This window comes from Rhamphochromis longiceps, linkage group LG9 (genome assembly GCF_057381845.1).
Source record: "Rhamphochromis longiceps isolate RC_006_pf linkage group LG9, R_longiceps_female_GT1.1, whole genome shotgun sequence".
In the NCBI taxonomy this organism is placed as follows: Eukaryota; Metazoa; Chordata; class Actinopteri; order Cichliformes; family Cichlidae; genus Rhamphochromis; species Rhamphochromis longiceps.
In genome coordinates this window covers 12,191,550-12,263,638 of record NC_140565.1, presented here as the reverse complement: position 1 = coordinate 12,263,638, position 72,089 = coordinate 12,191,550, and the positions used below count along the sequence as shown (strand labels likewise).

General features: G+C 42.2%; 1 protein-coding gene across 2 annotated transcripts; it reads right to left on the bottom strand.

Moving 5' to 3' along the window:
- Window positions 1-12,382: 12,382 nt before the first annotated feature.
- Window positions 12,383-66,219, bottom strand: mmp16a (matrix metallopeptidase 16a (membrane-inserted)). 2 transcript variants are annotated; one of them, XM_085418265.1, is made up of 10 exons: window positions 66,069-66,219; window positions 64,852-64,866; window positions 64,447-64,569; window positions 58,057-58,361; window positions 38,532-38,693; window positions 34,031-34,242; window positions 21,489-21,627; window positions 16,193-16,343; window positions 15,527-15,642; window positions 12,383-13,106 (listed from the first exon to the last, which is right to left on the bottom strand). In XM_085418265.1, exons 1-10 carry the CDS (start codon window positions 66,170-66,172, stop codon window positions 12,772-12,774), a joined length of 1,662 nt encoding a protein of 553 aa, XP_085274391.1. In that variant the 5' UTR covers window positions 66,173-66,219; the 3' UTR covers window positions 12,383-12,771. The 2 variants fall into 2 exon arrangements, with proteins under 2 accessions (XP_085274391.1, XP_085274392.1); XM_085418266.1 differs by lacking the exon at window positions 64,852-64,866.
- Between the last annotated feature and the right edge of the window lie 5,870 nt (window positions 66,220-72,089).

Sequence of the window (72,089 nt, the reverse complement as noted above, 5' to 3'; positions counted from 1 at the left end):
TACGCACAATGCATGCATTTAAATGTGTTTTTAAATGCAGATAATGTATTCAGATACAGCTTCTATCTTGTAGATGAAGTATCATTGAAACAATGATGGCTTCATGTTTGTGGGGGCCATGACTGCCAAAACAAAGCCTCTAGGTTTTGGGTCACATTGTGAACTATGAAAACTGTCACGAACACAAGTAGACACAGTGAAACCTCTGTGGAGAAAGCATCAGAGTGACTGAAGGAAAGACATTCGGTTTATGTGTGACACACTTCGGTAAGGTGAGCATCAATCAAAGTGAATATTTTTTTTTATCTCCCTCTTAAATCTCACAGCGCATGTCTGGGTTAGAAGACAACAGGTAATCTATTGGTAGGAGGAAGGACTAAGGTGGCAATAGAAGAGTAAGATTTAAAAGTTTTCAAGTAAGTTATGAGTCTCTCTTCTCTGAATGAGCAGGGGATGGAAAAAGTTTTTAAGCCCAATTCTTCTTAATCTACACGTAGACAGGTATCGACTGTTCCCTCAGACTAAAGAAACGTAAACAGCAGAAGAAAACAACCTCCAGATAAACATCAGACAATTCAATAAAAACTATTTCTTCACGATCAAAACATATCATTTATAGTTAACCAGAGACCCACGCCAGTCTCTTAGAAGTTCATAAGTGCTCCTTGTGAAGGAGAAAAAGGAAGGGTCATTGTTTACTGCAGCTGACCAAATCAATGGTGTGATTAATGGAGCTAATTTTACCTGGACACTGTGGATCATTACTTCCTGCTCTCCATCTCCTCCTTCCTCCTGTCTATATGGAAGCCAGTGTGGATAATGTGTTTGCTTCTCTAATGAGAGCCCCGCAGAGACGCAGAGGACAGTGGAGGGTAAAAGCCACGGACGACATGTCCTCTGGGACTGCGGCCCGCCGCACAGAGATGATATCTGCAGCAGTCGCTGAAAGCATCACCACAGCTTGCAGAGTCGTGACCTTCCACCACTGACAATGTGCTGACTCAAATGTTACCCTGCATACCTGTCTTGTAACAATATTTCATTAGTCTGGAATTTTTGCCTCAGAAAAGATTAACATGAACAGAATTAAAATCCCCAACCCCCTCCCCGTGGCAAATGTTGCTGCCCGTTGAGCTTTCCATTCTCGTACGGTATTAAAGCAATTCCTGATTACAGCAGCAAAATGCACAATTGGAAATAATGAACTTGGGTGATCCTATTTGTATTTCCTGAATGAACTGACCACTGTAGCTAACTCACTTGGCAGACACTCGAGTTTGTGGAGTGGCTCTAAAAACACAAAATGCACTGCGGTTAAGATAAGGTCAACATATAGTGCGAGTGCTACGTTTAGTTTTCCTGAGCCCCTGCAAAGCTGACATTTTGGAATTTTTCATCCAACATCAACAGTAAGTAAGAGTTGACCTTAATGCTGAGTTTGACAGGGTCATATGTGCAATGGCCTTCCCTGTGAGCTTCAGCCACGGCCAGCTGCTGCAGTGCAGAATGCAACTGAAAACATGGAAGCTGGTGGGGGCAGTTTCAACAGGATGACTGCAACAATGTCCGAACTTATGACCTGTGAAGGAGAAGAGAAAAAAGTGGCCCACAGAGGCTCACACCACAGTATATATGAGTTAGGTGAGCTCTCTCCATCAACTACTGAAGAGTGCTGTGTCCCTTCATCAGCAGTGTGGAACCTCTTTTGTCTTTATTGCCATGCAAATTGTTTGGGTTTTATTTCATTGTGTTTCGAAGAACTCCATTTATTATGTTAATGACCATGAAAAACTTTACACCAAACAAGCGCTCCCTATAAAAACGACTGACAATGTCTCCTCATGTAGAAAGACTAAACAGAAATCCACAACAGTCGCATGAAGCATTAAAACGTCAAACAGACACTTGTGACGACAATGAAGCACGTGTAAAAAGATGTAGAAGTACTAGAAGACAGGAAGTAAAAGCATGGAAAGCACACAAGTGACTGGACAGGAAGCGCAAAGCAGAAAGACAAGGGTACAAAAAGTCGAAATACTATTTTTGAGAGAAAAGCTGAAATGTGGAGAATACCGTTGTTGTCTCAAGACAGACTGCCGCGGCTGCTGTAGCCTCTACACAATGACTTAGATGAAAAACTGAAACAAATTCATCAGCCGACTTGTGATACAATATACATCCTCTTTCTTGCACAATATAACCATTGATAACCTTAAATCTGTTCATTACAAGCCATTTCAATCTTCCAAGATTGTGTGTTCTTCTGTCTGACCAGATGCAGCTGTCTACACCTTCTTTACTACGTCCTCACACTTAACACCACACTGTGTTTATGTGCTCAAACAAATCATTTCCTTCCTTGTAACTAAAACCAGTTCTGAAGTACAAGTTCACAAACTGTGGCACAGTGGTTGCCTCACAGCAAGAAGGTCTTGCGTTCAATGTCATCATCAGGCTGGGCTCTTTCTGTGTGGAGTTTGCATGTTCTCCCCGTGTTTGCATGTATTCCTCCCAAAGACATGCTGTTAGTTTAACTGGAAACTCTAAAGTGCCCATTCACTCTAAAGTGTGAATAGTCTGTCTCTGTGTGTTAGCCCTGTGACAGACTGGCAACCTGTCCACGGTGTACCCTGCCTCTTGCCCACAGCTGGGATAGGCTCCGACGACCCTGAAAAGAGGGTATAAACTCAGAGGGTATAGCAAAGTCTTGTTTGTCTTGAAACAACAACGTTAATCTCCACGTTTCGAGTTTTTCTCAAAATACAATTTTGACTAATTTCTCATAATGGTAGATTACATATTTTTTTCTTAATTTGGCCCTAATACTCTGTCATATGATGGCACACATAAATAGACAAGATAGAGAAACACTGGGGACATCAGGAAAAATTAAAAAAAACATTATAAATTCAAAGTGAGACCTGAGAATTATGCCCATGAACGCCGACTATAGCGCCTCCTGCAGGTGGTGAGTCTACAAGAGAACAGCTCCATGACGCTTCTTCGAGTTGCTCCCAGCTGGGCCTCGCAGGCTAAAGCCACACGCACACTCGAAGCAATTCACAGCAGTGATGACTACACACCCCACAAAGTCAAGGACATTCAGGAACTTTCAGCAACTACGGCTGAAACAACTGTTGCTGACAACAAGTGATGATAAAGCGATAAAAGTTCATTTCAAATACAGGGGAGTGACGTTAGCAGTTACCAGTGAGAACAGAGGGTTGACATATAACTTAGCAATAAATACGCAAGAGGTTTACCTAGGTAATCTTGGAATATCCACAAGCAACCAGCCATTTCTTCCCATGTGTATTTCCTGATTGACAACTGTTGCTAACTTACTTGGTGGACACTCAACGCCCCAAAAACATTAACTGCAGCGCGGTTAGAAAAGGTGACGGAGAAGAGAAACACTGTAGGCCTGTTCTTATGCTGAAATGCATCTTAGTTGCTGTCTTTATAATTAGCCATAGCAATATTAGTGGAAGGTTTTTGCTTGCAAAGTTAGACAGTAATGGAGACCTCAAAGTAGCAGAGGTTTCATAGCTGAAAGCAGGATCAGGGTTTAATTGATAAGCAGATGGCCTTTAAGTTCTATGCACTGAGTCTATATGACCTTAATCTGCATAGTAAGATAATGTCTGCTGCTCCATTAATACCTAATTGTAGGTTGTGCCATCTTGTGTTTGCAGTACCATTAAACTAAATGCAAACTCCAGTAGGAGGGATCGCAAATGGACCCAACAGGAAGCAAGTGAAAGCACAGCATAGAACTTTTTCTTCACTTAATTTAGGCCTGCTCTGTATTAAACCTACTTTCCTTTTTGTTTCGATCCATCAGCCCCATACCATTGAAGCTACTGATGTGAACACGGCACGTATAAGAGCAATGCGGGAGACAGTCGGGGAAGCGCAAACTCAAAAGCTTTCAGTCATAACATGGTGGGAAGGCTAAACAGAATGTCAGCAATTAGAAAAAAAAATCGAATACTGTTACAACAGTGCTGAAATACTTTCAACAAAGGCCTAATGTGTCTCATTTGAGTGTCTGGAATGTACACTATGCCGTGGGTATGTTTTCATATGCATGTAGGTGTTATTCTAAGCAGATTTCAGTGAGAAGGTACACCATGGAGGAAAAAAATCCCATTTGGAACCAATGATGGAAATGATAGAAATTGAAAACAGATTACGAGCCCGTCTGGTCTGAGCAGTCCGTGCACAGCTAGCCGACACCAAATGGGCACTTCTGTGCAGATGCAGAGCTGAGCGTGCTGCGGCCGAGAGGTGCCGGTGATTGGTTCATTCAATCTCATTCTACATGGTGCTGTGTTTGAAATTCTCCTGTCCTTTCCGAGGTGGTTTATAGCTGCAGAAATATGAAGATGGTCTATTCTGTGGTATGAGGAGAAAGGCTCTATGCCCCCTGAATAGACCTGAGGGAGATTGGAAGATGGTTTTCATCTGTCACACTCCACATGCTGACAGTAACTATTCTATTTCTTTACAAAGAGAAAAGTGAAAATGGCTCCGTTCATCACTCTGAAGGAGTGATGAAGGATCTCTAAATGGATGTGGGAGGAATGGCATGAAAGGCAGGCATATGATCAAACTCCATATGCAGCACTGGAGGGGGTGAAATTGCCAAAAAGGATGCATTATAGATCTCACAGGTATGTCTGATTCATAGTCAAATGCAGATAGATTAAAGTTTTAAAAAAAAAAGTTCCTTGATCATCTTTAAAATTTTCCCAGCGTCAACCTGTAGTGTCACGACTGCGCGAGCGCGACTTTAATACTGCAAGGAATGGTGGCGGGCGAGGACTACGCATGGATGAACACAGGCACCAACAAGACAGGGATGCATGTAAACGTCTGAACAAATGTATTTATTGATCGACAGAGCACTGCGTTGAAAGACGGGCAAGAACAGAGGAAAGAGGAAGAAAGATGTTCAGAGAGACAGGCGCTGGGGGGGGGAGTTCATAAAAGAGCCTACAGGGTTTTTTTTAATGGTTGCTATCACAGGGCCTCCTCAAAGATGATGAAGCGACGGACAGTTTATGGTTTGTTAAGAAATCACCTTTCTTCCTGTGTTTGCCTGTTAAGCTCCCTGTTCCTGTATCAACCTTACAGTCCTTGCAGCAGCAGAATCACCACTTTATATTCGTGATAACATTTGAAACAGCAAGTGCCTGATTTTACACATTGGTAGACCAAAGCAGGCTTCTCATTCCTACTGAGCAACTGATTTATGGCACTTGTGCCTTTAGTTGCTGTCCATGTAGAGTGACTTAGATTAGATAAGGTAATAACAGTAACCCAAATAACAAAGTCAGATCATGCCACAGTCCAAAGAACCAGTAGAGAAAAAGGTCCAAAAAAGCCAGTTCTAAGGCTTTGTAACTCATGAACCACAGTGAGAGCCATTATCCACTAATGGAGAAAACCTGGAACAGTGGCCGACCTGCTAAAATTACTCCAAGAGCACAAGAGGAGGTTACAAAACAACTCAGAATCATCTAAAGACCTCCAGGCCTCACGTGTCTCAGTTAAGGTCAGAATTCAACAATAAGAAAGAGACGGGGCAAAAATGGCATCCATGGGAGAGTCGCAAGAAGAAAACCCCTGCTGACCACAACAAACACAAAGCCTCGTCTCACATTTGCCAAAACACATCTTGATGATCCCGAGACTTTTGGGAAAATACTCTGTGGACTGATGAGATGAAAATTCCCGTTGCTGCTGATCTCAAACTAACACAGCAGTTCACAGAAAGAACAGCACAGCAACAGTCAAACACAGTGGTGATAGTGTGTGGAGTCGGGGCTGCTTTGCTACTTCGGGACCTGGTTGACTCTCTAAGAAGGCTCGGCCATCAGTTCGTGTCCTGAAGCTCAAGTGCACTTGCACACACAAGCAAGTCCAACACTGAATGACTAAACAAACAAACAACAAAATAAAATAATAAAATAATGAGGCGTTGGAAAGATCTAGTCAAATTCCACACTGGAATCCAACTGAGATGCTTTGGCATGACCTTAAACAGGTCATTCATCGTCTTATTTAAGGTGATGCCAAAGCAAAACCCTCAAAACTCTCTAAGAAGGCTGCAAAGAAGAGTGGGTCACAATTCGTCCCCAGTGATGTGACAGACTTGTTGCCGGTTATCGGCAGTTATTGGTTTGGAGTTTGAAGGGCAAGGGAGATTTGGATCACTTTTTTACCCATAATAAATAAAATTCTCATCTGCATTTTGCATTTACTCTGGTTATTGTCTACTTAAAATTTGTTCAAAAGTGTGACAAATATACACAAAACTCAGGAAGAGGCAAATACTTTCACATCACTGTATTTATCTTTTGCTTAAAAAACAGAATTAACACTACATCGTGTCAGGTAGCATCCTTACGGCCAATCATCCACCCACGATCAAGTGTTTTACGTGTGTTTGTGTATGTGTGGCAGTAGAAGTCAAGTTTGTTTGTTTTTGTATGTAATCTATAACCCTAAATATGAATGCCTGTCTCTGGTAGTAACTCCTCATAACCGAGCTAATTATATACGCATGCTAATGATGACAGCTTCCACTAGGCCTGATAAACACTGTTTATACGTTCGCTGTTTCTGTGTTTCTGGTCTCGAAAAGGTTTTCAATAAAGGGCGTCAAATTATCTGGAGTGGCTCCACACACATAAAACTGCAATGCTTGACAAGCCTGTTTGGTACATTTATTTTGGGGGAGGTTCAACAAACGGTGGGTTTTGACAATGAGTGAGCTGAGAGTCGAGGAGGAAGTGGTGGTGCTGACAAGTCTCACAGACACAAATAGAGGAAATGTCATCAAACTCCCATAAAGACCCAACGAGCACGTAACAGAAAACAGGGAGAGTCACACAATGTTTGTTTTTTGCTTTCTCTCAATATAGATGATGCGCTGGCCTTTCTGCTGCAAGACAGTACAAGTAAACAGCCATTGATCTGCGTGTGCATGTGTGCAGTTATGTGTTTTAACCTTTTTCATCCAGTTAAAAGCAACAGCTTGATCCTGACTGACCTTCAAGAAGCTCCGTTCAGCTGCTGCCTGTTCTGCACTAATACTAGGAAATATGGTCCTTAACCTAGAATGAACCATCAAGAGGTGAATTACAAGCACTTGGGTTAAAGCATGAATTCAGTTCCCATTATAATAATCCGACAGCAGGAGGAGAAGCAGTGCTGCCAAAAATGGAACTGTTGAAAAAACGCTGGGTCCAGCGTAGGTCAGTTTAGCACCCGTGTTTCAGCCTGGCAGGAGCAGTGGAGCCTGGTGAGCCCACGGGGTTTCGTCCAGGCTCCAGTTGTGAGACTAAATGCCCTCAAACACATATTCACTCTCTCTTGCATTGTACACCAAGCATGGAGACCAGAGAGGGATCTAGGCACAGATGCAACATGTTTAATGCACACGAAGCACTTTTCTCTGTGTGTAGTGTTGCACATACAGACTTCTTTGAAGCTTTCTGACTGACTGAACAGCTTATATTGCTGCTAGAGGAAAGTACATACACTAAATACACCCCAGGCCATCTGAGGGAGAACACAAACAGGGACGTGGACACACACTCTAAGTCTGTATTTACAGAGACAATGACTAAAAGCCTCCGGAAAAGAAAAACAGCACCGATCTAAACATAGCTGAGCATATAATGCCTTTGTCTAACAGCAGAGGCAATTTCACCATTGCACAGGCCTATGACGAGAACCGATGAAGGGTTTTCCCTAAGAGTGTAATTTCATCAAACACACCCACACTCGGAGTCGTGACCACAGTCAGTAAACTGGCGTGACCTCACCCACTTTGTTGTCAGTAACTATATGTCAAATGTGTCCCAGCGAAGCTAGAATAAACAGTATCGAGGCATACGCGGCTCCTGTTTCACATTCAGTCCGCAATAAATGCCAATGCTGCACCTCTGGGACTGCACATCCAAAGAGCCGATTTTAATCATGCCACAAAATACAGCAGCGCACAATACCAGAGGCCTGCTGAGCCCAGATCAGCACGCACACACATTTCTCTGAGCGTGTTATTTTTTATTTCTTTTTGTATATCTTTCCTGCCGATGGCTAAGTTTAATCTCTGGAGTGTAGAGTGCACCGTGGGCTGAGCCAATACCTGTATTTACTGTATGTCAGCCCTCTGACTGCACCGTGTGGGAGGGCACAGTGAACGCTCCCAGTCATATTTCATGTCAGTTTGATGAGCTCGATATCGCCCTCGCGTCCGCAATCATGCCGCTCTAACCAGCAGCTGATTAGTTTAGCTTAGGATACACACACTGGGGATGGCAACTATGTGCTCCAACGTTAAGAAAACCAAGCACTTTTAGAGCTCGGCAGATAAGTTGTATCTTCCTGTTTAATCCATAAAAAACTTAAGTGTAGAGGAAGTGTAAAACCATAACTGATAATTTCACCCTGTGGCTTGTTACACAAGTCCAAGGGTGTAACACTCTGAAGCAGAGACTGAATTGGACTGTTTAGGAATTACAACCCTTTATATGCATTGTTTACCATTTTGAGAGGCTTAAAAATAATCAGACAAACTAACATTAGTTTAAATATAAGCATTATTCATAATACTTGGATTAAAATCCTCTGCAGGCAATGATGGCCTAAGGTCTAGGACCCATAGTCCTGTGTTTCCATCCTTAGATGTTCTGCCACCTTATGTTGCTTCTTGCATGTGGGTCTGCACTTAATTAATAGTTTTCTATTTAGCAACTGAAAAGCAGCTCGGCGATATGCACCGAAGGTCGTGAGTTTGAGTCGTTTGGTGTGGAGTTTGCATGTTCCCCTCGGTTACTCCGCCTTTCTTCCACAGTCCAAAGACATTAGGTTAGTAGATTACCCATAGTTGGGACTGTGACTGTTCTTTATGTTCTGCAACAAAGTGGCAACCTGTCCTGGGCTGACCCTGCCTCTTGCTCTATGGCAGCTGGGATAGGCTCCAGCCTGGGGCAGGTCGGAGGTTTTGTGGTTTGATTCCTGGCTGCTCCAGTCTGCATACCAAATATCAAAGTGCTTTATGTTGCATAAAGCACTTTGAGTGGTCATGTAGAGTAGAAAAGCACTGTACAAGAACAAGTCCATTTACCATTTTTGTGATCCTGAATTGTAAGACTGACCGATTAAGTGGAAGAAAAGCCTGCTCTGTTGGCCATTGAAGAATTTGTTTTTGTAGCATGCTTTGGACCATTCACCTGCACTGTGACTTGTCCGATCAGTTTTGCAGCATTAGCTGAATCTGAGCAGAGTATAGCCCTTCACTTCATATATCCAGCCTCCTACTTCTATCAGCAGTCTCATCGTTAAACACTAGTAACCTGTTTCCACTGGTAGCCATGCATGCTATAACATGCTCTCTTACCTGAAGACTTTTTAAAATTAATCTTGAACACAAATACCATTTTGCTGCTTGTTTTAAACTCTGTGTATTTAAATTAATGAAGCCTGCCTCTTTGAGTGCTTTGCTGAGTTGGTAAGATGTTGTGAAGTTGCTTTTCCTAACCGTGGAAATAATTCTGTCATCATGCACTTTTAGTTGTCTTCTCTGGCCTTTCAGGCCTTTTGGTGCTGCTGTGTTTGCTAGTGCATCGTTCTTTTTAAGAATAAACCCAAGTGTTGAGTTAGCCTAGGTTTTTCTGCTAGGATTTTGCACTGATATATAATTTTGATGATGGAACAGGACTGCTTGGGAGCCAAGGGTCCCGTTACGTTTGAGGTTGGGAAGATATGAGAAAGGGTATGAATATGACAAACTAAACATTTATCACAAAACTTTTGTATCTACACCTGACTGATTTACAATCCACTGTAGTGGTGTACAGAGGCAAAGTGAATGATCTATGAATGTAATGAAAAACTAACTCATCACATTGCAACAGAAAGCCGTTAATATCTGGTTTAAACAGAGGACGTTCTGTTGTGATGGATATCGAATAAATAAATAAAAATGTCCTCATTAACAGTATGTGTCAAGAATCGATGCTCACTATACCTTTTACTTAATGTTTCAAGCAGGGTGAAAATAAAAATAAAAGCGAATGCATGAGGACAAAAACTATGATTAAATGTACTGAAACTTTCATTAAAGATGGCAATTTACCTTTTTAAAAATCTTTTATCACACATTTATGTTTTGCAGGATAATATAGAGTGTTGAAGGAAAACGCCACACCCATACATCACAAGGCTGTAGTGGAAAATTACTGGACACAAAGGACAGGGCATAGAGTCTGAGGTGTGTGTGGGTACGATGGAGTTTTGTTTCTCTTCACAGGGAGAAGATGCCCGACTGGTGTTAAGATGTAAGATGAACCAGCTACCAGACCAAGTGCCAAATTGGGAAAGCCAAGTTTCCCTACAAACTGCATCTCCTTTCCAACTTTTTAACCAACCATACACACATCTTATTTGTGTGATACAATAAGAAGTTCATTCACTAGTGTGGGCGGGTGTTTGACAGGTCCACAGCGCTGTGTAACTTGAACCTTCAAAACATTTAATTAAACTTTGAAACTGTATATTTTACGTTTGCTCACCAAGAAAACATAAGAAGCTTTCACACTTTAGATTGAGTCTGCAATAATCTTATGATATTTAACCCTATAAAAAAAAAACACTAAAGCTAAAAGGATTTAGATGCCTGAATGAAAATTAACACGGTTTCAAAATGCAGTCTACCTGCTGAGTTTAAAAAAACGAGTAGAAAGTTTGAAGGCGGTTCTTCAATGTATATTGATCAGTTTATTCATTCAATCGGGACATGTTTTTCTCTTGTCCCAAAGTCTTACACAAACAAGTCATCGTGACATGTCCAAGTTGTTTTGACCAGAAAACAGGAAAGAAAGAAAAAAAAACAGTATGTGATCATGAAAACAAACACACATTCAAAGACTACCCGTCATGTCTCCATGACACTACGTGTTTGGTTCAGGCCAATTTGACTTGCCAATCACCCAAATGTACCACTTAAATCTTTTACAGTTTGTTTGTCTCGGATTTAATTGTAGCTGGAGGAAGGCAGGCGGTGGGACCGGGGTACACTTAAAAGATACAAAAGTGAACATAAACAGTATTTTTAAGAGAAAACTTCCTCCTCGGCTCGATGGGAGGGAAGGGGGTCAAAGCCATGTTGAGCAGAACCGATAGGGTCGTACAGTAAATGCTTGCATGCACGTTGACACAGGCACTGATCTTGACTTGCTGTCTCACTTCAGTCTTCAGACAAGAGCATTCTGGGAACTGTGAGCTCTCTCAAACAAGGCAGTCAACAGGATTTTATTATTATCATTATTTTTAATTAAGTCCATTCACAAAAAAGAAATAAAAAAACCCAAACAAACAAAAACAGAGGAATATGGGCCAAGGACAAATCCAGAAACAAGACTCCTGTCAGCCTGTCTTATGGAAATATCAAAACTAACAGTAACAAATACCTTAACACACAAAAATAGTGGCTTTACTCCAGAACCTTCCAACATCTTTTTTTTTAGTATACAATACATTACTTTCAGTACAGGCTGGACCTACTGTATTAATCTGTCCAGAATGGCTCAGCAAGCCAGTGCTGAGGATTCTGAGTAACGTAATAAAATTCATAAAATACCAACCACAAGAAGCAATTAAGCAGCTTCTTTAAAAAAAGGAAGAAGAAACAAAAAGAAATAATAGCGGTATACAAATTAAAATAATAAAAAAAAAAAAGAAAAACACCAAGAACAGCAAAACCAAGCACAAGTAGTATGATGTATAATTAAGGCGAGTTAAAATATTGCAGAATAATTTGGCCCCTGTGTCTCAAACAGACTGCCACAACAGTCAGAGCTCCCCCCAACTCGTAATCGCTGCAAGGATCCAGAGAAGGGAAAGAAGGAACTAAAGAAAGAAAGAAAGAAAAATGTGATCCTCTTTGGAGAGAGATGGATTTTATTTGGTTTTGTTTGGTCTCTTCTTCAGGGATGTCTTAAAGGGAACAGTGAGGACCTCTTTTCTCACATGAATTCCAATAAAAAAAAGAAGAAAAAAAGAAAAAACAAACAAAAAAACAGATGAATGATTGGTTACGTAATAAAGTTGTGTTTATCTGAGACTTATTTTTTTCTTTTTTCTTTTTCTGAGCCCAGTCTGAAGCTGGAGGAGGGGAGGGGCACGCGGATCAGAAAATAGAAAGCTGTTTATCAACAACCTGATATGACACAGTTGACAATGCAGTGCCCTGTGGGAAGAGTTTGTTCCCCTGAAAGTCCTCCGTCTGAAAAGCAGTCGGGCAAAGAAACAAAGAGGACGGGGATAGGAAGTCGAGTTTCTGAGATACAAAGTGATGCTGACCCTCTTGTTGATTTTTTTTTTTCTCATTATTTTTGGACCGGGATCGAAGGTCACATCCGACAAAGATCCCCCTCCACAAACTGTCCCTCTGGGCCCCGTTTGTTAAAAAGGCTGGGGGCTGGAGAAAGTCAGCTTAAAGTCCTGGGAGTCGCCTTTTTTTAAACGCGGGATCACCGTCAGACTTCTCGGCTGGTTCTGCAGGTCTGCACGAAAGTTTCGATCGCCGAAGAGGAGGAGGCGTGGCTTGTTGTTTTTCCCATAAAGCTGTCCAGTGTCCACCGTCCTCCTCTCTGTGAAAAGTGGGGGGCTGTTGTACTGTTTTTCCACAATCCTCTTAACTCCCACCCTAGCTCTGCCCTCTCGTCTCTTAACCCCACCCCCCTCCAAAAAAATTCAAACCCATTCCTGCATGGAGCGTTTGCAGTACAGTATGTGGCGAGGCGTGCCCTTCCTCTTGAACTGCACCACGGTGTAGACCAGCACCAGCAGGCACAGCGCGAGCACGCAGGGGATCACTATGGCGATGGCCTTCACCGTGTTGGCCTCGTTGTCCAGCTCGATCACCACGTCCGAGTTGCCGTCGTCGGCCGGTGGGCGGCCGGGGTCGATGGGCGTCAGCTCGCAGCCCATGAAGTCCTTGAGGATGGAGCGCGGGTAGCCCGGTTCCACTCTGAGGAACTGGTTGCTAAACTTCCAGTACTCCTTCCCCTTGTAGAAGTAGGTGAAACCTGAAGCAAGGACACACGCACACAAAAGTTGTTAAAGAGTGATTTAGCACGTTTTCAGCTAATGCTCAGCTCTGTCAGTACTGTCAAAATGTGCATTAAGCTGTCACCGAAAAGCCATCAAACTGGATATAATGATAACAATTTCATTCAGCTGACGGAAAGGTCACCAGCTAGGGCGAGTGCTAAAACGTGAGGAATACGTCACATTACTAGCTTATAAGCCATTTGCTGTTAGATCCTCATCGATACACGTCAGGCATCATTTTTACTGCTAACATATACTGAAGTAACCGGGCACAACTGTTGCTTTGGAGGAAGCTCTTTCATGTATTTAATAAAGTCACGAACTGTTCAAAGAATTTATTACTAATTGAATCTTTAAAAAAGAAATCACCTTTTATCTTAAAGGAAAAAAATTATTCAAGCGAAGTCAAAATGAAGATAACCAGCCAGTAGTGTGTGTGCTGCTCTGATGCTGAGCCACAGTTTCGGTTTCAGTTCAGTTGTTCTGCTGGGATATCTGTGCCTGTCCCTCAGGACTAATTATACCGGTCATGAAAGAGAAAACACACCCGAGCGGGAGTCAGGCCCCGTAGCTACGCTCACACAAAAGCGCAGCAAATGTCACTGGCAAACAAGGCGCTTTCTAAGCCACGAGAGCGACGGTCGATTTTGTGACGGGACGTGAGGGCGACTGTCCCAGCGTCCCCCAAAGATGCACAGATCCGCTAATGCAGTCGGCCGCCGTGCATTCAGGTGAGAATTTACCCCTCCTCTCCACAACGGCTCCAGCGATGGAAAAAAAAAATCATGAAACACAAAGAAACTATTTTTTTGTTGTTCCATGCCCACAATATGTTCATTTCAAACTTTGCCTCCACCGTCGCTCAAATGCTCACTGGGAAAATGTGCCGTGTAAAACTGGTCCGGACAGCCTGGCTGAATCCTCGAGCTCTCCTCTCCCTCGTTGGCCTCCTTTCACACTTTGTGTTTCCCCATTTGTTATTTATGCGCACTCCTCTCTGAGAAGATGAGGAAAGAAATGTTCTAAGTTTCCAGGCGAGGAAGGCCAGCGCTTTTTAAACAACGTGTCGGTTGGAGATGGTATGAGCGAGGAAATGAAACAGCGTAAGGTGGGATTTTAGATGAAAGAGGGGCCGGCCTGGCCGAGTGGGAGACTTGATCACCTTGTCGGGCAGAGCTCTGTCTTCACAACCTGGCCGCGTATAGTGAGACAGGCCAAACCACACAATGCTCTTTGAATTAGTATTTAGAGCTCAGCTGAGTATTGTGATTAGCTGATGAATTACAGCCACTGTCGGGATGCTCCTCTTTCTGATCTGGCGGCAGGTTCTGTCACACTTTTCTCCTACATTTAACCCAAATTAAGCGAAAAAGGGTTTTTTGTTAGAAATAGAAAGATCCACATGAAGACTAACTATACAGCTCCATAACAAGTAGAACTATTCACTGAGAGACACAGAGGGGGAGAGCAGATGAGAGGTCAGACAGGCTGAGCTTGTGTGGGTTAGAACCAGGTCAACGTCGCCCTGGGCTCCCCGCTCCGAAACGTGCCACCTCATACACACTGTCGTGGGCTACAGTGGCGTGCTCAATTACGCCTGGCGATCTGGGTCAGTGTTATGAGCGGTCCACTTGGCACGCTGTCTCGGCAAACAGCCGGCTCTCTCAATAAACGAAGGCCGACACATTTACGTGCAGAAACATACACAAACAGCCATCATCCGCTTGGATATCAGTCCATCCTTCATGCTCTGATTGATGCCCGCTCCACCTGGCCTCACCGGCAGAAATGCCCAGCCACAGGTCTGGCGGGGGATCTTCGGCACAGATGGCACGAGCTTTCAACACCACCTGCTCTGTTTTTTCCAAACGACTTGCAGCCAAGACCAGACCCCAAACCCACCTGGCACGGTGCATCCAATGGGAAAAGATTATTTTTGTAGCCTTGCCATCTGAGCGGCCTATCGTTGAGCTCCCGGCGAGATTTTAATCCCGCCTACCCAAGCCTGAAGAGAGTCAGTTGGCTTAAAACCGGAATGAGCACCCAGCGGTGGTCTTGTCCTTTCTGCTTTCCATAGTCCGGCTCCGACTGGGTCTTATGGCATTCAGAGCAGGATGGACCGATTACGCAATATTTTCTTGTGAAACAATTCATAAAAAACAGGGACAAAATGTATTTCTGGATGATCTGACCTGCTTTTTGTTTGGAATACGCAAAAAACATTTCCCTCTGTATTGCATGTATGGAAGCGTGCCACACACTGAGACTCAGTTTAATAAGTGGGGCAAATTTCAATCAATGCTACCCTGCCAGTGACCATCTGAAATCAATGCAGCCTGGCAAACGAACTGCAACTTGCTTGCCAAACCAGAGTATTGTGCAGGACAAATCGTACCATTGGCTTTGTCCACGAAGGCCCCCTGTGGCGATTCAGGCACACCTCTCCACACTGTGATAGGCTTAGGATAGCCAAGGTCCATGATTCTCATTTCCTCATTGTAGCGCCAGTACCTAAACAGGAACAAAGGATGAGCCACGGGAAGACAAAGCAGGTACTATAAGGCTAGAGGAACACAGGGCTGAAAATGGAAACAGATGGTATTTTATGTGTATACCTAGTATCTTACTATCACACTGTCAGCTTCCTCTAGTGAGTTAATTCAAATAATACCTATCATAGCAGGTGTGAGAGGCATGGGGAAAATCTAACTCTATCCCACATTTTCCCTGAACCTTTTTCACCCTGATGATGTGGGACAGCAGACAAACAAAGAAAACTAATGAACCGTCCTCTAAGAGGAGTCGCTGACCTGATTTTGTAGCAACATATTACAGATGGTTCTTTAGCACAAGTGTCAAATGAAATCAGGTTGAGAGCGACTCTGTGTCAGATCAGAAACGCTACTTTAAAACATTCTTCCCGTTCTTGTTTAGTTATACTAAATATCCACCAATTTAAGATCATACGCTTCGCTTTTAAGAGACCTTTGCAGGCTAAATTTGCACACGGCTTTCAAGGAAGAAAGTCCAGAACTGATCTAAGACCTCCACTCGTACCCACCTGTCCCCTTTAAAGAAGTAGGTTTTGGCCACATCCTCCCACCACAGGGCGGTGTCGATGCTCTGTGAGGGCATGCCATGGGCAAACTGGGAGATGTCCTTGGGGTATCCGGACTGCAACACCGTGTCCTTAAACACCCAGAACTGCTTTCCTGCATATCGAGAAAGAGAGTGAGAAAACAAATTAGAAGGAGGACGAGTAACCGTGGGGATTACCATACAGGGGGGCAAAAGACCCCAAAACGCACTGAACACACGGCAGGCAATAACCTGTTGCGTTGTATTACTGTATTTGATGCTGATACTGTTGAAAGAGGGAACAGAAATGGTGACAAGCTCCCCTTGCCCTTGCTTAGAGGTGCTCTGGGAACTTTTTGGCGCTGGCAAACTGAGCTGGTAACTGCTCAGCTGTGATAAAAGGAAAAAAGCTGCAAAGCTTGTGGGAAAACTGGCAACCAAACAGTCAAATTAAAACCTTTATTTTTTAAAAGTTTCCTGGATCCATGAAGCCAAGAAAATACTTGGGTTGTGATATTGTTGCTGAAATATTAAAAACCATATATCTTTTTCTGCTTTGTTCCTCGCCTCCATTTTTTCCTCTCTACAGCCTCCTTCCTGTGGAGTAATTAGGTTAAACAGCACATTTCTGACACCGCGTGACCCCAGGAAGTGCATTTCTTCATCAATGGTGGAGGCGTAGGGTGGGTCAAGAGGAAATGTGTGTTGGGGTGTGTGGGGGGAGGTACGTGGCAGAAAAGAAAAAGGGAAAGAAGGAGTAGGAATGACAAAGGCAGAGCAGATGGCGTTTTTATTATTCCCTTTTTATGATTAAATCAAATGAAACGGAGCCTGAGGCTATGAATGTTTGCTGTTTTATGAGCGGGAAAAGAGCAATCATCGGTTTAATATCTGCAAAATACTTACAGTATTTCTTTCAATAATCGCGGCGCTGACAAAAATAAATCAGGGTTTGGAGGAAAACATAAAAAAGGGCTGACAAGGAGGAGTGTGTGACATGTGCAGATGTCAGACACACACACAGTACGCTTCAGTCGCCTCTGAAACTCTGTAACATTCAAGACATTGAATATAAGTAAATTGAAGTTTTTTAAAGCTTGTTTTTAAGACAAAAACAGAGAATCAAAGATTCAAACCGTGTTTGCAGAATCCGATTAACTGGCTGTGTTTAAAGAGCTGGATCCTCGCGTCTCCCTGGTGTCTAACTAAACACCAATCAGCCTGAAACACTACATGGAATTTCTGCAGGGTCAGCTTTACAGATGACCACACAACTTCTTTCTTTCTTTTTTTTAACAAATGCAGGAAATGGATGTCAAATAAGGGAGGCAAAATCCCAGCAATATCTGGCCTCATTCATTTTCTTCACAAATTCCCCATGTCTGACATTTCACCCTAAAGTATTTAAACAATACGGATACCTTAGAGATGGAAAGGTGGAAGGAACAGTAGGACAGGGTGTTGGCTGAATGTTAAATGGGAAGGCGAGACCTGCAACGGCCTCTTTTTTTCTCAAAAGGAAATTCCTGTCATTTCAAGTCATTCTCTCTCAGCGCTCCGCTCACCGTGGGTCACGCTTCCTCCCGGCCTTGATACGCCACGCTAACACGCCACACCCTGAGGTTAATAGTGACCCGTCCCCAGAAAGAATGAGTTCAAATTGATTCATAAAAAAACTCCCAAACTTTCCCTTCTCTCACTCTTTTTTCCCCCCAATCCCACATAGAATGGGATTCTCCGTTCTCGCTTTCTTTTTTAAATTGGAGTCGACTTGCATCGGCCTCCACATAAAAGTCGAGCTTCATCTTCAGAGCTGTGAGGGCTGCTTTGATGTAGTGGTGGCTCTGGCATCTGCTGCACTGCAGCGACTAATCCCCCCCCGCCTGCCCTCAACAGTGTATGAAAAGTGTTATATAGGATGAAGATTTGTTCCAAAAAGGAGACGCCTCCTCTTTACACAGGCCACACACAAAAACGGGAAAACCAGGAACCACACATGCGCCTGTGAGTACTTAACTTATTATGCATACGCACGCCCAGTGTGACCCCGTGGCTTTAATGTCTGCTTGAAATCATCGCGTTCAGATCTGGAAATGTATTCTTCGACACGGCGTTTAAGCAAAAATCATCGCAGGCTTTTCCACGTACAACAAACAGCCTATGGAGATTCTAAGTTTGTCAGATATTCTCCCATAAAACTAAAAACTGCTACAACTGCGCCGATGGAGCACGAACCGTGCTGACTGCTACTACTGAACATAAACCAAACATAACCCCCATTTCTCACAAAAAACAGAAGTGTAAACTGACTGCTATTTTGCATGATACCTCCATCTGTAACCCTGTGTTATAAGGTAGGGAACAGTAAATGTACTAAAAGGTTACACTGTGTTAGAAGAGTTCCTGCTCAGGACCCGAGCATTCACCCTTTCAGAGCCAAAATGCCAGGGTATTAATGTTTTGGCTAAAATTAGATGCTCTGTCCTAAATGTTTTATTTCGTCTGGGGCAATGAGCATTCATACCTAAATTCATTATACCGCCCCCTCTTCTCTACTTAATGTTTCAGATTAGAATCTGCTGCTGAAAATATCTTTGTTTGAGACATTTTATCCTGCATTTAGCTATCGAGTACATACAAAAACCTCTTCATGGGGCAACAGTTTTACAAAGAACAGCCAAAAACAGTAAAAATGTTAATAAAAACTTTATATAATTCATGGAGTTAACATTAGCTGCAACACTTGGTAGCTAGCTCTGATGCAGAAGTGACAAGCTAACAGTAAGTGGCTAACAGTAAGTGGCTAACAGTAAGTGGCTAATAGAAAACATACGTTACTGTAGAGTATTATATAAAAAAAACACTTTTTCTACTTTTGTTTTGCTTTATTAAACTTCTGTTAAGTTTTGAGTGTTTTTGCAGCATGTTTATATTTGCCGGTGTTTTCTTAAATTGCAGAGCATTTGACCTCTCATGGCCACCGTGAATATCTGCACTGACACAATATACCACACAGGAAGAGAGCCAGACATAAGCAGGATACCAAATACCTGTGGCTGTGTATAACTGTAACCAGCACCATGACCTCAAACTTGAAATAAGACCCTACAAGAATACGGAGAAAACCTCTGAGCAAGCATTTGGAAACAGTGGGAGGAAAAAACTCCCTTTTAACAGGAAGAAACAAGAACAAAGCAGAACCAGGCAAAACTGGTTGGGAGTGAATTCAATGACATTTTTAATTTAAAATTCAATGTACACGCCAATACTGGTCCAGCCTACAGCTCGAGTTCAATGTGAGAGTTTTGATCATCTCTAAGTGATTAAAATTGGACGTGATGAGCGAGTGGTGAGTGTCACTGATCTTTTATGACTCTGGAGGGGACCATAGGGTTGCCAAATGAAAATCAGGTTATATTTAGAAAGACTTGAAACTATCAATCAAAGTCATAATTTTCCCATAGATTTCTACAAACCTTTATTCTTTCTGCAACGATAAAAGTTGCCCCCTGCTGGTCATTAGAAAAAATGCAAGTTTAACCTACCACATTAGCCGAGCCTGCGTATTGTTCTGCTCTTAATCTGAAATAAAACAATATAAGCCATGTCTGCATAATTTAGATGTAGGGAGTAGCTTTGTCTGTCCTCTGACACAAAAGCCTCAATCAAGCTCTGATTGGATCCTGCCTCCCAGGAGGAAGATACATACCCCTATATGTGTGCTGTGCATATGCAGGGCGCCTCCGAGTAAAGCTGCAAAAGCCCATGCTAATCTGATTAATTTAATTTCAATTCACAACACAGCTTCTTATTAATCAACATTTCTCCATGTAAAACACTCTTCTTCTAAATCTGCCTGCATGGTGTTGCCAAACTGTGAATGGTAATTCTGTAAGGGCATATAGCCTGATTAGCAATCCACACAGCAGGCCCGGTTCGACTGATGCGTTTAAAATTCATGCTGAACTTCTTGCGTCTCTGAAGAATTCAGCGAGGGAAACAACTAATACACTGACATTGGCGTAGGAACGAAGAGCACACTCTTAATGTATACTGTGTCTGTTTCCAGACCTGCCCAAAAAGCACTAAGCTAATCAGTGTCTCAGCCATGACAGCCAAAGCAGACTCCAACGTCCCCATCTGTGGATGTATTTTAAGAGAATTCATCAGACGAGAGCTGTTCAGAGTATATTCAAAACGCCTGGTTAGACGAGGAGTTAACGTGCCGCCTTCTGCTTTCTGACCGACTTTCTTCCTAATTTTTCTTCCAAATGGTGACAGTCAGAACAAGGCCTTCTGGGAAATCAGCTGCATGTGTTCAAATGAAAAAAGGCATTCTGTTAGTATGAATTTTCTAACTCCACCGCTGCCCAGTAAAGAGCAGGGTGGAGGAGAAGGCAGCGAAATCAAACTTGCAGAGCTCGTGGCACACCCGGGACCAGCAGTCTGCATTTCCAGGAATTGTTTGGTGTTGGAAATAGAAACGAGTTTGAGAGAAGATTTGTAGTTTTTTTTTTTATCATCCCAGCAGAGTTTCGTTGTTACCTACGTCTCCTTTCATCAACACCCTTCCTTCCCCGCCTTTCCCTGCCTCCCGTCCTCTCTGTGTGTATGCAAATACGAGGGCCGTGTTTGTTTGCTGCTTCTTTTAAGTGGCTTTGCAGCTTCAGACATAATTAGTCGTAAAGCTGTGTTTTGGGGGCTCAGTCTAGATTTGAATGTGAAGACAAATCTTTCAGCAAAGCAAAAAAAAAAGAAAGAAGAACAATTAAAATCACGTCTCATCAAGCGGCGAGGCTCTCCTTGCACATGCTGTTCCAGTGATTTCCTAGACCTGTGCATACAGATTGTGTTTAACTGCAGTGGACGATTTTATATGAAAATATATCACTGGAGCAGAAAAATGCAACACATGCATTATTAAAAGGCAAAACTGTTTGTGGTAAACTTTCCTACCAAAGCAAAACAACTGCTTTAATCCTCCCCAGACTTGCACTAAACTCTGCAGTGCTCAGAGGGAGCATGATAGCATAAAAAAATCCCTCTATTTTCAACATACACACATGGAAATTGAATATAGGAGGAATGAGCGTCCAGCTTATACAAGACGATGACTTGTAGGGATAACAGAGCAGACATGGAGCTACTGCAAGCCGGGACTGCACGGAGGCAACTGGGCTACAGCACTGCAGGATCAGATAAAAAGCTTTATGATGCTTTGCCTGTAATGAAAAACAGCTTTACTAAACAGTGATGGTGGTGGAGTGTAAAGGACTCACCTTTGAAGAAGACAAACTTGCCCTCGCTGTTCTCATAGACTGCGTCTATCTTGGGCGGCAGGCCTCTCCAGAACATTCGGATGGGCATGGGGTATCCCTGCATTACAGAGTTATCTTTCACCCGCCAAAACCAGTGGTCCTGAAAGGGAACAGAGGACTATGTTAGGAATAAATGAGAACCTTTAAAGGTCTGACACACAGATTGTCAGAGGTAGAATATACCCTTAGAAGTTGAAAGCATGATGTCTGCCGTCATCCTATAAAGGCCTTTTTGGCAAAAAACCCCAACAAAAAACCCAACAAAAAGCCCGCTTAGCGAAGATTTAGCTTTCCTCTTTCAGTGCAGCAGCAATCACAGGAAGAATCCAGTGTGTTCTAGAGAATAAGACGCACGCATGTGTGAAAAACATCATCAGAAGATCAAGTAGGAAAAAATGCACATGAATGTTTCTAAGATCCCAAACAACACGCTGCCCTGATCTAAGAACAGAAACAAACTACAGCTATAAGGAATTTCTGCATATAGTGACACAGCTGGCAGTGAATCTATCTGATACGCTGAATTCAGGCCAGCGCCTTGCTTTGCTGCTCATGCAACAAAGCCTGCTGGTGACAGCCGTGATGCTTTTAAGACACACATGTGCTTTCTCAGGTTGTCTGGAAAGCCTCGGCGACTGTCGCTACACATGCAGAGCCTGAAGAACATGCTGGGAAAACCATCAAGTAACAGGGGCAAAAGTGATAGTCAGGAGCTTTATGAGGACCCAAGGGGCTGACTTCTTTTTTTTTTGGGGCGGGGGGGACAAGTGGAAGGTGTGTCTTTTTGATGTTGGATGAAACTTGATGACAGAGGGAGCCGGGGAGAGACACAGCTGCAAAAGCCATTAGGACTCAGAAAGATGTCCCACCCTTTGGCAATGAATGGCCAATTGCACCTCCTTAACACGCTGGGCGCTCGGGCCAAAAAAGCCCGACCTCGTAGGGAGGGATGCAGGGGAGACAGCACATCATCGCACCCTGCCTCATTCACAGCGAAAGCTAAATAAACAGCCAATTTATCAAAGACTCTCTGCACAGCTCTCTTTCTCTCTCTTTGTCTAATCCAATTGTTTCTCTGGGACTCTGCACTCTCCCTGGACTCGTCCTCCTCTTTCTTTTCATTTTCCCCTTGTCTCTCATTCCAGTTCCTCTGCTTTTTCCTCTCCTCTCCCACTCTCGCTCCACACCTACTGCCTCCATAGATTTCAGTTGTTCAGCATTTTCTTCTGTACGCGGCCCGGCCGAGTAATTGAAAACAGATCAAAACTGTGAAATCCGAGCCATTTGAGTCCTTTTGACTTTATAAAAAGGGAAAATGTTCTTTCTCCCGCCTGCCCCAACTTCCCACTCCCACTCTGAAAACAAAGCTCGGGCGACTTGTAGAAAATTTCAGCAGGCGCTTCTCAATTACAGGAACGTTCAGAATAATCAGAGCGAGTTCAGTCTTAGCGAAAGATGGAAATATCACACCGCTCTCCGCTTTGAGAAAAAGGGCGGTACGGAGTTTATCACGTATACAGTCTCGTGGCACATGACGATGCATTCAGAGCGATGAGGCTGAATTCAAATCTGGTTTCTACAGGAATATAAATTCTGCCCTCCTGGATAAATAAAAAAAATCTGGTTCTACCGATGAGTTTTTGTGCTGAGGAAAGTTTGCGAAGCGGATCCCAAACTGCCTCGCCGACAGCTGAACCGAGTGTTTTGTTGGCAAAATCAATACTGCACAACACACTGGTGTACTGCATGAAGTACCTGACCTGCTGAGCTGACAAATCAACAAAACACACACACACACACACACACACACACGATGGAGAGCACTTTGCACTTCATTAATTCTGAAATGAACAGGTATCTGTTTAGCGCATTAATTCATGAGGATTCTGCCGCAAGATGACTGGCAAATAATCATTACACAGAGACACCAATCAGCAATCCCGACTAAAACCGTGTGCCTAATTAATGCTCGGATCCTCCTCGTTCCACCTTAACAGCTCTGAACCACCGCAGCATTGACACCTGACCTGTGGGAATATCTTTTGGTGTCTGCTACTAGTAGGGGTGGGGAAGATTATTGATGACTGATAGATTCAACAAACAAAACAGCCTCAAGTATCACTTGAGATTTAAAGTGGCGCAAAATACTAAAATGAGGCGCAAATCAGCCATAACATTACACTGAATGACTACAAAGAGGCGAAACAACAACAGAGTGAAGCCAAATGTGCCCAGACAGCCAAAAAAACTCGAAATGACTACAAAGAGATGCAAAAAAATCATAAAAGTGACACCAAAAAATGAGAAAGAAATGCAAAAGAACAAAAAAATGCAATAACATGTACAGAAATCCAAGACAATTGCATATGTAGGCAAAATGATTAGTAAAGCGTGCAAGTGAACAAAGTTACACAAAAAGATGCAAAACAGCCATAAAATGACAACCAAGTGACACAAAATGACCACAAAGAGAAAACAACAACAACAACAACAACAGCAAAGTGGCGTCAGACGTGTACAGAGATCCAGAAAATCATAAAAAGACCAGCTGTCATGGTCCTGGGCCATGTGGGCCCAGTATTCTTAGTTTTCATGTATTTTTGTATGTTGTTCCTTATTTAGGCCATGTTTTCTGAGTTGCCCTGTTGTGTTGTTCCCTAAGTGTTTTCCCTTCATGGCTCTCTCCCCCCTGTGTGCCCTCTGTGTATTTATGAGCCCTCGTCTCCCTTTGTGCTTTATTCTATGTTTTCCCCAGCCCGTTATGTCTGCGTTCTCCCCGTGCTCTCTCTCCTCCTGTTTGAACCTCTGTGTACGTCCTGCTTTACTTTGCCCATCTCCCATCAGTGTTACGTTCACTCCTGCCGTGTCTTGTTATGATTATCAGTGTCACCTGTGTTCCCCGTGTGCATCCACTTCCCCTGATCATCCCTCATGTGTATTTAGTCTCTGTGTTTCATGTAGTCTGTGTCGCGTCGTCTGTGTTATTTCCCCTACCCCTTGTCGTAGTATCCCAGCCATAGTTTGCATTTTGCTGTCTAAATCTCATTAGAGTCATAGTTTCCCAGTCTATGTTCAGGTTTTCCCTCAGTTACTTTGTTGTTCTTTTCTATGAGTTTTTCAGCCATAATAAAAGGCTCGTTTTTGTTGGAATCCACTCCTGCATCCTCGTTTGTGTTCGCACCTGGGTCCACCACACACCTTTCCGCACGGTCTGCCTCCGCAGACCTTGACAACCAGCGATGCAAACGACCATAAAATCACAACATAAAATGGTAACCAAGTGACACGAGACGATTAGAAAGCGAGGGGCAAAAAAACGATTACAGAGATTCAAAACAACTCAGCATCACTAATCTTTGTGAGCCGAGCTGAAACACACTGGTGTGAATTACACTACGCGTTCACACGCCGACCCTTCACAGCGGCATGCTGGGTACATGACTCAATCAGACTCTTAGAAAGTTCGAGGCTGATGACTTACAGACTTTGCCCCGACGTAAAGCGCCAACACAGGAATGAAAAACAAGAACACGGCACATTTAAGAAGTGACTCAAATCGTTGAACACTGCATAAATACTTATCAATCAATGAAAATGAAAAGAACCGGCGTGAAATCTTTCTGCAAAGGACAAAAGAGCAAGTAGACCGCCCTGTTATTAGCAAAGAACAACAAGTGGAGACAATGAAGCTATTCCGAGAGATCAACGCTTTTTTGAATTTGTTGTGTAAAAATGAGGTTAAACCTAAAAACCTCGACACCCACGTCAGCCCCGGGTAAGCATCTGCTGCCGCCTTTTGTGTTTATGTGCTGAGAGAAGAGGTGAGAATATGACAGGCAGTGATATCTGGATGACAGCCGCGTTGACCTCTCACTTGTCTAACATGACGCACGCACTCGGCTTGAGTCGTCAGCAGAGCACGGGTGCAAATATTTCAGACGGATGAGGAACTGAACTCTAGAAGATTTTTCTTAAATACATGTGCGCTGATGCATTTTGTACGCCTTCTACATGGAAATGGAAATGGGGAGGTTTCCATCTCGCTGCAGGGCAACCTGCTAGTGACAAATAAAAGCTGTTTCATTCATTCATTTCATACATGTGCTCAAGGCCAAGAAGCAAGACTGCAGGGACGTAACTGTAACTGCTGTAAATAATGAAGCGCGACCTTCATCAGCGCAACAAAACACGGCAGCTTTCACTTCTCAACCTGCAGCTCTTTCTTTCCGTTAGATTTTAATTCTAATACGCCAGCTTTACAGTTCATCTTTGTGGGGACATTTTCCAATCCAATAAATGTCAGCGTGGCGCTCTGTGCACGATGTAAGCCTCCATCCCCAAAGTCAAGAGTGCAGAACGGTGTTTAGCAGCTCCGGCATCAAACTGCCAAAATGACTGGCTGTGTTATCAGTTTCTGCAATTTTATACTCTGAAATAAACTTCAGTCGTATTTTTTAGAGAACAAAAAGTGATTTCATGGGAAACAACAATTGCAACTGTTTATTTTAACTAGGTGTGTTTATGTTTCGGGAAAAACTATGTCATCATGGGGAAATTTGCCGCTGCTAAAAAGGCTAAAAAGCAGGGGTGTCAAACATAAGGCCCAGGGACTAGAATTGGCTGAGCAATGGCTATAATGGAAAATACGATGGATGGCATAAATTTGTACCTGTATTTGCTACACCAAAGATAGAATAGATAAACCACAGAATGACTTTCTGCTTAGTGAGCAGAACTTTTTCTATAATTTTATGCAAAAAAGCTGAGATGTGCTGTTAAAATTACACTTCTTCATCTTATATTAAGATATCACAGGGATTAAATTAGTAGTTAAATGTCTGTAGGTTGACAGAAAGTCAAGTTTCACTCCTCTTGTCCAACCTGAGATCAAAGTGGGCTGTACGTGGCCCCTTGATATAAAATAAGTTTGACATTCCTGCTCTGAAGCACTTAGGTACCAATCTCACAGGAGGACATTAAACATATGGTAAGAGAAAAGGATCAGAGAGTTAGCTTAGCTTAACATAAAGATTAGAAAATGGGCAAGCGGCCGGCACATTTCAAACTGGAATGTGGGTACAGATTAAAACAAATGATAACACATAACACATTATTAAGTGAAATTCAGAGGTGCTGGTAGGGGGTTTGTTACCTTTGAGCATGCCCAAGCTGGCTGCTTCCCCCCTGCTTCTCATCTTTCTGCTCAGTTAAACTAAGCTAAGCTAATCACCCAGAGGCTTTAGATTAAAATTAGACACGAGAGTGGTGTTCAGCTTTTCATCTCTCTTTCTCTTTGAATTCTCAGGACACCTGAAAAAGAAGTCTTACAATTGTCCAAAAATCCACTCCAGACGCACGCTATTTTTGGACTCTCTCTCTCTCTTGCTTTTCATTCCACTGCTCAAAAAGATATTAAGAAGACACGACAGCTTACTGCCCATTTGGCAACTGCTTTCTCATTAATGGATGTCATAGTCAAGGAGCGTGGCTCCGGCATCGGCAATCCTGAACAGCGAGGCGCCCCGCGGCAGAATCCCCTGCTCTATATCTGTCCACACGAAGGAAGGAAGTGTCCCTCAGTGAGTGGGCGAGAGGGGTGGTAGTTTCCATTTATTATATGTCTATATAACGGGCAACGCACCAATAATGGAAGCTAGAGTAGATGAAAGCATTAGTGTGTCGAGTGTTGGGTGGAAGCTTATATATAGACCTGTAGGGGAAAAAACGTATACCTGCATGTGGGCACAACAAAAGGCTCTAATCCTGTCCGTGTAATGCAGCTACAAGTGTCCGAACATAATGAGTCACTGTTAAACGACAGCAGAGACATAGTGGGTGAAATGAATTTGGAGATTTAAACTATCACCTAACAAGAGCTACAACAATTTCTATAGCACCGCTTTCACAGAGAGGTTTTACTGAACAGTGAGCTTTAATAAAAAAAAATTAGCTTTAGGGATAAAAACTACTTTGGGAAAAAAAGAAACCTTATAGCACAAAGAAAAGCATGAGCACAGTAATTTCCCTTTTTGTAATCCTTGCATCCTTGTTTTGAATTCTTGCTCCATAAAGGCAATACTGCAGCTATAAGAAAAGCATGTTGTAGGGAATGTTTAGTTAAAATCCTCAAATCCCTGTTTGGATTTTCTGCCTCTAAAAACTGACAAGACAGCAGTGAGCCATAAACCCAAATCCAAACTTTAATTATGATGTCTGAGACTCCATCCATATTTTACTACAATCCAAGCCTGATGGGAATTGAATGAACTCCTGGAAACTTTTTTTTGGTCTGCTTGTTGTCAGACAGCATAAGCGTCACACGCGGGCACGTTTGCGGTACAGCGGGAAAAAACTGGTTGCAATTAAAGCCCGAGAAAGCACTCTTCACCAGTGTACGCATGCATATACATGAATGTGTGTGCTGCTTCCAGCTCCGGTGGGAGAGCATATGGCCTGCGGGTTCACAGAAAGTTGAACCTGAAGTGGCTGCGACCATAAAACAACAGTAACTTTGTAGCTTTACGGGGCATTTACCGTTGACACTGGATCTGTGAAGTCATCGGTGAACCCCGGGTGACCCCGTGTCACCTCACTAGGAAAGAAAAATGAGCCACCGTAAAAAAACCACCTTTAACAAGCATGACTCCCGGCCTGGCTGTGTAGATTAATGTTAACCCGTATAAATCAGACATCTTTCAGCACTGCTTGAAAGACTAGTCTATCCCAGCATTCTTTATAACAAGGACTTCTGCGTCATAAAGAGCCACAATCAGGGCGTCTCAGCCCTGAATGTTACTCATCGATCCTGAATCTGTAACGTTACGTGAAAGTGGAACATTTTTCCCAGCGAGTCTTTGATAATCTGCTCTCCGTTTTAAATTCACAGGTGGAACATGTGAATATTTTCTAAAAACAGAAACCTCTGTCTCTGCACGGCAACGTTGTCGCTCTTGATTCACTGTTTTCTGCTGCTGTTTTAGTGCCACTCGTTAAGAATACCTGTTCTGTGAGCATCTGAAGGTCTAGAACAGCAAAAATATTTGATGAGTATCCGACAGCAATCATCCAAATATCCTGGTTTGATAAGAGATGTTCCGTATACAAACCTGTAGCCTCCTATATGTTTTAAAACAGAATACTTGCGATATCCAAAGTTTCGACATACATCCTCATCAGAGTTCTGCCCTGAATGATCATTTTAAATACAACAATACTTTTTCCTGCAGCCTATTTTTCCTTTTGCAGAGCAGCGGGTCCATGTGAAAAGAAATCCAAGCTCTGAATTGCTCTAACAATGAGCTGCAAAAGCCTACTATGATGCATATCAACAATGAAATTGCACTGAAAACCCCACTGCTCCCAGTGAATTTCACCAGATCACCTTCACTTTAAAGCTCCCTACTTTACATTGCTGGACCACCTGTCAGGGGCGGCGGGACCGCTGAGATCTCTGCTATAATGACTTGGCATCGACTGGCCTTTGGTTTTCCAAAACAATCAAGCTGGGATGGTGAATACAACCCAGTTATGTGGGGCCAAATGGACCCGCAGAGCAAAGTAACCAAGCAAGGAATCAATCGAACAATCAAGTAAAGAACAAATCAGCCTTGTGAAGTTAAAAACCCCCTGAAAACTCAGCGAGCCATCGCTGCAGCCAGTCTGTAAACTCGTGCGTGTACATTGGCTGGTTCTGAAGGGAATTTATCAGAGTCCGGAGTAATCCAAACATCTCTAATTATGATTCCAGATAAACTGTTTTACAGTTGGGCAGCTTCATCTACCAGGAGGAAAGAGGCGTTAACACGAGACGTCAGTCTGCTCGCAGAAAGTTGGCAAAATACTCACTGAGAATCAAGAAATATTAGGACCACCTGCTCCTCCAGAAAAGCACACTTGGAGATGGAATCCAAGTCAAACCCGTGCTCCCTTATTCATTTCACTTCACTAAACACACTTGATTCACGGGCTGAGACGCAGATTACTCTAAGGGGAGAACAAATCATCATGACTCTGATATTGCTGGTGGTCTTAACGATGTGAACACAGTGGATTTACAGCTACGCTTACATGTGTTCTGCAAATCTTTCCCCTTCGCTCCCCGGGATGTTTAGGAAAATGTGAGGCGGTGCCAGCGAAACGCTGAAAGCCAACAAAATAATGGAAGCACCATGCCAATTTAACATAAGTGGATGCCCACTTAAGCCGAGCAATTACAGGTTCCCCTGCTTATTTAGCACACTATCATTAACTAAGACAAATTGCAAACATGATGTCTTTTGCATACGGGTTGTTTTTCAAGCACTGTGCACATAAGCTATCATACATCACAGCTTTACGTTACAGAGTTTGTGAATTATGAAACAATTGATAATACAGTGCTTAATAGAAAAGTGACGGGACTAAGCCAAATGATGCGTAACAAAACAAGGCTGCAGTGTACAGATGAGCAGCAAGTGCGACACAAAAGAAACAGCTGAAATATGACTTCATCAAAATGCTCCTTATCGTTTTAATATCTGTTTGCTAAAATGGGCTCTCTCCCCACAAACCATCACATCTCTGCAGGTCCATTGCATCCTGGAGAACTATTGGAACATACAATAATAAAAATGATTCTTTTATTTTGAAAGTGTAAATATAAGTAAATAAATCCTAGCAATACACAAAAATGAAATCAATACAAAAAATTACTGAGCAAAGGGTTTAGGCTAAAACTTTAGCTTATTACACTTACAGCCTTTTATAACAGGTATTCATTTATAAATAACTGGACATTATTAACTTCAGCTTATTGTTATTATTATCTATATAACTAGGAAGCTCATTCTCCTTCTCCTGACGATACTTTAAAGATATAACACATTTTGGGATCACCTTAGCAGAAGGCATCGACAATATCATTTCCTAAATGTTGCCAGCATAAACAAAGGCAGTAAAATTTTAGCCTCATTTAAAGATAAAAGCCATTTTTACAAAAGTTTGACCTTATTTGACCTTGAAGAAGAGGTCAGAGGTCCAAGGTGACATGGCATTTAGAATCAGCATAGATCATCACCTGTATGTTGTCAATGCAAACAATGGCAGGTTTCAATAGTTCCAAATAGCATTATTATCACTTTGACCTTCAGATTAATCTATTGGCTTTAAAGGAGATGTCAGAGGTCAAATGTGACATGCTATTTTAAATCTGTCAACAGTACTTACTATATGCTGACAATATACACCACACTAAGAATCGTACTTTCTAAGTTACGAGCCTTTTTGTCAGTTTTCCACCAATAAATCGTGAGGATGAGCTTGAAGATGTCGGTGGATGGAAGCCAAATTTTAGCATGACCCCCTCTACACCCCTACAAAGTTCTAGCAGAATTCATTCACAATGTTCGGAGCTATCGTGTGTCCTCATCACAACTGCCAAGGACGTTTACCCCTTTTACAGAAATACATCTTTCCAATATTTACACTGACCCCTGCCTTTTAAACATACTAGTGTCTAATTTTAAAGAGCCTCTAGAAGAAGATTCTTTTGTGCTTTACACATCTTCAGCACAGTGCTGAGATCAACAATATCCTACAATTGTAAGGTGTGAGTTATATGAAATGGTTGGCTCATAACAATAAAATCATGACATCCCTTGTTTTAGGTCCTCACAGTAAAGCAGCGGAGCACATACACAGCATCCTTCCACCAAGGCTGAAAATTCACTCAACACCGAGCATCAATAGAGTCTCTTGATCCAGAAGAATCCAGGTTTGTGTCTGAAACCTTCTTGTGAATATAAGGATGATTTCTCACCTCACTGTTTTTTTCCCATTTTAATTGATATTTAATTGTAATAAATAAATATAGTCTGTGGGTCAAGCCCCACCTCTGCAAAACTGTTGTTTCTGAATAATAATTTTTCAATAATCCTGAATCCTGCAAACAAACTAAACCAATCACATAACCTCTTTGGCAAAGGTAAATATATAGGTAGCCATAAATTAAAAAAAAAACAACGAAATATTCATGTAGACTGTGTTGGATTGTAGTGTTATTTTATGCCATGTTATACCCCGAATTAAAGATTGTGAATTATTATGTAGATTAGTTTGCATTATTCTCCTGAATTAGAAGAAGCTGATAACTATTGCATTAGCTAAACTGATTTGCATTACATTAGACTGCTGACTTGTTGTGAATGAATGACATTGCTTTATGATGCATTATACTGCTGAGTTATAAGAAATACTGTGCACAGAGAGTTATTGTCTTATTTGTCTGATTAGAAGAGAACAGAATATGCTGGAGTTTTCTGCCCCATCTCAGCAGGAGCAGATAAGCAGGGAGCCAAGGTCGTAGCTTAGGCGCTGTGTGAGAGAAAGCATGTAAATGTTTAGGCTTTTTATGATAAGGTGGAGGCACCAGAGGCTATAAAAGTTTGAGCAATGCTCCACCATTTTGAGATTTTGAGGCTGTCTGCATCAGTGTCCATCTCCCACGCGTGTGTTCATTAAAATCATCGTTTGACTCAACCCGACCGGACCAGTGTTGTTATTGTGGTTTTTTCTCTTGTTTCCATCCCCAATTTTGAACCTTAACAACTGAGAAAAAACAATGCTTGGATATATAAACAGATTAGATATAAACAATATCAAAGTCATGCTTGAGAAGACCAATGTGATAAATTAAGACCAGGAAACTTCTGCAGCAGTGAACCACATTTTAATTTCAGACGCTGGGATCACTGGGACAGATATTTAGAGCCTTTCTCCTTCACTTCCTAAAGTCATAAAACATTTGGCTGATTGCTGAACATCTTTTTTTATCTCAGCACTACCTCTGAGCTCTGTAGACATCCCATGATCCTCATCACTCCATCAGGACAGGCTGTTGCCCTGGGAGTAATGAAGGCTGACAGTAGCTGCTGCTGCAGGCACCATGTGAAAGAGAGAGGCTGGACTAGACTACTGTGACAAGCAGGTATTGTTTCCACAGCCAAACCAGGCTCAGTGTGGGCTTCCAGTCTAATTTTGGGTAAATATCCTTACAGGCAGCAGCTTCAGCTCCACGAGTCCTTTTTTTTTAAATTTATTTTTTGAGTCAACAAGAAGAAAGTTGCAGCGAGGGGTGCAGAGAGGACGAAAACTGGTTTTACTCTGGCTCCACAAGTCTCTTATTTAACCAATGAATACTGTCTACTTATATCCACAGAAAATACAGTCACACTCACATAAAGCATTAGAGGCACTCTTTCTCCTTTCTGTGGAGAACACAGGACAGCTTTGTGCAGCCCCAGGGTTTTTCTCTGTTCCTTACTGCATGTTGCCAAGGTCTCGCTCTCACAAGCTAAGACCAAGGATAAAGATGTGTGTTTTTTCTCTTGTACTGGAATGAAAACCAAGCTGAGCTTCTCTAGAGAAGGAGAAACTGTATTCTACTGTGCACTGCATGCCTTTCCTTCTTTGTAAATTCTAGTTCAATAGACCCCAAGTTAACTAGGAAGTCTTCCTTCAGACATAATAGCCTCTTTAATAATGGGATAAAATACAGAGGCAACAGCTTCAAGAGAACAGAACAGGTTCCACAGTATTTCCACAAGCTAGAACCGCACTGTGAAACTGTGAAATAACTTATATTACCATCAAGTGAAGTTTTTCCACACTATGCACATGCCAAACATGAAGCAGAATAACAGAAAAAGCTCTTATTTAGGTAATAATATTTAGATAATCCTCCAAACTTACAGCAATTTATTCTGCATGTAACTACAACCCAACTTTAAAAAACAAACCAAAAAAGTAGCTGATGATAACAAGCAGGATGCAATCAATTTAAAATCATGTATATATTAGATCCTATTATATGTACTATTGTGTTTTAAACGATTACACATTTTATATTACACAGATTTATAATACATATTTACAATATTGTTGTTTCAAATGGAGATTATATCCTCAAAGCTAAACTTTGTCAATATCTGTTTAATCCGATTAGATAAAGTTTTCTACTTCAGTTATTTCGTGCTGCAAAATGAGATTGTTGAGCATGCTAACACTGACCTTATGACCTGTCATGAATCCTACCATAAGACCGAGCCGGGCTGCTATCAGTCTGAAATTGAGCCCTCTTGTTAGTAGGATTCCCAGTGTATTTTCATGTATTTATTATTAATTGTGTTTTCATATATTTAATAAAATATTTATCACAATTTTTCTCTGTTGGTCTTAATTAAGACTAACAGAGATGGACTGTAGGGCCAGGTTGTTCTTGTGTTGGTGTTATCAGCTAGTCAAGTTATGTATTACACCCAGACGTATGGTGCAGGGATGAAGTCTCTTCTAGCTCAGTGGTGATTTGGACTGGGAACAATGATTTCTGTGCTCCCACACAGCTAAGAGATCCAGGCTATTGGTAAAAGAAAAAAACAGCTCTTGGGTTAAAAACTTGAGATTGCTGGAAACAAACCAAACGTGAAGAGCCCCTAGCTTTGTTGTGATATCACATGCTGTTGTTTTACCTTGAAGACGAACATCTCCCTTCTCAGTATGGCCAGGGTGTTGAAGCCTCCATCGCAGATGTTGGGTTTAGCATTGGGCTGCGACGGTCGCGTAGGCAGCATTGGGAGTTGCGTCTGCCTGTCTTGTTTACGAGGGTCCGAAGGAGGATGGGAGCGAGGAGAGGGCGCCGTTGGCAAAGGCTTGGTGGGCTGGGGGAGTTTATCGGGCGGCCCTGCGGGGAGTCAGAGAAATACATCTTATACGTCTCCGCAACATGTTGTTTTGCTTTTTCATTACTTCACCAGTTGAAGCTAACCAGCACTCTGATCTTGCAGGAGAAACGAATGTTCAAGCCAAGTTTGGTGGTGCCACTTGGAAAAACAACAACAAACAAACAAAGGTAAGAAGTGATGAAGGCTGCCAACGAGGACTCAACAAAGATATGAGAGAGAAAGGAGTCCACGGATAAACAAGATGAGGTCAGTGGGTAGAAATCAGTGGGTAGATGTTAACGCTGCCAAGTTTAGAGATTCAGCTTAGCAAAGCATAATATCATACGCTATAAAGACACAAAAAAACATCAGAGCAGAATTAGGTTTAATAAATGTAGATCATGTGATTTCATGCCAAATTCATGAATTACTGTACGTGATAAAGGGAAAGGAGTTATGCACACTGAGGCAGTGGCTAATAACAAATGGGCGTTGCCTATGAATAACGCATGACGCTGCATGATTAACGCACTCTGTGACTGTAAGGGGATGAGGTGCAGACAGACTGAGGAAGACAAGACTGTGACAAGACTAACGCTTGTTCCATGGTACTGCGCCTGTGTCACGTTTGCGCAGGTATTTGCCTGCGCAGAGCTTTCTAGAGTTGTTTTCAACCTGTGCTAACGAGATCCCGTGCAGACTTCCAAAGATAGAAAATTGCAGTCTTAAAAGTACAGACGCTCATTTCACGTCAGCTCTTTGTGCTTATAATTTTGCTGACTGATTGGACCAACAATAACACCACATACTTGGCACGCTAGCCTCTATCTGGCAGCAGACGCTTTCTGCAGGTAGACGTTTCGATCCGTACATCCCTACAGTCTGCCAACAGAGACCAATATTCAGCCCATAACGTGACAGAAAGACCTCACCTTAATCAGATAAAATGTATGATTTTAATGGCCTTCCATTCTTTCAGCAGACGTTCACAGACTTGCAGAATCAATGCCAAGGCCAACTGAAGCTGTCCTGGCAACATATAGTGGCTACTTAGACATTTTACGTTGGCTGTTCCTTTAATGTGTCATCCATCTGTAGTTGACAAACCAGACAATCGCAGGATTAAGCCATCACCCAGTCCACAAAACTGATCAGCGGGTCTACACGAGAGTGATTCCATTCACTGACTGAAGTTAATCCCCTGAAATACATCCCAGATTAGTGGAGCCAAAGTACTCTGAAGTTATGTAAGCATGGGGGAGATTCACAGTCAGATGGACGTGTAAACAAACAGGCAAATGTGTACTTGCAGCTACATTGTGGTAAACCGACGACAAGAAAAGATAAACACAGCTTTTTTTGGGGGCAGATTTTGGCTATTTTGGTCACCCTGTAATTTCAGCATCTGGCTGTTGTTAATTTACTGGAGATGTCCAGGTGGCCCACGTGTTACACCAGTACTGTGGTGACTGGCTGGACCAATCAGCTAATTCCACCGATCTGTGCACTTGAAACAGGAATCTAATCAGCGAACTCTGTGGGTGGGAGTGGGAGACAAACTTCCCACACTTACAGATATTAGTGGAACACAGATGAAAACCAGCAATGCAGCCTAAGAACAAAGGAGCTGGAGAGCCTTTATAACCACAGAATTCATTCATGAACCACTCGTAGTTCACGTTCATATTGCTGATCTGTTTGGATTTAAATAAATACTGTGTATTATGTAAAACACTCAACACAAAAAGTTCAGACATTTTTCATAGTGCATGTTTGAGGTACTTATTTTATTTTTAGTGGGCTACATACTGAATTTAGAGCACAGAAAGAAAAAAAAAATCAATCCTATCACACTAGTATCGATCCGATACTGATACCAGCATGAGTATCGATACTATTGATATTTGGCTCGATTTGCATCATGGTTTCACCTTCTCATGTTGCAATTCCCTGACCACTACCTCAGCTGCTGCTGACCTCTCATCCCTACTACTAAAGCCATTAGCAGGATGTGAAGAGATGTAAGTGCAGAAACAGGAGGCCTGTGTGACAGAGAAACTTCAGAAGTATTACGTGACAGTCATGGTGGAGTAGTAAAGGATAGTGTTATTGCTGTAGCTGACTCCAGGGTCACTACTGATATGTTAGCCAATCTATGTGGACATACCAACTAGCAATGTGGATATGCTGACGCCTGTTTTTAGCATGCTAGTGTGGTTAAAGATATAAATGTGCAAAGAGTGAACATATACAGAAAATGAGAATATCAATATTGGAGTGTTTTATTGTTCATAATGGAATTATGACACAGGCTAATGGTCATGGTTTAAAGGAAAAATATCAAACAAAGATTTAACGAGGCCTAAAAGATAAGACATGTGAGACTTTTAAAATTTAATGCAGCTCTTGTTGGGCATCCGGCCATTTAGAAGTTTAAGGCAGATTTACCCTTTAGTTATTTATGTAAAATTAGATTTAGCTCATTTTGTTTTCTTTAAAAGGTCCTAAAAATATAAACTCCAGCCCAACTTTTAAATCATGTTTACTGTTTGAGGGCTTCAGCTGAATTTCAATACAATTATGGCCTGAATAACATTAATGATGTTTGTTTCTGTCATCCCAGTCATCGACATCATGGTGCCTGAGCTCTGCTGCTTCTGTAAAAAGGAAGTGGGCTCTGAGAACGCAGGAAGTCATTAAGTTCAAAGCCCAGTGGGAACATTTGGATTTGTCCAGGAAGAAAAAAAGATTACATGACAGAAATGCCACATCTATAGGTTTGAATGTGATCTGTACTTCATTCTTTACAGTTTCAAGCTGCCAAACTTTTTATTCACATAAGTCAATACATATCGAATGCACTTTACAGTGTTTTTTGTGACTACGGTTCAAAGAGTTGAAGGAATAAACAGAAGCAGCAAAGCCAAAACGTCCAAAAACTCTAGAGGTCAACTGATCCTCAGCAGCTCTTAGCTTCCCACAGTTCCTCGTATGATTGTGCCCGACTCTCCCAGACTGCAAGCCAACAGCTGTAAATGAACGCCAATTCACTCGCATTTCCTTCACATCTCCTTATACCGCTTCACCTTCACACAGAACCAAGTCGCACTTTTTTCCTACTCAACCTTAAGTGCATCACCTTGTACTCGATGTAAGCTGTGTACCTCCCACCTCTTCTCCTGTTTAGTACCACATCTAGCACCGGCACTGGCATGTGGAAAAAAAATGGAGGCCAATTACTGCGAGGGGGGTGGGGGGTACGAAGCTGAGAGCAGAGCTGTCATCAGTCGTCCTGCCCTTCAACTCTTGGTACGACACAGAGGAGAGGGAGGGAGGGGCAATGCAGAGGAATAAAACACGAGAGGGATGAAGAGAGATTTGATCGCTTGCCCAGGTCTGTCACTCCCAGAGGGACGTGCCCTGACCATGTAAGCAGATGGCAGGTTCTATGTGTGTGCGCGCATGCAGCCATTCAGCAGAGTGTGACTGGTGTACAGTGTCGACAGCAGTAAGGAACGATGCTGTCATTCGCCAACGAGTCGTTTCCGAACTTAGATGTCAAGCTGAGGTTGAGACGACAGCATCGGCACTCCCGATAACACATTTAAACATTAAGGCTTCCGCCTCCACAAGCCAGCCTCGTCTGAATTATCATTACAAGTATCCAGACTGATAACTGATTTTTGTCACTGCAATCTACTAATTCAACTACGAGTGAAAAAACCGAAGAAGCAAACTCTGTGGGTGCTTCCATAAATCCTTTGCCGTCAAATTGAATTTCACACTGCCGCCCCAGAGCTATATCAGCTTTATGAGAAGACAAAGCACTGTGCAATCAGCGTCTGTCAACTCCAAATGTGTGTCGATGAGGGATGCGTGCTGTAGGCGCTCTGATGATGAAGTATGATCGGAAATGTAGGTCTTAATTGAATTCAATTTAAGTATTTGAGCCTTAATTTGAATCTTGGTCTTAATCTTATTTCTGTAACTGTGAAAGTTTGTTACAATAACGCAGAAAACAAGAGCTCCAGGTGAAGGAAGATGACTTACTTTAGCTATGCCAGCTTCATATGGTTAGGTGTGTTGGGCAGTGTACTTATAGTTGAGCTCTTACATGGTCTACTGACTTGATATGTCACAGGAAGATGACTATGAATGCTTAGTATGTTATTGGCTTGCTTGTATGACAGCTAAAGCCTGAAGACTAACTCCTCAGACCACACTGATAAACTCTAATACTTGGCTGTGTCCTGCGTTTGCTTAACAAATTGCTGAATTTAAATAAAAAAAAGAAAAAAAGAAGGCTTACCATAAATTTTCTGGATGCCTAGCAGGTCATCCATTGGTAGTTTGAAGTCATCCGTGTCCATGTACTGATAGAAAGGAGCCATGATAGCTGTGGGGTCGTTGGAGTGTTCGAGGCCCAGTGCGTGACCAAGCTCATGGACGGCTACCAGGAACAAATCGTTACCTAGAAACACGAAGAGAGAGTGAAGGAGAGAGCAGCTCTGTCAGTGCTGTTGGACGTAAACGAAAACAAGCGAATTCGGAAAGAAAAAGAAAAGAGAAAACTTTGTCAGCCCCGGGTTATTGTGGCTTGTCATGGTCCACCTGTTCTAGTGCCAGAGAGGTTCCCTCAAAATAAGGCCAAGTTTTGAAAGTTTGTACAGTCGTGTTTAAATAAGCAGCAGCCCTACAGGGGAAAAGCTGACTGTGTCTTACAATATGCATCCATACATATATAAGGGTCTATGCATGAGCACAGATAATCCACCATCTGCGCTCCTAATCAGTCCATCTTCAGACAGAAACACAGGCTCGTACACATACACGTGTAATAAATACAAGTGCACTTCAAAGAGCACAGGCAACCCTGCGAACTGTAATTAGTCTCTAGCTGCGGTAAGCTGAAGACTACACTGGGTTCTTGACCTCTCGACTCAGAAACTCTCTGTGGCTAACAGCCAAACCCCAGCCCAACCCTCGCTGTATTAAAGCTGAGATATTTGGGATTGAAAGCCTCCTATTCCTCAACTTACGTCACTGGCAACCAAAACAACAACAAAAACCAGTCCTCCTCATTCTCCTCTCTGATGTTCTGCCAGCGTTTTGAATCTGACCCATAAAGAAGCTCATCATCATACAATTAGGGTTAGACTGCTACGTCTTCTATTATTTGTGGCTATACACGGGCTGTCTGTGGGAAACTATTAACCTGATTCCAATGAGACGTCTTACGCTGCAATATGTTATTGCTGAACTTCAAAGGAAAGCTTTTTTTCCTAGCTGTCAGACACAAAAAGTTATGGTTTACCGTTATGCATGAAAATGTAATAGCAGTTAGACAAAGGTCGGCTGGAGTTTAGAGTCAAACTGGTCAAAAACAAAAAAATATGGGGTGAGCACCATCACCTCGCAGCAAAAAGGGTATGCTCTGGATACTCTGGCTTCTTCCCACAGTCCAAAGACAAAGATGGGGTTAGGCCAACTCGTGACTCTAAATTGAGCTTGTCTGTCTGTGTTAACCCTGCGACAGACTGGCCAGGGTGTGCCCTGCCTCTCGTCCTGCGATGCTAACCTGGATTAGTGGAAGAAAATGGCTGGAAGAAAAAAACAAAAAGGATTTAATGTGTTTTGAGGGGGGTTTCTTTTGCACTCTCCAAGCTGCCATCTCTCTTCAGTTTTACCTTTGCTTTTTTTTTCTTCTCCCCCCTTATCGCAACAAGACTCAGTGGGGATAAGCATCACTTATTCATTGGTGTTCCTACGAAAGTGAGGCACTTATCTGCTGCAAATCTGTCACATGAATAACGCTTCAGCAGATACAGAGACTGAGATTTAGATCTCTTCATCGCAGGTACAGTGCGATACTTAGGAATTTACGGACAAGGCTACAACAGAGAAACGGGTTAATTGGGACCTCATGAATGATATTTGACTGTATAAATGTCAGCAGGTCTTTATAGGCGTGATGGAAAGCTCTTGCGTTAATACCCAGGTTTTCGCTGAAACAGCTTCGGGTTTCAGTCCAAGTCGTCCAATGAAAATAGATGGCTTGTAAAAGTTAGAGAAGTGTAGAAATTGAGGCAAAATTTATGCAAGCTTGTAATATTGAACAAGTGTCTGAAGATGTGGTTTATAGCAAATAAAGAGAGGCAGAGAGAAAGAAAGGAGATAAAGAGGAGAGAGATACAGCTAAGTGATTCAGGAATTATTTGAGGAGGAAATCGGGCGAGCCAGCTCTGCAGCTGAAGATCTTCCACCCCCCGCCCGAGTTGTTTCCTGGGATAGCAGCGGAAGCAGAAGGGTAAGAGTGAACAATTAAGTCTAAAAAAAAAAATGAAAAAATCAAATTAATTCTATGAAAATAGCCGGTAGAGTTACAGCACACAAATGTGATGGTGGTCTGTGAAGAGATTTTGATCTTAGTGTAGCTGTACACGTGCTTGCTTGATTTACCCACACTAACTGGCATCATTTCTGACTTCATAAATCATATTAATAACTCACTGACCGCATCAGCACTCACTGACTCACTGACCTCTTTTTCTTTTCTTACCAAAAAAGACTTGAAGCTCAGAGGAGTGTTAAAAAAATGTGTGTAGCACGTTTTGACATCATATGTGAGTAAAGTGGAATTATTGACTGTATATGTAATATTAATGCGACTACATTTACACCAGATCTCTGTCACCTCATCGTACCTGATCCTTAGTACCCAGAAGGTTATTAGTAAACAAGTAAAGGTTTATTTATGTGGAACTTTTCACAGACTAGGCAGTCACAAAGTAAAAAAATATTGACTGTAGTAAGTTGTCCCAGTATGTATGTATGTATGTATATATATATATATATATATATATATATATATATATATATATATATATATATATCATAGACTGTTTTATTGAGAAATACAGTATATGAGAGCTATTGCACAACGAGTTCTGACACTACAGATGCTCAGGTCATCAGTTGCACGACTTAAGTGAAGAACTGTCTCTGTCGTTTTCCGTCTCCATCTCGTTCCATCGCTCAATCTTGAGTCAGCCTTCCTGCCTCCCGGGTCCCTCTGAGGTCAGTGTCGTCGCTTTGACTCGGCTGCTTATGTAAGTCACGTTGTGTTAGATGGGGATGTCCTGTCGACCCCGGGGCCACAAACAAAGCTAAGGCAGTTTGTACCGCCTGGCTAATTATCAGCTGGAAGTTACAGAGAGCCCAGAGAGAAAATGGTGACGCCTAGACAGACGTGGGTAGATGAAGAGGATGGAGCCAGATGAAAGAAACAAAGAGCAGTGCACAAGGAGGGAAACCAAGCGAGATGAAGGTGAGAGAAAAAGTTATAGAATGGGGAAACAGAGGGGGGGAGACAAAGATTTGATATAGTGGATACATAGAGAGATAAAAAAGGTGAAGTAAACCAAGGAGAAAGGGCGTTTGGAGTGATAGCTACATGAGGGAAACTGGGGGGAGAAGGATGATAAAAAGAAATAGAAAAAACCTGAGGCGAGGAAAACGATAAGGTTCGGGACAGTGTACTATCGTGTAAGAGTGCTCCAGTATTCGTTCAATCACAGAAGACGAAAATGATGAATTACACGACTCCAACCTCTGACCTTGGCATATATAACATCGCTCTACTGTCAGTGGCCCAATCGCAACCCCAAACACAAAATAATAACGCAGAAAATAGAGGATGCAGTTGAAGAAAACAATGGCAGGAGATGAAATGAATTACAAATCTGTGCAGGGTTTGTGCGATAATCCACAGAGGGTCACAGTTTTTTTTGTGCTTCTTTTTTACTGTACAAATCCCAAACGCCACCAAAGGACCAAGTTTTCAAAAACACAGCATCCCCTGTGACTCCTAACTACACATCAACATCAAGCTAGTGAAAGGTGTCAAACAAAGCAATTACAACTCTCACTTGTTTTATTACAGTGAAGAGGGCACCCAGCAGAGATGAACAAAATTCTAACTCCCCCACCCTTTCTTTAGAAAACACAGCTGTTATTGTGCCGTCCGAGTGTAAGCAAGCATAAGCACTCTCTTTGTCTCAGGGGATCACAAATGTTTCCTATTGTTCAGCTCCCACAGCGCCCTGAATGGCTGACACTATGATTTCAAGAGTGGTGTTCGAAGAAGCAGCACTGCACAGTAAAGTAAATGCAAAAGGATGTTAATTGCCACCTCAGGAGCGTCTCTGGTGGATTGACAGAGCACAAGAAACAAGAGCAAGGACACTGGTTCCTTGGTTTCATACGGAAGTCTCAGCAGAACCTAAAGCAGCCCTCACCAGTTTTTTTTAAAGCCTTGTCTAAGCCTAAATTGTAGGTCCAGGTCTAAGAAGTTAACCAAGGAAGTGTGACACTGAACCTGCGCAATTATGAAGTAAGAAAAACACTGTTTTAAACAAAAGAAGCTAAGCGTACGTTAGCTCATCCTAGCTGCCATCTCTTGGCTGCATAATCCCTTCTGGTTCCTTTGCTTTTTTCTACTGACTTTAACTGTTTTTACATTACAGTCAAACTATTCATCAGTGTTTAGCTATGACTTTTAGCTAACTACTTCAGTTCCTTAAGCACTACTGTACTGTTAGTTAATTATTAGCTATTTTAATAGTTCAGCTATTTGTGCATGACTTTAGCTTATTATTATTTTAACTGTCTGTGCATTATTTTAGCAAAACGTGTCAACTGTTTATTCAGTGCTGTTGCAGTTCATTACTTCTGTTGTTTATGCGTTTATGTGTTTATTCAGCTCGTTAGTCATTAATTCTTAGTTAATTATTTGCTAATTTTAACTATATATTAGTATTCAACAGTTTAAGCATCACCTTTAGGTGTTTTAACGATTTATGCATTTCCATCAACTAGCTGTTACGTGACCTTTAGTTGACTATTTCAATTGTTTATCCATCATTTTTATGTTTCTCCATTAAATTTTAACCCATAAGTTTATGACTTTATACTTTAACTAAGAATTGTTAGAACTATTTATTTATCAATTTCTTACAATAAAATCAGTAGCTATGTGATGTAGTGGTTACTACATGTTTCATGTGTAAGGTGACATTATCAGACAAGACTTTAACCATTTAATCATTTCTCCCATCCATAAAGACTCAAACAGAGCTACATATACTTTCAACAACTGCAATGGAGACCCAATGAGGTACTGATGCAGGGTGTACTGTGTCATCAGCCTTCATGAACATGTAAGGTAGAGAGAGGATACAATCGCATTGTCAAGTAGCTGTACTAACAAAATTGCGTTTGTGTCAAAATACTAGTCATGCAGACCCTTAAAGATGCTAACCTAATAAGGTTTATTAAAAAACCTTAGCCTTTTAAAAAGTGCTTGACTAGAACAGGTACAGTTTACTGTCTGAAAGGAGGAAAAAAAACAGAAATCAGCTGTTGTCCTCCAGCTGGGGTGAAGTTCACGATACCGACACAGGATGCTGTTTGTCCAACTCAGTACGTCACTGGAAACAAGAGAAGCCCTGACAGGGAACCAAGCTGGAGATATGCGAGTCCACAGAGGCAGCAGAGAAAGTAAAACCGAGTGTGAGTCAATGAGAGCACTGGCTGTCCAGGAGTACTATGCTGTGCTGACAAGCTGCCAGAGGATCTCAGCCCAGTGATTCAGTGCCTGGCTCAGAGGGCCTGGGGCACGCAGACCTCTGCTGGCTGTCAAGCCAGAGCTGTGCGCCTGATTTGACAGAGTGACCATTGTGAAGAATGCAGCCAAAATACAATAGCTGCATTCTGCTCACTTCACATTCACACCCTCAATACTTCCAACACACCCTCGCAGGACAATACAGAAACACGCTGTGCGCCACTCTGTGCATTTCACCAAATCAGCTCACAAGTATTGCAAATACAAACACTTGAAAACAAGATTTCAAAGCGTCAGACTGAAACTTTTGCCCCATGCTGGTTTCTTGTGGGTACAATTTACAAATAAAATGTAACACCACTCTTCCAGTACTCAATTATATAACAGAAAGAGACTGTTTAGTAGCCAAAGTAGCCACAACACAATCTGAATACTGTTCGTAATGATGAGATGAGCTGCTTTCATATTTAAAAAACACTGCAAAGAGCAGTGGAAACTGATTAACCTCCATGTTAGTGTTGTTGAGTTATTCAAACACTCCTATAGTCTAGCCTTTCTCTTTGTCTGTCCTCTCTCTCTAGGTTGTAGACACCCTGGCTGAGCAACACTTGTGCTTTTGAATCTATTACCCTTAATTCTCACAAGCGTGTCAGAGAACAAAGCCCAGCTGACGTGAGCAACATATGTACACTAGAGTAATTATTTATTTACAGACTGCTACAGACTGAAATTCGGTGTTGGGAACATTGCCAGGGATCCAAAAAATTGGCCGTTCCAGTGGACTCAAGATAAATAAACCAGCTGAAAGGAGGAAGAAAAAAACAAAAACGCTGCCAAAGAAAAACATCTTTTATTCGTGTCATGTTTATCTCTGTGCAGCACCTGTGAGTGAGACGGGGATGCGTGTGTATTTTCATTGTGATCATTAATCATTAATAATGCATTTGCCATGGTAAGTGCAGCGATGGTGTATGCATGTGTGTGTTTGCACATCCTTTGGCGGTCTGTTCCTATAGACACTGCAGGCGGCAAACAGCCATGAAAATGGTGCAAACAAGTTTCAGACCTCGCTTTGCAATTTGAAATAAAGCTAAAAAACACTAGAAAAATACTGGCTGCATCAGCATGCCTACAGTGTTTTAAACATGCCCTTCTTGTAGCCTTGCAGGTAATCACAATTCCTGATTAAAGAAGAAGAAGGCACAATAGTCGCTTTTGCCATCCCTCTGCATATTCACCTGACGCTCTTCTTTGTCTTATTTTACACACTTTTACACATGCCCGAGTGCATTTTCTAACTTTTTTTTCCAAGTAGCTGTTGTGGTGGTCCTCAGTGTCATCTAACTGTTTTGTATCTGTCGTCCAGCAGCTGGACAGACTCCAGCACCACCATCTTGGACTGCAGCTGGAGACTAGTCCTTGCTCTGCTCTGGAGGTCTGCTGCGAGCTGAGGGCCACTCCATCCAGAACCTGAGGCAGATGGAGAGCCGGTGCCACAGCGCTGAGCTCACCGAGGCTGCAGACCAGAACAAGGTCTTAAATCAACAGTTGCACGTCAAGACGGTGGAGCCCGTCCACAGGACCAGGAACTGGCTGGAGAGGAAGTTGTCATGTAGTTTATAATAAATGATTAATTCAATTGTGAAAGCAAAGGTACACCCAGCTGACTATTACCACAAACAAGGACTAACTCTGTGGCAAACACTGAAATCCCCATCATTTATTTAATGCCTTACACTTCAGCTTGGCACCTCCCTTCCAACTCAGTCAGGCCTAACACTTCAGCACTTTCAGTTCACCTGCTGCAGCATTTTACCTTCTTCAAAAGTTTGGTAACAAAGCCTGAGATGCACTGATGCACGAGCCATCCTAAAACATACCCACACATTACAAAAAAACCTCCCCTGAGAAACCCTGATGGCGACACGGCTACTCCCATCCTTAAAATACAAAGAAAATGTGCACAGCACATCAGAGCAGACGCAAGAGGTACTGTTTCAAGAGTGTCTTCAGAACAAAACGAACCCCGGCCAGGTTTGTTTACACTTTTTGTTTACCGAGGATTATGGGTATGAGGTTATGACAGCATCTGACTGACTTGTGGGAGGGCGAGCCTCCCGAGGTGTGCGATTTGTTTGCCTCTGAGAGTGTTAAGTGTGTGCGTGAGCGTATTCATGTGTGGGGGCAGAAGAGAGCACAGCCACCCACGTAGAAGTTTATCCTGCTGTCAGTAGGCAGCCGTCTATTTCTAGTGGCAGCCATAGTGGGCAGGAACACGTGGTGATCTCTCTGCTGTCTTTGTCTTTCTATTTCATTTTCTTTGGGAAAAAGTGGAAAAACTATTCGGTGAATGCTTTTTTTTCCTCTTCAAACAGATACATAATATTCGGTGTGCTAAAGATACTGCACCTGGCAAATTCAAGAACTAGTAAAAAGAAGATCCAGAGACGAGGTGGCTACATAATCTAACGCCTGTATTACAGCCCATGGTTGTAACAGTGCAGTGCAGCTTTCATGGCATTCTTTAATTACTTGCTGTACATTAATCTGTCAGACTAAAACAGATACAGGATCCCAGTCCTTTCTGTCATATTGATGTCTCCGGTGGCCTGACTTTAAATTCAGAAGTGGGCTGGACAAAATGAAGACAAATGCTTTAATTTGCAAACGTTATTTTCTGCACTTAACTCCGCTTATATAAGTGACACGCTTTTGTAAAACAAGACAATTAACTTGAGATTTCGCTGCATTATTAGCTCCTGTGTGCCACATTCACCCAGTGCCAACTTCCTTCCAGCTTTATTGTTGCCTGAGAGCCAAAGCCGGGGGCATAAAACCCCATTAACCTCTTACTTTTTTCTTTTAACATACTCATCTGTATGTATTACATCACATTTCACAGATATGCCTCGCACAGTGTTGTGTATATGCATGTATTCGGTTATATATTATTCATCGTGCTCCCAGGCAACCGTTTCAAACCATACTGTCAAATCATTCCGTCCATGATGCAAGAGACAAACTGCCTCATATGTAGCACCACTGCACTGGGTTTGTATATGTGTGTGGACATTTCTGTTCTTCTGTTTTACAGCATGTGTCCTCCCACAAACCTAGCAACCCAGCCATCGATACAGTTCCTACCACCTGCCCAAACAGCCCTGTTTGATGTCCTCGAGATTCACGAGTACACGTGTTTCCAGTAAAAAGATAAAGATCTATTCCTCGGGTAAGAAAAAAAGAACTCACATCTGAATCTCCCCATTTATTTTCTCCATCTGGGAAATAGAGAGCGGCAGCAGGAGAGCAGGGGAGATAGGACAAAGACAGAGACTGAAGGGCACAGGAAAGATTACAATTCTTTATAGAAACTGGCAGATGATGAAGTGCAGTTTTGTGAGTGGGACAACCTTGAAAGAACTTTTCTGGACTATCCTGTAAATATCAGACATAAGTTGTGTAATTAAAAAGAAACAGCCCCTATTAACAAAACAAAACAATACAGAAGGAAAAAAATAAACTGATGAATTTTCATTTAACTAAATATTGCTGAGAAAGGCTAAAATGGTCATTTTACACCATTAGGGCTTCAACGCTAATTCAAATTGCACTTGCGAGTTAATGGCTTTCACAGTATTTCACATTATTAGCGATCCTGAGGAAACAACACTTTTTTTTCCCTGAGACTTTCAGAGCTGCGTCTGGTTCCAGTACAGGAGTATGCTGCCAATTAATTTACTCGTTTACTTGAACAATGCACTGCAGAGCACCAGAGCCCAACGAGAACAGACTCTGATTCATGCTGGAAATGGACCGTGAAAGCCACTGTCTTTTGCTTCGGCGTACAGTGCTCCGTGTTTTAGTCAGCAACGAGCCTCTAGTCTATCCGGTGAAGTCAGTGGGACACAAATCAAAGCATCCAAAGGCTTAATCAATGTTTCGTCTCTGGAGGACGAGGAACCTCTGGAGGAACCCGGTGAGTTTGGCCTGGAACCAGGAACGGGAGGTAAAATAAGATCCAGGTAAATAATTTGACCCTTTAAAAAAAAAAGCAGCTGCTCAAGGGAGAGAAAATGAAGAACAGGTTTCAGATCATACCTCATTTCATTTCAGATTTAGAAGAAATAAAACAGCTGAGAAAATGCTGGAAATCTGTGCAGGCTTACCCCGCCTCCGCAGAAGATCCATCAGGAACCAGAGTTAAGCAACTTTGGGGGGTGGGGCCTACAGCACTAAGTGTTAATGATTGGTCAAGTGATTTGATATTCAATCAATTAGTTGGTCAGAACTGGTTTACTTGCTTTAGGCCTAGCATTTTAAGTGTTGGGTATTTGGTCAATCAACTTTTTGATTTATCAATAATTATGGAAAAGATGCTCGGTGTAAAATGAATGTAAACCAATTATGTACATTTCATTTGATCAGATTCCTTAATCTGACGGCTGTAATTTTTTAGATTGTACTTATATGACAAAATTACATGGAAAAAAAGTTAAAACCTTGACCCTATAAGACCAAATGTATCATATGGGATACGGTAGTGTTTGTGTTTTTGTGACTTTCTGAGACTTCTACGGCATCATTTTTCACCCTCCTCTAAAACAATCTGAATAATCTGCACAATACTTTACCACACATACCAAATTAAAACTCATATGTGCAAATTACTATTTCATTTTGTTTCTTTTTTGACAAAAGGTTCAATAAACACTCCATTCTCAAATAGTTTTTTGGAATTTTTGCTGAAATATTCTGGAAATTATTGCATGTTTTAAGGACATAAAGTCAGCATTTCGGACTTAAATATTTTTTCGAGTGTCAAACTCACACTTCGCTTTTAGGGAAGAAAGCCACTACATGTCACTTTTAACTAACAAAGTTATTTATCAAATGAATGACTTTACGCCCTTTCCTGCTCTGAAGTAAACAGGCAAAGGAATCCCCGAGCCAGCTCCTGACATCACAAACCTGAGCCAGCCACAAAACACAGAGGAGACGCCACTTTGGAAATTAGACCAAATTACGAGGGAAGAAAAATAGAAATACATCACTTGCTGGAGTGGAATGACAAATCCAAACATGCTGCAGGAGACTTAAAAAGAATAAATAAATAAAAACCCGATAAGAAATCTAAAATAAGACCATAGGAGCGTACAGACTGAAAGACCGTAGCCTGACAGCAGACAGGCCAACCTTCCCAAAACGTTGTCCAAACAACATGCAGAGAACTTCCCCATTTGGAAAAATATATATTGTCATTTTAATGTCTGGACAACGAGGCAAAATGACTCTTCAATCCCGGCAAGTGCTGCCCATTAAGCATGTTTCTGCCGCCACAGCCAGAAGGAAATATCAGCGAGTCAATCAAGCAAATAAACTGGGTTCCTCGGGTTCTGGCTTCGGGATACGCAATCACCCATATATCTGAATCATAACTGCTTTTTATTTTTGTTGTTGGATTGATTTGTATTGTAGCCATTACTATTTTAACAGCTTTATAACAGTGCTTTGGAAACACATCAAGTGCTACGCCAGCCAAACCCACTGAACCTAATGGACAGAGCCAGTGCAAGAATGAAAGCGAGGAACAGGAGAACAAGAGAAATGGGGTGGAAAAGACAGAGCGCACCGCTTCCTCCTCATCACCCAGTAGGAGTAGCCTAAAAATAAACCTGCAAGGACACCATATGTTCTTCAGTTCCTAAACTACTCTTCCTTTTCTCTCTCTTGTACTCTACCTGCTCTAACATCTCTTTTTTTTTCTATGTGTGTGTGTGTATTCTTCTGTTTTCTCATTCGTTACGGTACCCTGACTCAACAGGGGCTGCTGCACATAACAATGCCAGCTCTGCCTGCCGTGGAGACGCCTAAAAATCTATCGCCTTTCATCGTCAGCTGGTAAAAACAACAACAACAACAACAAATAAAAAAAACCCAAAATGGCATCTGCTTTGAATGCACCACTGGATAAATACCTTGGAGTACACATTGACAATAAACTGGACTGGGCTAAAAACACCACAGCACTTTACAGGAAGGGCCAGAGTCGTCTCTATTTTTTGAGGCGACTGAGGTCCTTCAACATCTGCCAGAAAATGCTGAGGATTTTCTATGAGTCTGTGGTGGCCAGTGCGATCCTCTATGCTGTTGCATGCTGGGGGAGCAGGCTGAGGGTCGCAGATGCCAACAGACTTAATAAACTGATCCGTAAGGCCAGCAATGTTGTGGGGATGGAGCTGGACTCCCTCAAGGTGGTGTCGGAGAGGCGGATGCTGTCCAAGATAAAGACAATGTTGGATAACACCTCCCACCCACTCCATGACATGTTGGTCAGTCACAGGAGCTCGTTCAGTGAGAGACTGAGATTACCGAAAAGCACCACTGAACGACACAGGAAATCATTCCTGCCTGTGGCCATCTCCCTGTACAACGCATCCACTTAACACACTGTTTGCTGCTACAACTACACATGTTTCTTTTCCAAATATTTATTTATAAGTGACTTATGTATGTATGTATGTATATATATGTATATATTGTACTATTCTTAGTTAGCGTATTGTCTGTCTTGTCTTAATGTTGGTTTAAAATGGAGCACTGTAACAAAAAATAATTTCCCCCAGGGATCAATAAAGTATTCTGATTCTGATTCTGATTCTGATAACAAGGACCAGACGTCGATGATAAACTGTTTTGGTGAATGTCATCGGGGATCTGAGCTTTCTTCCAAGACCATCAATCAAATGTGTCGATCCCGACGTCCACTCCATCAACCAACCTTCACTCGGTTATCAAGTGCCCCACTAACACCCCAAATTTTCTAATCCTCCTACCTGGAAATGTAAATTCTTGGTGTATTTTTCCTTGGCCAGGGTGTGTTTTTCTAACCTCCGGTTCATTTTTGGGGGGTAAGGGTGAAGAACATAATAATGCGCTGGAATCTCTCATTTCCTGTGTGTAGGTCTAGCCTTCATGCTGTGTTGTTACATAGTTTCCCCTGATATTAGCGAAGGCTGGAGGTCCTTGAAGACATACCAGGCCTTATAAGTCACCCTCGGGTGAAACTGGGTGTTTGTGTACAGTCATGGTATGCAGTGAAGGTGATGAAATGTTTCTTTAGTGCCAGGCTGGTTTTTTTTGTTGGTTTTTTCCCCTCAAATCCAGTCAGCCTCTCTGCGACTTAAAGTCTAAATGGAATACATCTTATCTGTTCCTGCATCAATCGCTTTTGGTTTTTCCACAAAGGAAAACACAGCGGCCTCAGCCCACGACGATGACCTCGTGATAAAGCACAGATGAGTGTTGATGCTTATTTGCCTCATCTTTCTTTTTTCCTGGTGCACAAATGGAAAAACTGTCAAAAAATAAATAAATAAGTAAATAAAACAACTTTTGCAAATGTGGTCACGGCATGTTGAGATCTGCTGAAGAGACAATCTAATCATCTCCATCTCCAGTTCTAGTTCTTTACTCCTTATCATGTGTTCATACCAAATCCCTCCAATCTTCTCCTCTTTGCCCTCCAGCACTCCCCCCCCCCTTTTTTAAATTTATTTATTTTTCCATGATGTCTCACGCAATCCTCTTATCCTCCCGGCATAATTTTCACATCCACCCTCCGCTCTCCTTTCGATTGTACCCTATGACATCTTTAGCCCGTTCTCTTATGCCTCCATCTATCCCTGCATCTATCGATCTCTTACAGCCATTCATCCATCCATCGGGCTCTTAAGCCAGGCATTTGGGGAGTGTACAGCAGCTGCAGGAACTCCAGGAGCACTTCTCTCTGTTTTTGGCCACGGGGTTTTTGCAAAGCAGAGCAGAGATAGTAACAACACCAACTGAGAGAAAGAGATCTCCAGTATCCCACTTTAAGGTAAAATTACATAACAGCATTGCTAGCCGCACTCCAGGATGGATACACTAATCAAATCATACACAAATCATCAGGCTGCATATGTCCAATTTACCGTTTGTCCCTGTTAGAGGTGATTGTTAAGGTGTTTTAACCAGAGTTGTTTAAAGAAATCAAGCAATGTTTGTTTGAAAGCAGCACAAGAGGCAGACACGCCCTTTAAACACAGGCTTCTAGGAAAGCGATCTCACCAAAGCGCCGTGTCAAACAACCTTCACGCGCTCTTTTAAGGCACGACACCCTGCACGTAAAGGTGCAATATGATCTGTGTCTGAGTCTGCTCGCTGCAAGGAAGAGGAGAGGGTTTAGGGTGAAGCAAAAAAGCGATAACACCGGCCGGATGAGAGTAACTTCTCCAGAGTTGAATCAATGACATGAATCCCGCTACAAGCAAACACAGTCTAATTTCCAAATATCTGTATGCTAACAATTCATGTGTTGTGACATAGCACCTTTATAAGGATGAAAAATTAAAAAGGGAAACAAATTCATTTAAGTCTTGCAAGAACTCTTTCATCAGTCGACACAGGTCAGCGTGAAGTTACAAACATAACACTATAAAAATGTTGCGGCCATGCTAATACTATAAAGCAGGAATGGGTGATCCAGCATCAAAGGAAATTTGTGGTACTGACATTTATGATGATGTAGAAAAATAAAATACAATATTTAGCAGGGATTGCAGCTTTCAGGCAGAAACATTAATAAATGTAAGCAAATCAGGGATGTTGTATGTTGTCTCGAGCTCTTTATCCAGCTGCTTAAAGCCCTCATTTTGCCACCGTGTAACTGCATCAGTAATTTCCACCGTTTGGCTCCTCCTTTCTTAAGCAGCGCAACTCCAGAGATGCACGGTTGAGTCACTTGTTTACTTTTGGGTTGCACGTCGGCGGCGACTAGCATGTCCTCCTTATGTCGCAGCCGTGTTCTACTCGACCACGTGTTTGTTGTCTCGCCTTTGGTGGGAACAGTTCTCCTGCATATTTTGCAGTATTGTGATGTGTGAGAGGATTGTTTTTATTAGATTGTTATTAGAGGCTGAGATGATGCTCTCGCTCTCAGACATTTCAGGGCTTGTCTTGTTGTTGGGAACATGAAAACACATGATACTGCTATAGCAGGACACGAAAATATGGCACTTTTATATCATCATGGACAATATGATATGGCACAGCACTACTGTAAAGAACTCAAAACCCTTAGATCTTAATATTCAAAATGCCTTTTCACTTTTTCATCATCCTAAACTGTATCTGAACATGCCTTCTTACAAAAAGCAACCACAAGCTCGCGTTATGACTGTAATTAATATTATGTCCATTTCCACACTAAAAGGAAGTTTGGAGACCTCTGCTTATTTCTCAAAGTACCGTTTAGTTTTTAATACAGCGTTGCACTGTTGATTACAGAACGCAGCATTTGGCTCCTCTAAAATGTGATTAACAACTCTTTCAGAGATGCATTAGACTTGAAAATGAGAACTGAAAATCTCTCATTTTTGATTTTGGTTACATCCAAGTAAAAACTAGACCTGCAAATGTTTAAGTGGCCACTTACAGTGCATCCACTTGTTAAACACGACTCTCAAAAACCCCCACATGATGTTATTAGCGAGCAAACAGCTAATAAGTGGGTGAAAGTGGAGTCTCCACAGATGGTCTGGCACAGCCTTGGTTTGTTTACTTTCACATTCAGGATCCATTAATGTATAAATCACTTTCTTAATGAATTACTTTTTAGCGCAAAAACTGATATTAGGGAAGCTTGAGGCAGCAGATGTTTAGAATTCTTAGCTTGAAAAACAGATTTAAATTTTGGCAGAAACATCTTCAGGTACAACACGGTTTTCTTTTTTTCTTTTGTCACGCTGCCGTGGTTGTAGCTTTTCTAGTGTGTTTTAATTTAGAGTCGCCACCTTCTCTCCTTTGTGATAAATGTACCAAAATCAAACGCACATAACAGCTGCATGTTAGCTACTGTATATCAAGACTCCCTCAAAGATTACACTGAACTGTTGTTATGGCACTCTACCATATAGACCATATACTAATATATAGACCAAAGCATTTATGGTGTAGTACTTATAACACAAATTTGATCATCAGATTATTGTAAGAACTCTTGGTCATGGTAGCCTAACGCTAGCTAAACTTGAACACATTTCTTGATCACAAAAACAACAACCAATGTCCAAACACAAAATACTTTACAAAGACTTAGTGACAAGTCGGCACATAAAATGTATATGCTATGACTGATAACTCTAACCCTTGCTATAACCACGGAGCGGTAGGGATGCAGTTGTTCGCCTTTAAAGTTGTGTCTTAATGATTTAACCAACATCCCTCAAAGGCACAGCTTTTACATTGAAAGCAAATGGTCTCTGTTTCCAGTTTGCATCACATTTTTTGCAGTTTCTCTACCACTTAGCAAAAAGTTGGCAAGTGTGCTTGAGACCAAAGCAATCACAAGGAGGTTTTCGGTGTTGCACCACATACCTCAGTAGCAACAGAAAGTGACCTCCAGCAAACACGCGCCTACTGGGTAGGGAATACCAATTTTTCCTAGCAACCAGTGGTTGTCAGACAGCAACCAATCAGTGTCTAGTCTTGAATAAATCACTCTCCAACATGTGCTAAAAATCACACTGAATGAAACTTTTCCATCAACACCTGTGCTGGAGTGTGAGTGGAACTGTACATGTGAGTACTTAAACACACATGTATGCAAGTGTTTGTCTCAGCGCAAACAGGGATTAATCCTTCAGCGTGCATCTGTGACACCATTGTCCAAAACAACAACAATAACACTGACGGTGTGACGCTGGCAACAGTCGCCCTGATGACTGATATTTTTCTTTTCTCTCGACAACAGTGCAGGGGGAGGATTAGGTATGACAGCTTACCAGACAGCAGCTCATCTCTGCTGTGTGCCTGTGTGGGATTGTAACTTTGAAACACAACAAAGAAGGAGGGAGAGGAGACTGAAAGAAAGAAAATAGGATGAAAAAAGGAACTGAAAAGCTAAAAATCATGTGCTGGTCTGAGCAAACATTACATCATTCCCAGCTGTTCTTACAAAGTGTGGGATGAATCAGAGATGGATTACAAATCCTTGAAATAGCATGCACTGGAAATATATGGAATTATCCATCCCCGCCGCCACAACATCTAGATTAAAATGAACATCTGCGTGCGTGATTTTACTGCCGCCGATTCCAGATAAACAAAAGCGAGCTGAGTTTCGCATCTTTGGCTCTTAAATCGTAAGTCAGCCAACAGGCTGACTTACGATGACATGACATGAAAAAAAAATGCTTCTGGAGATATTTCTTTGTAAATGCATTGCATCGTTTCCATTTTACACATTAGTCATAATCTAGGAAGCATCACTTCAGCGTAAGACCACCTGTCTGCCTATTGTTTGAGGAGGAATATCGACACAGCAGCAGTGCCAGTGCAGAAAGCTCAGAAATGTACTGCACTGGCCAATAAAATCCATGTAAAAGCAAGATTATGACAACGCTCCACAGAGCCTCGTCTCTCTAGTCTCCATCATTAGAACCTCTGTGCAGTTTTTCTGGCATCTGAGGAGCTTTCAGTCTCATTGAGCTGTTAGCACAAACACATTTTATCATTTCTTTGCCTTTATTTGACAGCAAGGACCTTGCACTTACGTGACACTTTATAATCCATTACCATCCATCTACTGTATAAGGATGCAAAAACACGGGAGTAACTGTAAATGCCTTAAAATACAGTACATGCTCTCTTTTACTTTTTCTTTTTTTTTGTTTTCATCTCTGGGAAGCTGAGCAAATAAATGGCCAGAACAAAAGAGTTCAGACTTTATGTGTTTACGAGATGAAATAAAAACACCACTAACTGAAGCAATACTGCAGAGATTGTGTCATGATACATTAATCTGATCACAGCTACACTGGCTGCAACAGTACGCGGTGCAATGAAACAGGACTATGTTTAATTATTAGTACTGAAGTTGTAGCGTTATTGCTTGCGGTACTATTATCTTACAGTTTTTAAGTGTTCGTCTGCCAAAAGCTACACTATGGCTCAAAGCCTCGCGACCGTGCCAAGACGAGAAAAACAATCTGGCAGAGCGATACAGAGCCTGATATTTGCAATAGTTTTTGGCATAGGGATTGTTACATTTCAGGATAAGAAAGAAAAAAGCTTTGAGCTGTGTGCTTCTTCAAAACTCATCTAAATGTAACGCCAGCCGTCATACAGGAATAAGGGCAGCCCCCGCCACGGCGAGCAGTCAGGACTCAGCCAGTAAACACTCCCATTTGAAAAAGAAAAAAAAAAGCTGGAGAGAGCGTAATAGAAGTGCCTGCATTATGGGATGTTTTCACAGAAGTGTGGGCCACAGCAGGGCTGTATTAATACTGCACTGAGGGGAGGAACAGAACGTGTCTGCTAGAATCGTGGCCTTCAGTGACAGCTGCTTGTCAGCGTGCGCGTGAGTGCGTGGGTAACGTGCGGGTCTTTACCTTCGCGTGTGCTCATGTGCGTGTTAATACATATGTATCATGTCAAAGAGTGGAGCAGAATGAACAACCAGCATTGTCGACGGTTACTAGAGGTTATCGTTATCCTAAATAGAGAGTCACACTGATCGATCAAAGCTTAAAGAAAAGCTGTTCACTCTGTTCTGTCTGAACCTGCCAATGCCCCTCCGCTCCAACTTAAAATTCTGTCTTCAACAGCAAGTTACTTACTCTGATTTCCAAAGTAGTGTTCACCAGCTCCCACTCGTCTCCCTCTCTTGCCTTTCCTCTTCAAATGTTTTCTTTACTCCTCACTACGCTGCTCATTCAGTCTTTCCCTCTCCTTCTGTCTCTCTTATGAGCGCTTGAACTTCCAATATTTGTCTAATGACACTGTGTTTCTCTCTGTTATCCTCTCTTTTGCTTGCTGTTATCTCCGCTGCCTTCCCGCTAGGAATCTCATCTGTTTTTATGTATCTATATTTTTTTTTCATCTGTGTCCCTCATTCTTAAGTGTCCCTGTGTCCCTCATCCTTGGCGCTGCATCGGTTACCACTGCTATTGTTTTTTGGCTCATGACTCGCTGACAGCAGGGCGGATCAGCTCCTAGAATTTAATGAGGGATTCAAGCAGAGGTACGTCCATCTTTTGCAAACTCGGACAAATCTTATTGTGATTGGATCATCTTTGCAGACCTTTCTTTCCACCCTCTCTCGCTCTTCATTGACTCTCGCTTAAGGGTGCACAGAGTTCAGAGTTTCACCTAGGACTGTCTGCCACTAATACACAAAAAACACAAGTGGAGACCTGTTGCATATCAGCACAACGACTTGGACGGCAACGCGCCTGCTCAGACTGCACCATGCAGAACACATGGCATGCAGACCCCGCTAAAGGCGGGCTGCAAGGCTCCAAGGGCAGGTACTCAGCAAGGGCATGGGCTTGAGATCGGCGCAGAGTGAGAGGGGATATGATTACTGTTGTTCAATGAGGGTGGTATTTGCTTTGAGAAAGCGAGATGAAGCAACAAGCCTCAGCAAATCACAGTTGTAAATCACAGCAGAGCAAGGAATGAGTAGTGACCTGACCCCGCAAAACCAACAGCATCACGACGCATGGCTCCGTGCAGACGTACTGAACATAAAATACACTTTTACCTTTACAATTACCACAGTAAATATGTAGTAAATGTGATAAAAGTATTAAACCTGTAACTATATCTGTAAAGCCACATTGACAGGTTGGAAAACAATTTCCTGTTTTACTGTTTTGGATGCGAGGCCGCGGGAAATCCTGTGTCGCACCTCAGGGATCACGATATCCTGTGTCGATCATTTCTGTCCACTTTTGGTGAAATAAAACAGGCGAGTGAAAAAAAAAGGGCAGAATACTCCACAGTAAGGATGTGTGTTTAACGTCATTGCAGGTTACCTGAAATCGATAGCAACTTCTGAGCATTACACATTGTTTAACGTTAACTAAAAATGAACGCACAGCCAAGGACTAATTAACAGTGTGACGAGTTTGTGTTTTATGGACATTCTGTGTGTGAATTAAACTCGTTTTAAACCTTATTGGCTGCCATGTCTCTGCAGAAAACGAATTAGCAGCAGGAGCTTATTATGCGTAAGGTCAGCAGTTTGGCTTCTGGTCGAGCTGCTGGGACTATTTTGTTGTAAATACTCAATAAAAGCCACTGTTTTATGACTGACGTCTGGTTTTGTTGTATTTTTGCGACAAGCTGATGAAACCATGAAGGTCAACAGTGTATTTACCATCCTTACCATCGTGGTTGGGGTTGCCCAGCGTCCAAGGCTCGTCTGAGTCAAAGTGTGTGTCGCCTCCTATTCCCGGCCCTGGAAAGTAGGCATGGGCCAGGAAGCCCCCCTCGCCATCGAAGGGTGAGCTGTCTCCGTGGAAACCTGAAGCAAAGATGATGGTGATGTCCACGTCTTTCTTGCTCCTCTCCAGCTCACTGTAGGGCACAGCCTCAAAGCGCAGTGGCGTCACGCTTTGCCACACGTCGAAGGCTCGCCGAATGGCGTCGTGGGTCTCCTCAGCACCCACTTTGGGTGTCACGTTCTTTATGCTGCAGAGATGTGAGATAAAAGACAGGGGGTAAAGAAGTTAGACTGGAGAAATGCACGCAGGCCAGATCATTTTCTTTTTATCATCAAGCCTCAAATCTGGATTTCTCTTTCAGCTGTCAAGATGAGCAAATCCACTGTAAATTGGTCTAATAAGGAGCTCACAGCACTGGGTAAAATAAACACACTGAAGAGTGGCTTATTGTGCTGGATGACCACTCAGAGGAAAAAGAAAAAAGACAAAATTAAAGAACAGAATCAAATCAGGGACGAAAATAAAGTCCTGTGAATCTGAGACATGGCAAGGCAGAAACTGACAGTGAGTTCAAGCACAACGGCTGAAAGAGGCGAACATCGCTGCATGTCAATCTATGTGATCTCACTACGCCAAACAAGAAGAGGAAAAAACCCAACTATCACCGCTTTTCCCTGCACGCTGCCATTTCACGCTCGTCCTGCTCGCCAACAGAGAGCTAAATGGAGCGATTTGTGAGAGAAAACAGCTGAGTCCTCCCCCGCCGGCTTTGAGTCGGTGCAGGTGTGGAGAGGATGGGACAATTTCCTGCCTCTGGAATTTATTTTCTAATTAAGGATTATCAACAGTCCACTGCCTGCTGAGAGCCACAGTCTGGTTCGGGCAATCAGGAAAAACCTCTCTCCGCTTTATTCTAGTCTGACAATATCTCAGTGTCACGCTCTATTAAAATCTGGTTCGTCTCCAGGGATAGACAGATAGGTGTAGCTTACATCAGTCAACTTAAGACACTTGTAAACACAAGCCGCTCTGTGTGTTCTTCTGCTGCTGCGTCTGATTTGGGAGGAACGATGATGTTTAATTTAAGTGCGTAAAAAAAGTGGGAGTCAAAACAGCTCCGCGTCAGTTTCTTTGTTTTCTTGTTCAACTGCTTCAGGTTTATTCGAAACTTCCCTGTTATCGCCTCGCATCCACCCCGTCTCATTTGTGTACCCTCCGTCACCTCGTCACCTTTGTTCCCGTTTTTGTTTGAGTTCTTCACAGTTTCTGTGTTTGGCTGTCAGCGCTGTCGTTTTCCATAATAGGAATAAATATTATCAGAACGCCTTTGTCTACCACTGCGAGGCACATTTATATACACTGCAAATTGATACCACACGTAAGCTCCGATTCATTATTGAATCACATTTGGTGAAGAGGGAAGCACACTTATAGCAAAACACAATCTGCTTTTCTTTCTCTGTCGGCCGCTTCAAGACTGACTCGCAGGCGGCCGACCACCACTCTGCCAGAGACGTGTTCGCTTTAATTGCACTCTCAAAAGTCTTGTAAAACCTTCTCTTTCTGATAATGATTTCAGAACTGAGGCCTGCAGACACACACACACACACACACACACACACACACACACACACACACACACACACACACACACACACACACACACACACACACACACACACACACACACACACACACACAGAGCGAAAGTAAGAAAGTAACAGAACATACGTCATGATAAAAGACGAAGAAGCAGGGATGCTTTTAATTCTTTTTTTTAGAGCTATGTCTTATTTTTGATATCCTAGCATCCTTCCTGTTAGCCTACATTTAGACCTCCACTGTCAGGCAAACAGCAGCTGGTGCATGCACTGAACCGAGACTGAGAAGAATCAGCAGCCAGAGCAGTGTTTTTGTCCACCTAAAAAAGGGAAAAAAAAGAACATTCAACCTCCTTTCAGCTTCCCAGTAGCTCTTCAAAATACAAGTCTCTAATATATCTTTAACTGATAATACCGCCATTCTGTTTGTTATTTTCACATCAACTGTCGCGTCTCACACTGTCGAGTACAGCCACAAAACTCTACAAGCGTCCAGACGATGCAGTCACACTGGTCAAAAAGTTGACTGTGGAACGCGATACACTTTTCTCCCCCTACGCTCAATATCTTGGCTAAAAAGCGAAAAGCGAGGCAGCATCACAACCCGACTGATTTTCAGTGCAGTTCTTGTGTAATCTTCTTTAAGAATGGCTTCTTGACAGCCACGTTCCACTGAGACCATTCCTGATGAGGCTTCACTGATGCATCTCTCAGGCCTCTGCTGGATTTCTTTCCCCCCCCATTTCTTAATGATATGAGCTTCAAAGATATACAATAATGTCTTTGAAGCTGATATTAAGTTGAGCTTAAAACTGTGTAAATTTTGAACTGTTCTACAGTTTAAAGTGCAGGTACTAAATTGCTGTTATCTTAACCTGGGAGCTGACAAAGCCTTAAATTCCAGAGATAATCTTGAACATCATCTAGAAGTGGCATTAGCTAACTATTCCTACCTAATTGAGACCACTTAAAGTGGCATCATGAATAGCCACTTTGTCTTTTAAAGGGCTTATGTAAAGCAGACTGAAGTACAAACGTGATAAAGACAGGGAAACAGTCCGTCTTTTGAATCAATATCAGCTGACCCAGAGAGAGTCACAAAGGTACAAACGTCTTCCCTGTTATTAAAAGTAACACATAAACACTGTAGCACCACCAGGGTTCTGTGTGAATACATGCCCTTGTCCTGTTCTCTCTGAAAGGCCTTATCAACAACTGAGGCCACTCAAGGAATAAAAAAAAGATGGTTTTCATACGAGCCTGTGACCCAACCCTCTGTATGTGTGTCCTATTTTAAGGACAAGCCAGATAAAGAGGGTAACACATGCAGGGCGAAGCTGCACAATAACAAATGGAAATAATCCCTGCCTGCTCTGAGGCCACACCACATATTAAACTCCATACTGCGAGGTGATAATGACTCCGAATGCAACTCATGTGCTGTAATAGTACCTGCATGCAGGGAAAACAGTAGGGATGCCAAAGCTAATTAGTGCCTCCCCACAGAAAGTACTGTATGTGGCTACACCGAGACCAGCACACACCTGGGGCTTGCATGCATTTGTTATACTTTCCAAATGTCAGTGTTATTTTTTTCAGGACTATTTTAAATGCTTGAAGCCTGTAACAGAAAGGCAGAGGTTCTTCGGGGAGAAACAAGAACAAGATATCCACTTTTTAGTTAGATTGCTACAGTTTAACTGTAGTGTCTGTAGAGATAGTGTTTGTTTTGAGGTAGCGCCTGTTCCTTTCGCAAAAGACACCTGGGAGTCCAGTGACTGTGTGCAACAAGAGCACCTGATCTGGGATTGAATGGTTTAGATGCAGTTTTAAGTTTGATATTATATATGATGAATTAAGCCAGCGCTCATCCTCTGCACAGTACCATCCGTGCAGTGCAGCACGGCGGTGGCAGCATCATGTTGTTGGGTGTGTGTTTTTAAAATTCATTATGTCACCTGAGCACTCATGATCTTAGACTGAGCAGAAAGTTCTTCCATCAAGGCAATGACCCTCAACACACAGTCAAGACATTGACTAAGGGGCTTAGTGACTAGGGATGTTCTTACTAACTTCCTTGTTAGTCAGTCTAATTTTACATTTCTTTTTACTCAACAAATCATTGGGTAATTAACAATGACGGCACATGTGCAGCCTTTGACAGCTGTTAGATAACCCAATTTCATATTCAGCTTTTACACTTCCAGGCATTACCACAGTCAGATGGCACTGCATAATATCTTTGGGCCAACGGTTAACATAAACATAAAGTGGCCAAGTCACAGCTCTGGCTTGAACCTATCAAATATTTCAGGAAGTATAAATACTGTGCGAATACTGGCCCAACTTGACAAAGCTCTGGAAGGCGTGCAGAGAAGAATGGTAAAGATTCGCAAAAAGATTCGAGGTTATAACATATTATGTTTTATTATGTTTTATAAGTGGGGAAATGTTTATTCCAGCATTTTATATATATAGACAAAACCTCTGTATCAAACACTCAGAAGTGTTCTAGCTAGCTAATGCTAATCACATTTTCATGTATGCTTTTACTTTCTTTACCATCGTCATACGAAACATAAAAACAGTTTAAGTCTACTGGCTAATTTTTGTGTTTACTTCAACTTTGATTTGAATTTTAAAGATCTGCGACTCTTGAGAACTCTGAGAACATGTTTTATGACTGAGGTACAATATTCCTAAAAGTCAGCATCCTAATAATTTATGGGCATAAGGTGCTTTGGATAACCGTTACCGTCACTGTGACTCATAGCTTTCAGCACCTAACCTTACAAGTTCCCTTGCAGTTAGCACAATTTTATGTTTACCACCGTCCATCGGTGAACCTCAGTTATACTTGAAAACGTTTTTTCTTCAAACTGAGAAGGAAAGATGTTGCTTCTTATTCTGACACGAATGCATAGCAGCATTTCTTAAATTACTGACAAGATTTTGATACTTGAATCAGATTTAAATGAGGTGACCCGTTCTAACACTACATAAAGAACATTTAAGCAGATTAAAAGAGTCGTTAGACGATTGCATTCTCCAACTACCTCCATTGCAATCTGACATAAAAGGAGCAGCTGAAGGCACATCTGACAACTGACTAGAGGCCACATCTATGTACACACACACACACACACACACACACACACACACACACACACACACACACACACACACACACACACACACACACACACACATATATATAAATATATATATGCACACACAAATACACACACTCAAAATGCTCCCATTCATTTACATAACCCTAATCTGTCAGAGAGTACCCTCTGCCTTCCACCAGGGTTTCCTCCTCCTCCTCTCAGCTCATGTCTTTCTCTCTGAATCTGCTTCTCCTGTTCTCTTCTCTTTCCTCTCTCCTCATTTCCACCCTTCTCCTCCTCCACTCTGCATCGATCCGCCTCATTGGTTTGGTTTCTTATCAGTGGTGCTGCAAATGAACCACGTGCTCAATTTCAACTCAATCTCAAAAAAAGAAAAGGTTATTCGAGGCCACTGAGCCATACATTATATTTAGCAGGAATTACCGCTTATGCAAAACATTTTTAAAAATCTAGAATAATAACTGAAAAAACAAGAACAGCACTTGAGGATTGTCCATAAAACACGAAGCTGAGGCAAGCAACAGTATAACACACATGAAATATTACAGAATCTGGGCTACTCACTACATCTTAGCAGAGAAAAATTATATAACCACAGAAAGCTGTCCTGTACATTATTACTCATGTAGCGGGATGTCAGAAAAGGCGCTGGTGAATTATGAAATCGGTGAGGTCACCAGTGCGCGTACACTCTTTTTGCATTTGTGCTACATGTTCTGTCAGGAGCGAGACGGCTCCGGCAGTGAGAGGTTTGATGGACACGGCCTGTGCTGCTGTTAATGTGATGTTTAAGGCTCTGAGTGACGTGGAACTTTACTTGACCTTTGCTTTTGTAGGTTCGCGTCCATTACGCAAGTTCAAATATTGTGCTTCTTTCAGTGGAAATGAGGAAGTGAAATCAGGGATGTCAAAGTGATTTTACTTGGTTGGCCACATACAGCCTGTCTCAATACAAGAAACAGTTTTTGCACATGATAAAGAAGCTGCTAGAGTAGGGGTAAGACATCTGTCAGCGTGACTCTTTGGGCTTTAACTGCAAGAAATGAATGTGTAAGAAGGATCTGGCAGCTCATTGCCCAGACTGTCCTGTAATTATTACACAGATTTTGGTTAATCCAAAGAAAATGTCCCCTTTTTTTCTGTAGGCTTTTCTAAAAGAAAAACAAAACTAAAAAAACCAAAACACAGAAATTTCTTTGGTAGTTAGTGAAAAAACATCTGTCAGTTAATAATCTGTCACTTAATTACATTGATGTACCATGAATGGGCATGTGGGAAGTCTTTAGCAGAGGGAAAATCTTATGGGCTGGATTGGAGTCTTTGCTAGAATGATTCTGGCCCACAGGCCTTATGTTTGACAGCCCTGCTATAAAGCTTACAGGCAGGGACAGGTCAAAAGCTCAAACGACTCGGAAATAAAGGAGCTACTGAAGAAAAAAGTATTCTTTCTTCCTATCTCTATGTCTCCCACACGGCTGCTCGGGTGATTGGGGTCTCCTCGCAGTTTGGGGTGTGTTTCTGGGGTTTTCTGAACATGCTGTAGTGCTAGGTAGCACTGAAATGCCTTGAAAACAAAAGAAAAGCTGAATCCACCCACCTGTATGTGATATGTTTGTGTTGCCACTTCTGTCCCGTGAGGGCGTACCGTCGTTTCCTGACACTTAATCTGGACACACCCCCTATTTGGTCAGGAACCCCGCATCGGGGCTTCTTCATCCACCTGTGGAGAGAGGCGGGGAGGAAAAAAGTTATATCGGCAGCAGCACATTACCTCCCCCACCCTGACACAGTGATGTCACTGGCTCACAGGAGCCAACTCTGAGCCAGTGTCACACAGAACAGATGTGCAAAATAATTCAATATGATGTAATTTTTGAACATTTATATGTAAACGAAATGCAAAGATGACAACGTGTTGATAACAGAACACACGTACTTCATCGTAACACCCACACAGTGTAAAACTACATGTATTTAAATGTACAAAAAAAAGGTGCCTCACCTTATCGTGTTATCCCTACATTAATCGAGAGAAGCAGAAGGGGGGAAAAAGAAACAGGCACTGTTAGCTCATCACATTTCACTCTGTTTCAGCCCAGCGGTTGGATAGCTGTTAGTCTGCATTCACATAGCTGGCCACCACATCGCCACATCACAGTTCAGTGACCAATGTGAGCTCTTTTGCTGCGTGTGGCATGTATGGTATTTCGCTGTTGGTGCGCACAAATGTCAGCGAGCACTGTTTTAGTGATTTGCAGGTATAATGCGGCGAGGTTAAACCCGGGTAAATCCAGGGCTGCTTTAAAAACACAGATGATCTGTGTCCTCGTGCCACTGCCGCTCTCATACAGATGAATAATTTAAAAACATCTCTTTAAAGACTTATGAGAGCCCCAGGTGGGTTTTCACTCCACTACACTCCTGTGTGCAGACAAAATATAATATAACAATGAGTCTTTCCATTAAAAAGAAAGAAAATCCAAACCAACATGACCTGCTTGATTGCTTGTAGCTGCTGGGCTGAGGTTGGACTGTTCAAATGAGGACAAAGCCAACCAGAGTCGCAGCTCTTCTGTTTCTTCCACTGTCTATTAATACTAAAACATTGTGAAGTCTTTGATCTGACATCGGAGGTGTACTCTTGCAAAAACCCTCTTTGATCACATTAATAAGCCCCACTTAGTCTACGTTACGCCAACTTTGCGTCTGGCAAAACGACTCTGGTCGCCTTAAAAATGTAAGACGGGGCGAAAAGAAACACAAACAGCCTGTACCTCCATTTTTGAAAATGTCTAGTTCACTTGAACTGTGAGTCCTACAAAAAAGAAACACAAGCAACACAGTTCGCAGTGTGTTTTCCCTCCTCAAATTAATAAAACATCTACCTACAGTATGCCCGAGGCCCTCAGCGAATTTAGATTTTTAGTCTGAGACTGTTCATCAAATCATAAAAATCAATCTGAGATCCACATCTCTCTCTTTTTAAAAGCCACATGAGCAATTCAACATATCCCAAGTAATTACTTGTATTCAGGCGAATACAAAAAATGACCAAAGCAAACACCACGGTTTCTCTGTAGCTGTAATTTCACACTCAGCCGCTTCCTGTTGTATTCTTACCCGTGTTTTCTTATTTTGGGAATAAACCCATCGTGAACCTTGTGCATAATTCATACTGTGGTGTCTTTAAGGGTATTTTTAAAGGTGTGTGTGACTCACTCTATAGTGTTGCTGTCCAGCGTGCCTGTGACATTTAGGCCGTAGCGGCGCTGCATGGCAGCGATAGCAGACTGCATGACTCGGGCAGAACGCAGCACTGACATTCTGGGGTCTGCAGGAGGGAGGTAGCCATACCTCTGGAGCCATGCCTATAAACAAGGAAACAAGGAGGAAAAAGGTTAGACATCACTGTAAACTCCAAGGAATAATCTGCAAAGACTGATTTTTGGACAGGAGCTAAACATGATCTCAAAATCATAAATAGACATTTGAAGACAGGAGGCAGCTTAGCTTGAGTATAAAGTTTGAAAAGGTGGGGAAATATCCAGCTTGGCTCTTCCAACAGCTATAAAGCTCATTAACCGCCTCCGCTGTGGCAAGACACTTCACCCGCACCCTGTCCAGCTGCGCAGCGCAGAGCTGCTAGTGCTGAAGTGCGAGTCCAGAGTTCCTACAAGTAAATTTATGGTGTAGTTTGTTTTTTTTCCTGTGCATGAGAAGCATTTTAAGCAGAAAGCACACTCCATACGACCTAGAACAACATTTAAATGTCATCAAGATAAAACTCCGCATTAAGCTACACAGAGCAAAGATCAGCTAGTAACCGGTCTAAGGACACATCTGAAAAGACATTTGTAAAAGGGCATAAGTAGAGAGAGAGAGAAATCTCCATACCAGTCTATAGTGCAGAATGTCATCCGTTATCATGTCATTTTACTTGTCTGGAAAGGGCTTTGGTGTAATAAAGCTTTGAGTGTCCCTATAAAATCCAGCCAGAGGGAATCATTGCTCAGATCTTTGGACCAAGCAGGAGAAGCGGGAATCGGCCGGGCGTCCCCACAGAAGAGGCTTTAGGGATTTGGATAGTCTCAGCCTCTCTGTATACACTCAGTCCTCATCGTAAAAATGCCAAATGTGGGATTAGCTAACTGCTGCATATCGGAACACAAAGCCAACAGCAAAACGAGGGTTAAATTGTTTTGCTTGAAGAGCGGGGAAAGTGAAACAACACAACGTTGGCCCGGAATCTCAAATATCCAGTGAACTCAGAACTGCCGCGTGTTTGCCTCAGACCTTCTTATTTCTCTTTCAGCAACTCTGTGCTGTGAAACCTGAGCGCCGTTCTCGTGCACAGTGTTTTCAAGCTGCTTCAGGCCCGCTGCTCAGGATAGCATACACACTGAGAATGAAATTTACTAAACAGGGAGGAAAGCCCAGAGTGCGAGAGCGAGAGGAGAATGCAATAAAAAGCAAGAAATGCGAGTCTATAGCTTCGTTTACGGTGACTGCGCTCCACATCCAAGCAGTAACAATGAGCTCTTTTGAAACTTATTGTATATGCTGTTTGTAGCAGCGGTGCAAACAAGCTGATATGTATGACTGTTCAGAAGGTGAGAAGAACTGAACATGTCACTCAGCTAATGTGCAAATGAGGACACTAAATAAAAAAATCATGACACCGGGAGGATGCCCAGGTGCCTGAGCATTGTGGGTAAGTGTGGTGGCAACTGCACAAAGCAGATCCTAGCTGAGAATGTGAGTGATCTCATAAATAGTTCATGCAAACATGGGGATTCCTACTGCTAATTAACAAAGCATCTTATGAGCAGGAAGAACGAGCAAGATCATTGAAATACATTTCTTTTAAAGAACTACATAAAGCTTCTCCATTAGGTGATTGTGCAACTGAAGGGTGATTAGCCTAGCTTGACTTCAGATCCAGATAATGCCCATGTTTGTCCAGACTCTAGGGGTGGGCAATTAATTATCCCAAAGGGCCACATGAGAAATTGGGACTGCTGTGAGTGGCTGCACCAATAAATAATAATTAACTTATATTAGCTTATCAGTGTGGCCCTCCAAACAGTCCCACCTTTTGGGAAAATTAATGCCCACTCCAGTCCAAAGCAAGGGCGAAGCTAAAGGGTGGTGCATGCCAGTGTAACAGGGCAGCTACATCTCTTTAATATATGAGCAACTCTAACCCACATAATTTTCTTATAGAATAATAAAGTATGCTGATTATGATTCTGATATGTTTGTGGAGACAGGAGATCTGTACTGAACTTTCAGCCAATTTTTAAGTGATTTCTTTATTGTTTTTTCATTTCTAATGAGCTGGTTGGAGCCCTGCTGTATTTAACAATACATGTCCACCAGCCTGCCTAAAGCTCACTCTTTAACATTTTATATATAACCTGCTTTGTTTTAAGGCAGCTTGATCCTTTCAGGCAAAGCCAGACTTCTAAACCTGCTAGTCTTTATGCTAAGCTAAGCTAACTGCTGCCAACTTAATTACCAGCCTTACTATATATACACCATATTGTTTCTCGCAACACAGGATTAAGTTCTTTCATAAAAAGGTGACCTGGAAAAATAACTTTCTTTTCTTTCCACACAGCCAGTTATTCTGAATCCCAGACTTTTCCTTTAGTAATTTATGAGAATAAAGCTAAGAATTATATTGACAAAATATGTGGAAATTATGTTTTCTATTTAATTATTAAAGTAACTTCATACATTGTTAATTACACTTGAGATAAAGACACATTCTTTCAGTAAGATCAGAACTAGCCAGCAAAACAGCATTTCTAAACTTTCTACTTTCTCTACCCTGAAATTGTTTGATGAAAGGAAAATATTAACAGTGCCAATGACAAACCCAGTTACTAATATGTCTATATTACATTGGAATATAAATAACATTTAAAAAAGCGGCTTCTCATTGAAGTCTTAACTCTAGAATAAGCGAGACTTTCTCTCTGTAGTTTGTGTTGTGACTGGCACATCTACTGAGACCTTCATGAAGAGACTCAAACTCTGCATCAATGACTTACAGTATCAAACTCCACTCTCATCACTTTGGCAGATGCCAAAATGTTACACCTGTGTCATGATTCACACTTCCAAGTACCTGCCTGTAAACCCCAAACCTCTCTTTGTGTATTTTCTTTCTTCCCTTTCTTTACTGCACGCTTTGGTGCTTTTCGTGCCCATCCTGCAGCCGCACTCTCCTCGTCCCCCTCTCGCTGTGAGTGGGTGGGTGATAACATTACAATGTGTGTCAGATTTACTAGATTCAACTTTAGTTAAAATAAATGAATAAATAAATCTGCAAATCTGACTACACATCAAGCCACTTGTTACAGTTACTCCATTGCGTTTCCCAGCAGACTTCACAAGTACCAAACACTGTAAGATCTTCTCTTCTCTTCTCTTTCTATGCCCACATCTTCTCCACCTCATGGCACTCTCTTTTCCTTCCAATGTCTGCTTTAATTCTTCTTGTCCTGTAATCATCTCTATGCCTCCCTCTCATCTCCTCTTTTTTTTTTCCCTTTGGTAACCAAACTTTGGCTCTGTCCTATAACCACTGCCCTAGTGCTTTCAGAGGGAAAAGGGAGAGAGGAAAGGGAAAAAATAGACGATACAGATGAAAAGCACACAAGTTCAGACGTGGCACTGCATATTTGTAGCAGAACGCTTTTTCTTTTTCTTCTGCAGTTCTAAGAGACTACTGTAAAACCTGATTTCATCAGCAGAGAGATATTTTAATTCGACGCCAGCTTCAATTGGCTGGATGGGTTTTGAAAAAGTTTGGGCATATATTTCCTCCTGAGATAAAAAGAGGCTAGGGAGGCCAGTGTATTCGTTTTCCCAGAGGAAATATTTACTTCTGAAACTGAGATGTTCATGAACTTAAAGAAACTGTCAATTTGTGACCAACACTTGGTGTGCGGATGTCATCGATGTTTACAGAGCTACGTGACGATTATGTAAATTAAAGGCTGCAAAGAAAACTCGCTTTTTTTTTGGGATGCAAGAACTAAGTGATGTGTTTGTGCTTTGAGTTATTGCGGCTGTCGCTGTCTACCACTCAAACATTGAGGGGATATTGGATGGTGCCAGTTCGAGCGCGCAGGAGGGGTGAAGGGTTGTTCGACGTCCCATATGAGAATGAAACATGGTGGCAGGATGTGGAGGGTGTAGCTGTCATACCGGTTCTTTATGTACACCACCGTGGGGAAACAGCACGACAGCACAAAAGGATGAATATAGCAGCAGAGGGCGGCCAGTAATTCCAATGAAAATTTCCGCATTGACAGCAAAAACAGTCAGCTGAGTCATTTCGGTCATTGTGTCTCTGCTACTGCAACGTTTGGCAGAATAACCAAAATAAGGGCTATTGGTTCATGTCCACTTCCTCTAATCTCTGGACATCCGCTTCAAAACGCAGCCTCACTTCTTTTTAGAACTTATACTCTTGATACGTCGCTTTGACATCACCAGGATGGTTTTCATAGAGTCTCATTCATTAAGCTAAAAACACTCCAAACTGTGTTTGTTGTAGTTTTTTAAAAAAAAAGCTCAGATTACTTCAAAGCTTTTCCTCAAACCGCCGCTTTTGCTCGCATTTCCTCGTGTCGTCGTTCACGCGGAAAACCAGAAACTTCCACAGTCAAACAAAAAAAGTTGCGACAGTTGCAGTTTCAGGACCAAAATCCACACGCTGCAACGCAGGAATCAAAGAGAAGCACGAGCTCAAGGCTCACATTTATTAAAACTGCACATGTTCAAAGATTCAATCCAAGGCTTTGATCTTTAATTCCGTCATCGTGCCAAACTTTATGTGACTCCGTTGGGAGAGAGGTTAAAGATGGAGGAAGCACAAGTATAAATTATTTCCAGTATTTCAAATATTGCAGAATTTGAAGCTATAATAAACCGTGAGTATTATGTCCATTCGTTCATTCAGAGTTGACTTTTACAACCTTCACGATGGAGATCTTATAATCAGAGAGAGAAAAAACTGAAGATCTAAAGACGTGTTCTGCTGAATCAGTGCCGAGCACTTTACTTTTTCTACATTTCACTCTCCCATCTGTCCTTATCTCTTTCTGTTTTCTTTCATTATCCTCCCTCTCTGCTGCTGCCCACTTCTCATCCTCATCGATTTACTCTTTCCCTTTGTGATCTATGGTTCCCGGGGTTCTGCCGATGCAAGGGTTCCTGAGAGCAGGAGGCTCCACTTCGACAGCATCCTTTATTCAATAAGACAGAAATTCTTCCCCGTCCTGCTCTCTGCAAAATGGATAACGAGGGAGCTTGTGAACGTAGATGGTTTGGTTCAATAAAGTTGCAATTTGGATTTCTTGTCAGTGTAATAACAGGGACACAGAACAGTAACCGTACTTTCTGTAGTCACAGGGATTGCAGATAGAAATAGAGCCCAGGACAAATGAGCAGGAGATGGTAAAACCATGAACACATCAGTAATTCAGCTCCCAGATCAAAGCATCAACACTTTTTACTTCATACGCTTTTAGTGTTTGCAAAGGGAGCTCAAGAAAGGGCAGCTACAAAGAATCCAAAGAAATATTTGGAGCACTGATGGAACAGTTCTGAATTGTGATAAATACACCTTTCAACTTGGATTTTTTTGTTATTTTTTGCACAAAGCAAGATATCTTTTACGACTAAAAATGTCCAAATAGCTAATAAAAAGAAAAGGAGCCCAGTTCCCCTAGAGGTCTGTTGTTGCCGTCTCCAAAAGAGAGTAAATGGTAAATGGATTGATTCTTATATAGAGCTTTCCTACTCTCCAACATGCCACACTCACCCATTCACACAAGCACTTTCTTCTATGCTTTAAGTGCTTTCTATCTGCCATTCACACACATTCACATCCAATGGATGCATCGGTTAGAAACTTGGGGTTAGTAACTTCCCAGGCATGCAGACTTGGGGAGCCAGGAATCAGACCACCAACTTTCCGATCAGGAGCTGACATGCCCTACCTTCTGAGCTCAGGAGTAGGGCTGGGTATCGTCACTGATTTCTAGAATCAATTCGATTCAGATTCACGAGATCCTGAATCGATTCGATCCACGATTCGATTTGATTCAATTCGATTTGAATCTGGGAAATTTTGCCTCAGACAGTCAGAAATATTATAATTCAGATCAGGACATTTACATATTTTTGTATCTATAAAAAGGAAGCTGACACTTTCGAGACTTT

What these genes read in the sequence shown, in the direction of transcription:
- mmp16a (XM_085418265.1), bottom strand. Translation starts at nt 66,172, where the DNA reads ATGTCAGTGCTGCGTTCTGCCCGAGTCATGCAGTCTGCTATCGCTGCC. An exon ending in AGGCATCCAGAAAATTTATG is followed by an intron (nt 34,243 to 38,531) that starts GTAAGCCTTCTT and finishes GACTCCCCGCAG; the next exon opens with GGCCGCCCGATAAACTCCCC. An exon ending in TACTTCTTTAAAGGGGACAG is followed by an intron (nt 15,643 to 16,192) that starts GTGGGTACGAGT and finishes GTTCCTGTTTAG; the next exon opens with GTACTGGCGCTACAATGAGG.